The sequence below is a fragment of the Hyperolius riggenbachi genome, chromosome 2, assembly GCF_040937935.1.
Source record: "Hyperolius riggenbachi isolate aHypRig1 chromosome 2, aHypRig1.pri, whole genome shotgun sequence".
Classification (NCBI taxonomy): Eukaryota; Metazoa; Chordata; class Amphibia; order Anura; family Hyperoliidae; genus Hyperolius; species Hyperolius riggenbachi.
Window position 1 is genome coordinate 271,952,812 of NC_090647.1, and position 72,089 is coordinate 272,024,900.

General features: G+C 44.8%; 1 protein-coding gene across 1 annotated transcript; it reads right to left on the reverse strand.

Moving 5' to 3' along the window:
* Nucleotides 1–18,605: 18,605 nt before the first annotated feature.
* Nucleotides 18,606–56,706, reverse strand: YWHAG (tyrosine 3-monooxygenase/tryptophan 5-monooxygenase activation protein gamma). Its single transcript, XM_068268678.1, has 2 exons — nt 56,363–56,706; nt 18,606–21,816 (listed from the first exon to the last, which is right to left on the reverse strand). The coding sequence occupies exons 1-2, from the start codon at nt 56,447–56,449 to the stop codon at nt 21,160–21,162; spliced, it is 744 nt and encodes a 247-aa protein (XP_068124779.1). The 5' UTR covers nt 56,450–56,706; the 3' UTR covers nt 18,606–21,159.
* Nucleotides 56,707–72,089: the final 15,383 nt, after the last annotated feature.

Sequence of the window (72,089 nt, forward strand, 5' to 3'; positions counted from 1 at the left end):
AGCAGGGGCTCCCTCCATACCCTTACGCGTACGGCTGCGCAGTATGCAGCCGCACGCGTAAGGGTACGTCGGGGGCCCATGTGATGCAGACAATTGGCCGCGTGCTGCCGCCGACTGGCCGAAACTACGGGACCCGGAACTGGCTGATACAGGAAGCGGAGGACGGCGGCGTGGGAGCGATCCACGCGTATGGGGATGGAGGAAGCCCCAGGTATGTATAGAATCTTTTTTCTGGGGCCTCTGGTTCCCTTTAATCTAATCTAATACAGAGTGGAAGGCTGAAAGGGAAATGATGTAACTAACACAACAACAAATAACCATTCACTTCCCATGTGTGAGAAAACGCGGAAAAGCTGCCGCGTGCACCGACAGCAAGGCGGCTGATTCCGCATCCAACGCGGCGGTCTGCACGCGGAAGCGTGCATCTAGTGACATGGCAGAATGCGGAAAAGCTGCCGCATGTAATGACAGTAAGGCGGCTGGTTCCGCGTCCAGCGCGGCGGTTTGCACGCAGCAGCGTGCAGCTAGTGTGGCTGAGCCTGTTAGCTCACACAGGTTTAGGAATGCGCGCGCGCGCTGAAAGGCAGAACTTTTATGATGGCCAAGGAGGGATCAGCTGACCAGGCCGGTCAGCTGACCTCAGAGCTGGTAGTCATTGGTTGATCACTTCAGGGTGGCGCCAGAGAGCAATGCACTATATATGGTTACTGCTGGCCATTCTCAAGTTGTCTGCCGTTGCTATCACTACGTGGAAGCACTCAGACATTAGTCAGATCCTACAGTGTGTTTGAACCAGGAGGACCTGGGAATTCACACTGAGCCAGATTACTTGTGTTATTCTGTTATACTTCAGACTAGTTCCAGGGTGTAGAGACCACGGACCTCACACCCAAGACTAGGGAACTTGTGTTCTCATTCTGTTATACTTCAGACTAGTTCCAGGTTGTAGAGACCACGGACCTCACACCCAAGACTAGGCATTGTTTGATATTTGTTATGACCTGTTGCTTTCCTGACTATCCCTCTGCTTTCTGATTCGGTACCACGCACATCTGATATCACGTTGCCAAACCCTGCCTGTCTTGGATACCGAATCAGCCTTCTGTCTTTATACTTTATCTGTCTGTGTGTTGCCGACCTGGCTTGCCAGACCTCGAGAGCTATCTCTCTCCACTTAAGAGATAGTCTCCAAGATCAGTCAGTGACATCCACCTTCAGGTGTCACTCACTCTCTGGTCCTTCCTACCTTCAGCCTGACTCCACCCCTTGGAGAGTTTCAGGCTGCTGGAAGGTTTCTGTACTCTCCATAGCAGTGTCTTCTGTACTGCTTAGGGTCACCTGTTCATCAGGTGGGTTGCTCAAAGTCATACTGTTGCACCAAACACTCACCATATATATCTAGAGGTGTCCAGAGGTTAGTACTATATCTGTATTATTGGTGATTCTGCAGATCATCCATAATCAGGTATACATCTGCATTCTTGGTGATACTGCAGATCACCAATAATCAGATTCTCTCTGCGAGCTGACACCGATCGTTACGGAACGGCAGACCAAACCCAAATGGACGCACTCAACAGCCGTCTGGATGCACTCACCACTTCGGTGGAAAATTTCATCCGAGTGCTGGACGATCATCAGATCCAGATCAATGCCTTGTCTGGGTCTGCACAAACCTTACAGACGGCTGTGGATACAGTGCGATCTCCTCTTAGCACAGACATACGCATGTCTGTACCTGAAAGGTTTTCTGGCCATAAATCTGACTTTCAGAACTTCAGAAATCGAGTGTTATCGTACTTTGAGTTGAGACCTAATTCTTCAGGAACGGTAGCACAAAGAATTACGTTTATTAAGACTATTGTCAGGGGATTCCCAGACCTGGGCATATAATCTTCAGCCAGGGAATGAGGCTCTAGCCTCGGTTGAAGCATTTTTTAAAGCCATGGTTATAATTTATGATGATCCGGACATTGCCTCTACCGCTGAGCGGAAGCTCAAGACTTTGCGGCAGGGCAGGGATCCGGTGGAAGTTTACGCAGCTGAGTTTAGAAAATGGGCAGTTTCAGCTAGATGGGGCTCATTTGCGGTCGTAGACTGTTTTCAATCAGGACTGTCAGATGCGGTCTCAGAGCTAATGCTAAGTCATCCTGAGCCGAAATCTGTCGATGAGGCCATATCTTTTGCCATCAGGGTTGATCGTCGCTTACGTTACCAAAGGCAGACTCGGGGTAGGAACAATGTGAGATATGTGTCCTACGTGGCACCTCCATCTGCTTCGCCTCCACCAGAACCAATGCAGATTGGTCGATCGAGATTGTCTCGGGTGGAACGGAGGCGCAGAGAAACAGAGCAGCTCTGTCTATACTGTGCAGAGTGGGGTCATAGAGTGCAGAATTGTCCCAAGAAGTCGGGAAACGCTGCCGCCTAGGTGTAGTCAGAGGTAATACCCTAGGCGCGCAGTCGTTACCTCTAGATGATAAACGTTTGCTCCTCCCTTGTACTATATCTTGGAAGGATAAGACAGAAACCACTGAAGCCTTCATTGGCTCTGGCTCAGCAGCCAACTTTATGGATTATGAATTTGCTAAGAAATTGGGAATTCCAATTTCCCCATTGAAGCAACCGATTCTGGTCACTGCAGTGGATGACTCCTCCCTGCAGAGTAACCACCCTCTGTCTCAAACCCCTGAGTTAAGAGTTACGGTAGGGGTGTTACATAGAGAGCATTTGCAGTTTCTGGTGTTGTGAATGACAACCTCCACGATCATTCTTGGTATGCCATGGTTACAACTTCACTCGCCTCAGATCAATTGGGCTACAGGTCAGCTAACGAGCTGGTCTACCCATTGTTATCGTCTAGAGAGGGTAACATGAGGTGAAACCAAGATTCACATGGAGGGATTGCCAGATCAGTATTCAGAATTTGCGGACGTGTTTTGTCCTAAGTCAGCCGACAAACTTCCTCCCCACCGTCCTTTTGATTGCCCCATTGATCTCAGATCTGGTTGTATGCCCCCTAGAGGTCATCTCTATAATCTGTCGGGGCCCGAGAAATTAGCCATGCAAGAATACATCAGAGAAAATCTAGCTAAGGGTTTTATTCGTCCTTCTCGGTCTCCAGCAGGGGCCGGGTTCTTTTTTGTGAAAAAGAAGGATGGAGGCCTCCGTCCATGCATTGATTATCGGTCGGCCTAAATAAAATTACAGTAAAGAATCGTTATCCCATGCCTTTGATAGACGATTTGTTTACCCAAGTCACCAGTGCTTAAATTTTCTCGAAACTGGATTTAAGGGGTGCATACAATCTTGTGCGCATCAGGGACGGTGATGAATGGAAGACGGCCTTTAACACGCCCGATGGGCATTACGAGTACCTACTGATGCCCTTCTGGTTGTGTAACGCCCCGGCCGTCTTCCAAGAGTTGATCTATGAAGTGTTCAGAGAGGTATTGGGCAAATCCGTCTTGGTGTATTTAGACGACATTCTAATTTTCTCGTCCAACCTCTCAGAACACAGAAAGAATGTTAAGTTTGTGTTGCGAAAATTAAGACAAAATATGCTGTATGCTAAATTGGAGAAGTGCATTTTCGAAGTGACCTCTGTCGCCTTTCTGGGGTACATAATTTCGACCTCTGGCCTCTCTATGGACCCTGGGAAAGTTTCAGCTGTCTTGGAGTGGCCCCAACCTGTAGGGCTGAAAGCTCTCCAGAGATTCCTGGTGTTTGCCAACTACTATAGGAGGTTCATAAAGGGGTACTCTATGGTGATTTCACCTCTCACCAGTCTCACCAAAAAAGGGGCAGACACTCACCACTGGTCCCCTGAGGCCCATGCTGCTTTCTCCACCCTGAAGAAACTGTTCTGTTCTGCACCCATACTGAGACATGTTGACATCTCATTCCTCTTTATCGTGGAGGTAGATGCCTCAGAGGTAGGGGCTGTGCTGTCTCAGCGTTCCGGTTTGCAGGGAAAACTGCATCCTTGTGCCTATTTCTCCCGTAGATTTTCACCCGCAGAGAAAAAATAAGACATAGGTAATAGGAAACGTCTAGCCATCAAATTGGCCTTTGAGGAATGGCGACATTGGCTAGAAGGGGCAGAACATACCATTACGGTTTACACTGACCACAAGAATTTGGAGTACATTGAAGGCGCTAAGAGACTTAGCCCCCGACAGGCCCGGTGGTCATTTTTCTCAAGATTCAGATTTGTAATCACGTATACCCCTGGTAGTAAGAACATCAAGGCTGATGCCTTGTCCAGATGTTTTGAGCCCGAGACAGCACAGCCCGCAGACCCAGAAACCATTGTTCCTCAAAAGATGGTTCTAGCAGCCACTGAGACCTGGAAAGACTGGTCAGTCACAGTGGGTCCATTCCAACAAGATGTACCAGAGGGGAAGCTTGAGGGGGTCACGTTTGTACCATTGCCTTTTCGCTTACAAATATTGCAGCTGTTCCATTCCCACAAGAATGCTGGGCATCCTGGGGCCACCAGAACTCAAGATCTCATTACTAGATGTGCTTGGTGGCCGTCATTGGCAACTGACTGCAAGGAGTATGTGAGGGAATGTGCAGTGTGTACTAGGAGCAAACCCTCCCGTCAGGCACCTGTTGGAACATTGCAGCCTCTGCCAGTTCCAAGTGAACCATGGACCCATTTGTCCATGGATTTTGTGGGCGAGCTTCCCAGGTCTGAGGGCATGACGGTCATTTGGGTGGTAGTCGATCGATTCAGTAAGATGGCCCATTTTGTCCCCCAGAAAGGACTCCCCTCGGCCCAGGAATTGGCCGATCTCTTCATCCAGCATGTTTTCCGGCTGCATGGCATTCCGGAAAATATAGTGTCAGATCGGGGAGTCCAATTTGTTTCCAAGTTTTGGAGGGCATTCTGCCATCAGTTAGACATGGAGCTTTCTTTTTCATCAGGCTACCACCCACAGACCAATGGCCAGACCGAAAGAACGAACCAGTCTCTGGAACAATTTCTGAGATGTTATGTTGCAGATGCACAAACCGACTGGGTCAAATTTTTGCCGGTTGCAGAATTTGCACACAACAATCTGAAGAGTTCCTCCTCAGGATTTTCCCCATTTCAGGTGGTAACGGGAAGGTTACCCAAGTTCACCCCATTGCCAGTGGCTTCTACCCAGTTTACAGCACTGGAGAGCTGGCAGAAGTCTTTAAAACAGATTTGGGGAATGGTTGAAAGAAATCTGGGGAGGGTTTTTCAGAACCAGAAACAAATCAGGCCGAGAAGAGACGTTCCATTGAATGGGAATTTTTTCCAGGAGACTTGGTCTGGGTGTCCACTCGACATTTGGCTCTAGAGCAACTGTCACCCAAGATAGGTCCTAGATTTGTGGGTCCTTTTCCAGTAACCAGGAAAATCAACAATGTCACTTATGCCATTGATCTCCCTACCAGCATGCGAGGTGTGATACCATTTCATGTGTCCTTGCTCAAGCTGGCAGTGCACGTGGATTCCTCCCCCCCCCCCCCGTGTTGATTGATGACCAACCTGAGTATGAAACTGAGAAGATTCTGGACTCACGGCTTGTGCAGAACTCCGTGCAGTATTTGGTTCACTGGAAGGGGTATGGCATAGAGGAAAGAACTTGGGTGCCAGACTGTCGTATGCACGCAGAGGAGTTGAAAAAGGAATTCCATAACTTGCATCCTGGGAAGCCGGGTAGGAGATGTCCAGAGTCCACTCCTCGGGAGGGGGGGGCACTGTGAGAAAACGTGGAAAAGCCGCCGCGTGTACTGACAGCAAGGCGGCTGATTCCGCGTCCAACACGGCGGTCTGCACGCGGAAGCGTGCATCTAGTGACATGGCAGAACGCGGAAAAGCCGCCGCATGTAACGACAGTAAGGCGGCTGGTTCCGCGTCCAGCGCGGCGGTCTGCACGCAGCAGCGTGCAGCTAGTGTGGCTGAGCCTGTTAGTTCACACAGGTTTAGGAATGCGCGCGCTGAAAGGCAGAACTTTTATGATGGCCAAGGAGGGATCAGCTGACCAGGCCGGTCATCTGACCTCAGAGCTGGTAGCCATTGGTTGATCACTTCAGGGAGGTGCCAAAGAGCAATGCACTATATATGGTTACTGCTGGCCACTCAAGTTGTCTGCCGTTGCGATCACTACGTGGAAGCACTCAGACCTTAGTCAGATCCTACAGTGTGTTTGAACCAGGAGGACCTGGGAATTCACACTGAGCCAGATTACTTGTGTTATTATTCTGTTATACTTCAGACTAGTTCCAGGGTGTAGAGACCACGGACCTCACACCCAAGACTAGGGAACTTGTGTTATCATTCTGTTATACATCAGACTAGTTCCAGGATGTAGAGACCAGGGACCTCACACGCCGTCCTCCGCTTCCTGGATCCGCCAGTACCGGGTTCCGTCACTTCCGGCGGACGCGGCCAATTGTCCGCATGAGCAGTGGCTCCCTCCATAACCTTACGCGTACGGCTGCGCAGTATGCAGCCGCACGCATAAGGGTACGTCGGGAGCCCATGTGATGCAGACAATTGGCCGCGTGCTGCCGCCGACTGGCCGAAACTATGGGACCCGGAACTGGCTGATACAGGAAGCGGAGGACGGCGGCGTGGGAGCGATCCGTGCGTATGGGGATGGAGGAAGCCCCAGGTATGTATAGAATCTTTTTTCTGGGGCCTCTGGTTCCCTTTAATCTAATCTAATACAGAGTGGAAGGCTGAAAGGGAAATGATGTAACTAACACAACAACAAATAACCATTAACTTCCCATGTGTGAGAAAACGCAGAAAAGCTGCCGCGTGCACTGACAGCAAGGCGGCTGATTCCGCATCCAACGCGGCGGTCTGCACGCGGAAGCGTGCATCTAGTGACATGGCAGAATGCGAAAAAGCTGCCGCATGTAATGGCAGTAAGGCGGCTGGTTCCGCGTCTAGCGCGGCGGTTTGCACGCAGCAGCGTGCAGCTAGTGTGGCTGAGCCTGTTAGTTCACACAGGTTTAGGAATGTGCGCGCGCTGAAAGGCAGAACTTTTATGATGGCCAAGGAGGGATCAGCTGACCAGGCCGGTCAGCTGACCTCAGAGCTGGTAGTCATTGGTTGATCACTTCAGGGTGGCGCCAGAGAGCAATGCACTATATATGGTTACTGCTGGCCACTCTAGTTGTCTGCCGTTGCTATCACTACGTGGAAGCACTCAGACATTAGTCAGATCCTACAGTGTGTTTGAACCAGGAGGACCTGGGAATTCACACTGAGCCAGATTACTTGTGTTATTATTCTGTTATACTTCAGACTAGTTCCAGGGTGTAGAGACCACGGACCTCACACCCAAGACTAGGGAACTTGTGTTCTCATTCTGTTATACTTCAGACTAGTTCCAGGTTGTAGAGACCACGGACCTCACACCCAAGACTAGGCATTGTTTGATATTTGTTATGACCTGTTGCTTTCCTGACTATCCCTCTGCTTTCTGATTCGGTACCACGCACATCTGATATCACGTTGCCAAACCCTGCCTGTCTTGGATACCGAATCAGCCTTCTGTCTTTATACTTTATCTGTCTGTGTGTTGCCGACCTGGCTTGCCAGACCTCGAGAGCTATCTCTCTCCACTTAAGAGATAGTCTCCAAGATCAGTCAGTGACATCCACCTTCAGGTGTCACTCACTCTCTGGTCCTTCCTACCTTCAGCCTGACTCCACCCCTTGGAGAGTTTCAGGCTGCTGGAAGGTTTCTGTGCTCTCCATAGCAGTGTCTTCTGTACTGCTTAGGGTCACCTGTTCATCAGGTGGGTTGCTCAAAGTCATACTGTTGCACCAAACACTCACCATATATATCTAGAGGTGTCCAGAGGTTAGTACTATATCTGTATTATTGGTGATTCTGCAGATCATCCATAATCAGGTATACATCTGCATTCTTGGTGATACTGCAAATCACCAATAATCAGATTCTCTCTGCGAGCTGACACCGATCGTTACACCATGGCAAAAACCATGCTAGAACGCATGGATCACCTCCTCCGCATCATATGCGGAAAAGCGGCCGCAACAGATAACTAAACCCTTATGTCTAACCAATCCGGAGAAAGACAGCGTATGCGTCACTTCCTCCGCATCATATGCGGAAAAGTAGTCGCAACAAGCGACCTAACCCTTATGTCTAACTAATCCAGAAATTGACAGTATGTGCAGCACATCCTCCGCATCCAATGCGGAAGAAACTACGCAACCTCCGTAAACAAAGCGGAAAATTGACCAGTAACATGCGCACAACCTCATGCTGACAAAAATCCGCAACCCTCACACTCAATGCGGAAGGCTACCCATAGATACCAGAGGTGCATACATAATGACATCCGCATCCAACGCGGAAAAACAATAGAAAGAATACCTATATTGATGCGCACATAAGACTGCCAATAGTGTTTAGAAAATAGAAAAATTAGAGAAGCAGACAGCCCATCTCCAGTTACCTTTACCCAAAAAGTGATAAAGAAGCTTTCCACACCAAGTAGCTTGAGAGGCTAGAAAAAAAAAAAAAAAATCAATATTGTAATTACATTTAAAATAAATAACTAAATCAATCATGAAATATGTAGATAGAAAATGTATAAATAAAGAGGGGAATTATGGAAGATACTCAAGGTTCATGCTATGGGGAGCCAATGTGTTCAAAAATTTTATCCAAAAGGCCTCTCTCTTTAAGAGATATGCCTGACGATCACCACCACGTCTGGACCTTTCAACGACTTCCAAGACCAAAAATCTAAGTTGGCCTGCAGAGTGTTTAGCCTCCCAAAAATGTTGGGCCACTGGGGACACTAGGGCAGACTGAGCTCCACCGCGTTCAAAGGCAACCTTAATGGTTGATCGATATTTGCCAATACGTTCTTTAACAGGACGAGTGGGCTCGCCCACATAAAATTTACCACATGGGCATTTTAACCCATAAACCACAAAACTTGAATCACATGTTGCATAATGGCGTAACTTAATAGGTGTCCCCCTCATAGGGTGGGTAAATTCTTTGCCTTTGATGACAAGTTGACAATTAACACAATGGAGGCACAGAAAGGTGCCTACACGCAATGGAGTCAACCTGCCCTGTGATTTGACTACTAATGGTCCCACATCTGCCTTGACCACTATATCTCGAATGGATCTCGCTCTCTTATAAGCCATCATCGGTGGTTGACTAAACGCTGGAATTTCTTTACTCAAACATGACAAAACATTTCAATGTTTCTTTACTAGAGAGGCAATCTGATTGGACAATGTATTGAATGATGTCGCCAGGACCATTCTATCCCGATCTCTTTTAGAATGACTTACTCTAGGAGACAAAAGGGAACTATGGCTCATACCTTCTACCTCATTCCTCAAATGATACACCAAATTTGGGGGGGGGGGGGGATACCCTCTATCAATAAATTTCCTGGACATAGTTTCTAACCGGCAGTGTGACGTGTTGGAATCACTCACAATCCATTTTACTCGCATAAGCTGAGACTTAGGGAGTGATTCCCGAAGTCTCTTAGGATGGAAACTACGGAAATCCAACAATGTGTTGCGATCCGTAGGCTTGCTGTATAGATCACAGCTCAAAAGATGTCCTATCATAGAAAGGTTGACATCTAAGAATGGAATAGCTACATTACTTATATTTGCTGTAAATTTGAGGAAAGAGGAAGCCTGTTGTAACTCAAGAAAAAAAAAAAAAAAAAAACAATCAAAAGACTCACGAGACCCCATCCAGCTAATGAAGATATCATCGATATATCGTCGCCAAATCAAAATAAAATGGAGGAACGACTCATGCTTATAAATCCAGTTTTTTTTCAAGATCTTCAACGAACACATTAGCATAAACAGGAGCTACATTGCTCCTCATGGCAGAACCCCGTAACTTTAAATAATCATCCTGAAACAAGAAAAAATTCCTTTTGAGAACCATGTCCAACAAAGTCAAGACAAAAGTCATTTGTGCATTATTGACCTCAAGATCTTCTAACAATACATTCTTAATTGCTTGTAGACCTTCATGGTGGGGGATACATGTATAGAGCAACTCAATGTCTAGAGTAACGAGTAGACAATTATCATGAGGGAGTATAATATCTTTGATGGTATTAATAAAATCGGAAGTATCCCGTAAATAAGAAATCTGATTAACCTCTTGCCGACCGCGTCACGCCAGTAGGCGTGGCCGCGGCGGCAGCCCTAGGACCGCCTAACGCCAATTGGCGTAAAGTCCTGGGGCTCTGTTTTGCAGGAGATCGCGTGCAGGCTGCGCGCGCATCTCCTGCTTGGGGGGGCGGAGCTCCGCCCCGCCTTCAGTCTCCGAGCAGCTATTGCCGCTCGGGAGACTGTTAGACGGCGTGATCGCCGTCTATTTACTCTGTGCAGCGCTGCGATCAGCAGCAGCGCTGCACTGGGGACAGCCGTGTGGCACGGCTGTCCCCCTGGGGGACAAGAGAGCGATCGGCTCTCATAGGCAGAAGCCTATGACAGCCGATCGCCGTAATTGGCCGGCTGTGGGGAGGGAGGGTGCGGGGAGGGAAGGGATTTAAAGGAAGAGGGTTTTTTTTTTTAAAAAAACAGCAACACAAATATTTATTTTAAAAAAATAAACATGGGGGGAGCGATCAGACCCCACCAACAGAGAGCTCTGTTGGTGGGGAGAAAAGGTGGGGGGAAATCACTCGTGTGCTATGTTGTGCGGCCCTGCAGCTTGGCCTTAAAGCTGCAGTGGCCTTTTAAACTAAAAATTGCCTGGTCACTAGGGGGGTTTAGCCCTGCAGTCCTCAAGAGGTTAACCATGTATTTCCGTAACAATATCCAAGAAAATTGCCACTCTACTAAAGACAGAGTCTGTACCTGCCACAATGGGTCTCCCTGGTGGATGAAAGGGATCTTTATGTAATTTAGGCAAACAATATATGACCGGAGTCACTGGTTGGTCATTATACAAGTAATCAAATAACTTCTGATCAATTATTCCATTGGACAAGGCCTCTTCAAGTACAAGTCTCAGATCAGCCAAATAAATCATATTTGGGTCACAATCAAGTTTACAATACACATTAGTGTCACTTAGTTGTCTTCTAATTTTATTAACATAATCAACTTTATTCATGACCACAACAGCACCCCCTTTATCAGCACTCTTAATAACAATAGATTAATTATTTTTAAGATTAGTCAAAGCATGCTTTTCCTCCTTTGTAATATTGTGATGAATAAATGGCAACTTCCCTCGAAACTTCCAAGGACTCAAGATCACGTTTCACTAACTTAACAAAGGATTCGATATGGACATTATCAACAGGAGGTTTGTGGGAGGAGGGTAATTTTAAATCAATATCCGAGCACGTGTATAATGTACGATGTATCTCTGGTGGTAATAACAGACTGTTTAGATTTAGACCAATAAGCCTTCCATTTTAAGTTATTAAAGAAATGGGCAAATTGAGAGTCCAATCTAAAAAAGTCTGGTGTAGAAGTTGGACTAAATGGCAAACCCTTTGATAAAACAGATAACTCACAATTTGATAACATATAATCAGATATATTTACCACAGGTGAAATACCCTCTAACTGCGATCCCGCATGTAATTGTTGCTCTTGATTGGTTGAGGGACCTTGATTATGAATCTGGCTCCTTGAACAATTCTCTGTAGACCCTAAAAAGAGGAGCCAGAAGCAGAGGACCCAACTGAAAAAGTAGGAGAGGTGGGATACTCCCTCCTGTATCTGGGTGTGCGTTTGTGGTGTCTTGGTCTTGAATGATCCAGACCACCATAAAGTGATTTTCCTTTTTGCTGCCATTTGTAGGCAAAGCCAGTGGTGTAATCTTTTGAATCCCATACAAATTTTGCTTTTTTGATACTTTCTAGATCTTTCCGATATTGATCAAGTCTATTTCCTAATTCAGCGATATTTTTAGTATACTCTTTAGGTAGTGTTTCACTTAATTTCATTTGAATATCTAGAGCTTCAGTCTCCAAATCAGGCAACTTCTTGTAAATCCACTCAATATACAGTAAGATAATGTCCAAAGATTTATTGAGAATCCCTTCAAAACATGTCAAAATTTCAGTATAGTCATCAAACAAAAAAGGGCGGATCTTTGAACGACCCCCTCTTGGGATACGTGATACTCTATAATATTCAGCTAGAGTCTCCCCAGGCAGATCTAAATCGATAATGCGTTTCTCCAATTCCTCAAAATCACAAAAACTGGTGGTACCTTCAGACAAAAACTGACGGTGGCCCTTGACTTTACTTAATATACGTTGTACATCATCCTCCAAGTAAGAAAAAGTATGAATAACAGTATGGGATTTCTCCACAAGCGTATTTAATTCCTTTGAGGAATTATCCTGTAATTCAATTGTGCAGGTATAGGTTATTTTGTGTATTATTTTATCGTTTTCACTCCATCTTCTCCCTATTTTTTCACGTGCACGTTCATTTAGGTGATGTCTCACCTTTTCACCCCTTTTCACGTTATTAGGTGTTCCTTTATTCACTTTATATTTTATTGCATGTTTTTAAGGGTTTTTCTACTCTATACTTTCTTGGTGTTTTCTTTACTTAAAGGGGAATTACCCTTTAGATTGTATTAAAGTTTTTTTGATTGTATTACAATTTTTTAATTGCATTGTGTTTATACTTTGCAGATGTTCACTGTATATATAAAGGCCTGAAGAACGGTTACCAACCCGAAACAAAATAGATGTTGTTGCCTTTTGTCAGCTATATACACTCTTTCACGTGATTAAAGTTTTTGTATACAAATTTCTGCACTTTTTTGCAAATTAAAAAGAAAAAGTATTTTTTAAATTTTTTGGTTTCCTGTGTCTTTAGTATATCCCTGATTATTATTTAAAAACCTGTTCATAACAGCAGAAGAGAGGAGTGTCTCTGTGTTGCTACAAGCTGTTCTGTGAAGTGAGGGCATTACAATAGTATGAGGCATCCCAGCCATCCCTTAAATATACATGTTTTGTTATATTGCCTCTGCTTGCTCTGAATCTGTCTATTAGTCTTTAAAGGAATACTGTAGGGGAGTGGGGGGGGGGGGGGAAGAAATGACTTGAACTTACCTGGGGCTTCTAATGGTCCCCCACAGACATCCTGTACCCACGCAACCACTCAGCGTTGCTCCGGCCCCACCTCCAGTTCACTTCTGGAATTTCAGACTTTAAAGTCTGAAAACCAGTGCGCTTGCGTTGCCTTGTCCTCGCTCCCGCTGTCACCAGGAGCGTACTGCGCAGACAGACCATACTGGGCCTGCGCAGTATACTCCTAGTGACATCAGCAGGAATGAGGACACGGCAACGCAGGCGCAGTGGTTTTCAGACTGACCCCCTACAGTATTCCTTAAAAATTCTATTTAATTGCCACAGCTCAGATTAATCTCCAAGAAACATTACACATGCCATGCTTAGGTGATTAAACAGGAACGCAAGAGGTTAACAGCCAAACCACCTAAGGTAATCAGGGTAACCCTGTTTTGTTCCGATCTCACTCTACTGCTGCCTGGTGGATTTGAGGCCTGTTCCCATTGTGCTCCGCTCGCATGTCTGTCCGCATTGGACTTTTTTTTTTTCCCACCCCCGGCGCTTGGGTGGGGGTTTTGTTAAAAGCGCTTTTCCCGAGCGTTTTTTAAATTCACTGCCTGACTCAAGTCAGGAAGTGAACTCTGACTCGGAAAAGAATAAATACAATGTATTTATTCTTACAAATGCTCATGGCATTCGCTGCACAAAGCAATTTTGTGAGCATTTTGCGGTTTTTCTATACCTTCCATTAAGGTGGAATCGCCTCAAAAATGGCCCATGCACCGCTTATCTGAGTGGATCGGAAACAAACCGCTCAGATGTGAACTTTGTCAGATCTCAAAAACATCCCTAGTGTGAACGAGCCCTAAAAGCTTGTCCCGTCTGAGAAGGCTGCGGGTCCTATTAGATTCCATCATCCAGACTTGCAGAAGACAGGCTGTTTCTACTGGCTCCCTGCTCCTGTCGGTCACAGTTCTCACTGCTTCTGCTTGTAAGTCACGGCTCCCAGCACAGTCTCTGTATTCTTTTCACCACTTCAAAGCAGACGGTTGTGTTTCGTGGCTTTGCCGCATGTTGTAGGCTTTATGAATTGACATTTACTGATATGTGTTGAGGTATTTACCGCATAAGTCCGTAATTTACCTCACTGCTCATTAATTTCAGCTTTTCATGCAGCCTTTATGAATTGACATTTTCCTAAGTGCTCAGTAAAGTCAGCTGTTTTCTGCATTGCAGAATGCGGTGATGCCTTATGAATTGACCACATAGTAGATATTTCTACACTTCCTTACAGGTTTGCCTTTAGTGTTGGCACCACCAGAATCAAAGTATGATGGGCAACAGCAAGCATTCCTAATAATTAGGCAGAGTGACAAATCATTGATATCAGTGGGCCCTTACAAATAAATATAAGACACTAACCTTGCAGCTTACCTGAATCTTTCGGTCTTCAGGAGCTCCACCAGATAATCTTTGCATTGGGCAATAAAGTCCTAGATGATACACCTGCAGATCACTCCACATTAAATGGAATTGTCATTATAGACATGATTTGACGCAGTGCCATTTAAGGTGGCCATATATCAGGCATCTTGGCAGGTGATAGACCATTTAATTCTATTATAACAGACCCAGTTGAAAATCTGTGATGGCAGGAGCATGCCCGAACAACGTGACCAATTTGAGCCTGAAATTGGTCACATGTATTGATCGGACATGCTGCAAGATGTTGGGCCGGTCTCTGTGCCTGCTGCTGGCTCCATCTCCCACCTTTTCCTCCCATGCATGCGTCCCATATTATTATTATTTAGTATTTATATAGCGCCGACATATTACGCAGCGCTGTACAGTGTATATATATATTGTCTTGTCACTAACTGTCCCTCAAAGGAGCTCACAATCTAATCCCTACCATTGCCATATGTCTATAGTATGTAGTGTAAGTACTGTAGTCTAGGGCCAATTTTTTTAGGGGGAGCCAATAAACTTATCTGTATGTTTTTGGAATGTGGGAGGAAACCGGAGTGCTCGGAGGAAACCCACACAGACACAGAGAGAACAAACAAACTCTTTGCAGATAGTGCCCTGGCTGGGATTCGAACCAGGGACCCAGCGCTGCAAGGCGAGAGAGCTAACCACTACGCCACCGTGTTGCCGACAACCACACTGGGGAGTGTGAATGGGAGGTAGGGTGTAGACACGGAGCCAGTGGCAGACACCAACAGGTAAAGTATTCTTGCACAGGGCACATTTTACACTAGGTGGGACAGCATTGGGGTGGTGAGGTGCCACCACTAGGCCAATTCCAGTAAGATTTCACGCTGAAATCAATTGGGAATCAGTCTGCAGTGTATGAGCAGCTGACAGGCCTGCCTCTCGCTCAGAGAACGATCTGTCTCATGGTTGAATCTGCCCACCATTGCTAGATGTATGGCCTCATACAGTCTCATTGAAGGATCTAGGCATCACTGCATCTTTTTTTGGGGTCTAATTTTCTATACCTAAGTTTTAGTTTATAGATTTTTTAAATCAAAGGTTTATTTTACATAAAACGATGTCTCCCCTTTCTATACTAAATCGTTATCCTGCTGAGAGATGAACACTGAAGAGGATATCGCTGCCAGGGATCGCCGTCAAGATGTGAATGTGCTTGCAGGGAAGCAGTGAGGTGCCAGTGAGGGATCCCGCATGCCAGCACCGCAGCATATGAATAATAGTAATAACTGGACAGGCTTGACGCATGCTCACAGATTCCAGCTATTTTTTAACAATAGGAAAGTTAATCACAGCACCTTCAACTGTAATCTCATTAAGACTATTGAGCACATCAGGCAAGCACAGGAAACAAAGTAGATTGGACCCAGAGCGAGTTTGTTTGCTAGTTTTCCTGAATAAAGGTATTTGAAAGGACAGCTTTGGTAAGTTAGACTAAAGATAGCCATACACTGGTCGATTTGCCATCAGATTCGACCAACAGATAGATCCCTGTCAGATCGAATCTGATCAGAGAGGGATCGTATGGCTACCTTTACTGCAAACCGATTGTGAACAGATTTCAGCCTGAAACTGTTCACAATCTGTTGTGGTGGTGGTGCTGCCACCGCTCCCCCCCCACACACACACACATATTACCTGCTCCGCCGGCGCGACTGCCCCCGGTCACCGCTGCTCTTTCTCCGCTCTGGTCTCCAGGTCCGCCCTCAGCGCCCTCTACTGTTTAAACTTCCTGCCGGGCAGGAGGAACTGAAGCATGCCGGAGACGGAACAGCGGTGACCGGGGGCAGTCGCGCCGGCGGAACAGGTAATGTATGCGGGCTCTTTTGCGTCGGTCGTTGGACACTCGAACGCCGCTAGCGACGCACTCCCTACCCACTGGCGATCGACGGCAATTTTCCGCACGGAGCGATCGACGGGACCGGACGAAATGGATCGAAATTTGGCGTGTAGCGGGAACGATGTGACAGCAGATTCGATCCCCGTGATCGAATCTGCTGTCGATCTGGCGGGAATCAGCCTAGTGTATGGCCAGCTTAAGGGACAGGGAGGGTGCCATGTTTAAAAAAATAAATACAAACAAGTTGCCTGGTGTTTTGTTGATCTTTCATGCATCTCGCACACCAGGAGCAAAATTCAGTCTCAAAAATCCAACAACTAGAGTAAGAAAGCTTCAGAATCCCAAAAGCCACCTTTCCTGCTCCAGTACAACCAATTTTCACATTAAAATGGAAATCTATCCAATAAGGACACACTGCAATAAAATAGTATTTGGAAATGTTTAGAGTGAACCCAAAGTGAGGAACAGAGAAGTTGCCATTTTCTCCAACAATGCCAGTTAGCTAAATTCTGTGTCGATACTCTCTCTGCCTTTAAAGAGAACCAGAGGCGGGGTTCTAACAACGAAATCCCCATACAGAGGCTGGGTCTGCCTATAGAGCCCAGCCTCTGTTGCCAGTCAGATTCCCCCTAAGCCCCCCCCCGTGCTCACTGAAACCCCATTAATCATAGCCGGGCTAGGTTTACCTCTCTAATGTCGGTCTCCGCTCTCCCCCGCCTCCTGCATCGCTCCGGTCCCTGTCCCTTCCCTCCAATTAGCGGCGAGGGGAGGGACATGGGCGGGAACGCGGCGAGACTGGCATTAGAGAGGTAAACACAGCCCGCTGCGACACGCTGCGTGTCGACAGCGCGGCTGTAATTAATGGGGTCTTGCAGAGTGCAGGGGGGGGGGGGGCTTAGGGGGAATCTGACTAGCAATAGAGGCTGGGCTCTATAGGCAGACCCAGTCTCTGTATGGGGATTACGTTCTCAGAACCCCACCTCGGGTTCTCTTTATTCATATACATGGCCCAGAATAAGCATGCAGATCAGATGCTTTGACTCTGATCTAAATCCACTGGCTGCATGCTTGTTGCAGGTGTGACTTAAAACTAGAGCCTATAGCTTAGCATGACAGCCAAATAACTGGCACGGTGATGGCAGCCTCCGTATTCCTCTCACTTCAAGTTTTCTGTAAGCCCTTTTCACATTATTCAAAGCTAGATTAAAACATATTCAAATCACGTTGTGTTGCGGCAATACATGCCATACCATTTTTGTGAACATGAAATTTTACTTTCAAAATTGCATGTGCCTTGAAGCACATATGTACATGAAGTACAAGCACCAATCCCATGGTAACCTCCAGATGCATCTTCCTCTTGCAGCTGCTTTTCATAAGACAGAGGTGCATAAGACACCCTGTAACTGCTTATCATATTTTTCGGAAGAGGCACTTTTTCTACTCCAAAAATTAGGAGAAAAGTCCCTGTATCTTATATTTCAAATACAGGGAGTTCCCGACTTACAAACGCTCGCCGATACAAACTGCCATCCCACGTCAATGCCTTGTACCCCCGCCATGACTCCCCCACACTCCTGTGTAATATGAATTGGCAGAAGAGCAGCTCACCTTCCTACCGATTCCAGTGCTGGGTGGTCCTACACACCCTCACTGGTCCCCCCCCCCCCCCCCCCATGGAAAATGAAATAGCGGCTCACCTCTTCCAACAATACCAGTAATGTTCAGATGTCTCCTCTCCCATGCAGCTTTCCCTGGTGAAGGGTTCTGACGCGATCAACAGAAGCCTTGCAGAAGAGATGTCTGCTGATCATAACTGGAATCGCTAGGAAGGTGAGCCGCTATTTCATATTACACAAGGGAGTGTAGGAAACACGGGCTGACACAGGGACCAGAACACAGGAGGAAAGTGATACACAGGGGAACAGGAGGAGACATTTGGGTCAGAAGGAGGGGACACACAGGGGTAGCAAAAAAGGATACGGGGACAGATGGGGGCACAGGACACTGATTGGGGAGAACATCTACAAGACGTTCCTGCAACACTTGACGTACCAAGTTTAGCATTTTTTCCCCCTGGTTTTTGCCCATTAAACCTAGGTGCGTCTTATCAGGAGATGTAAATAATACTCTAACAATGTGAAGATTGTGTAACAAATGCTTCCCCCCCCCCCCCAAAAAAAAAAAACACCACACGTAGCTTTGAAGCAGCACCCACATCAGATCTGTAAGTTTATTTGCTCAATGTGCGACAGTTACATAATGAATCACATTCATGAATTCCATCACTGAGGAAAACTGCTAGAAATGGTCCGTGTGCCAAGAAACGGGGGGGAAAAAATATGTACTGAAACACGGAGTTTTGTTTACAAATAAAAATGTAAAACAAAAATGGTAATCCACTGATCAGACCTTAAATAATTCACTGCATTACAATGACAAAGAAGCACAAACATAGGCTTATTCAAAAACAGTAATTTTCCTACACATTAATGAGAATTTCACCATGACACCAGACAATTGAGGTTAGGCTAAACTGGTGTTTATGACCCCTCCCACTCCCCTATTTTTTTAAGTTTTTTTTTTTAAATCCATTTAATATTTTTTTTTATATATTTTTTCTCTTTTTGACCAAAATTATATATCTGCATGTCACAATAGCAACATCCATTACTGACCAATAAGTGATTATTACAGCTCTGTAGAACAAAGTCTACCCTTTAACCCTCACTTTCCAATGAAGAAATGTTTTTTGCTTCTTAAAAATAAAGGCAATGAAATTGAAGAGTAGTTGGCTTGCCATAGGAATACATAACATCTACTGTATAATTTAATTTCAAGCTACGTTATAGAAATACAACACTAGCATGCACAATATTTTATTGAGATTAATGCAGCGGTAGTCATTTCATTGGAAAAACTGTTATATAGGCAAGTGCAATAAAAATAAAAAAATGCTGCTTATAACCTACTCATCATTCCTAGCATTAGAGCCTTCTTAAGATTCTTGAGGTTTTATAGCAGCCACAAAAAGAAAAATAGTTCATGTAATTCCAGTAAATTACTTCCACATTGGACAAGTAAATAACACTGATCACTGGATAGACATTAGGGGTAGAAACAAATGGCAAATTTACAAATTAGCCAATTCATATAAAGGAGTTGCCTCAGTAGTTTGCAATAAATGTCAGATTTCATCATGCCAGTCTAGCATAGCTAGGACAATTCTTTACGAAGTTTGAATTAAAGTTGTATCAGCTGAAATCATCATGTCCTGTAATTACCTATGGCTTAAAAAAAATTATATGTTATATAAAAAAAAATCTTCCTATACAGCTTCCTTTTAAATATTTCTAAACTAGAACGTTTAGAACTTTGGTTGCAAGTATCAAACCAGTAAATTAGATCAAGCAGAGTATTCTAGCAGGAGTTCATTATTTAAAATGCATGCCTAAAGACACATATGTGTGATTAAGTATGATATAACTACCCTTCCACATAGATGATGCAATGAATTACTAATCATAGCAAAATGAAAATGTATTTCATGTATCACTGGGCATTGATTCAGAAAAAGATTAGTGAGAATAAAGTGTCATTATTTGATATAGAACCATTGAACATAATTGTCTTACCACCCTATGTAATACTCTATACTCCATTTAAGTCACTAGCCAAATATGCTCCTGGCATCATAATAGCCACGTCAGAGAAGCAGACAATACTGTGTTTCAAAAAGGTACACAGCAAGATGCTCCTAAGAGAACCTCGCAACAGTACACTACAGACTGTTTTGTATATTTAAAGTGGAGGAGGTTTGAGTAAATTTTAACTCTCTAAACCTAATGCAGGACCAAGTCACAGTTACTTGAAGTACATACTATTACAACTCAGAGTCAGTACAGATTTTTACTCGGACATAATTTAAGATTCTTCATGTACTGAGAGGGGGCAGCCATCTAAACAACCAAACTACAGTTGTGCAAGGACAGAATGAAAGTTAATCACCACTTTTTATGGCTCTTAAGAAGAATTAATGTTTTATGCTAGATAGAAAAAGATTTAAATTCCACCTGAATTTTTCATTAGCCCGCAAGTTACCAAACCTTTATATCTAATTTATGACAATTCTGTTAAACTGGAGAGGTTTATAATTTACTAAGAAAGGTGCAATCATTGAATGCAGACTAGAGCACTACCAAGTTGTTCTGTTCCTAGGTAACTGATAATTAAACTATCAGGAATACTATCAGTTTACTTGTGAAGGTATTGGTGTAAACCAATCTTACAGGAGTCGCGCACAAAGTACACAACACAAGTTAAATAAATATGAGTAAAGCATGAAAGGTAAGACGTGCATATAGCTAAAAATATAAATATAAAATAACTTACTGGAACCACAAAACTATTAAAAAAAAAAAAGGCATTCCATTCAAGTTATTCCTATTCTTAAATCTCTTCCTAAATATGTCTAGCGATAACTTAAAATTAAAACAGCTCCACTTTTATTAACTACAGAACAGTCCATGTGCCAGTGTTGGGCTGCCATTCCATACTAGCACAGCCAGTCTAACGTTCCACTCGTGGTGTTTTGGCAAAATGTCGAAGAGGCAATCAAAGACAGGTGGTAGGGTCTTCCCTGGGGAGGTTGTCCCTTCCTTGCCCTCCCCCACCCTCAACCCCCCACTTGTGGGAAAAAAAATTAAAGACTGCGGTAGTAGCATCAGCGTGCGGCTGCCAGTCCATTAAGAGGTCTTAATTGTTGCCTTCTCCACCTTCGTCGTCTTGCTGATCACTTGTCCAGAGTGTTAGGTTGTCACGAAGGAGTTGCATGATAAGCGTAGAGTCCTTATAGGAGTCCTCATTCAAGGTGTCCAGCTCTGCAATTGCATCATCAAAAGCCGTCTTGGCAAGATGACAAGCCTGTTCAGGTGCATTTTGGATTTCATAGTAGAACACTGAATAGTTAAGTGCCAAGCCCAGCCTAATAGGATGAGTAGGCTGCATATGTTCCTTGCTGATTTCATGCGCCTCACTGTAAGCTTTCTCAGATGATTCAACCACTGCTGCTCTCTTTTCCCCGGTGGCAACTTCTGCCAAATATCGGTAGTAATCACCTTTCATTTTCAGGTAAAACACTTTACTCTCATATTGTGTTTCACTACAATTTTTAATGAGGAAATTATCTAAAAGACTCAACACATCCTGGCATACAGCTTCTAATTCTTTTTCAATTTTTTCTCGGTAGGCACGCACCATTTCTATTTTCTTTTCATTCCCATCAGCAGATGTTTTCTGCTCAATGCTGCTTATCACTCTCCATGAAGATCGTCGGGCGCCCACAACATTCTTGTAAGCAACGGACAACAGGTTTCTTTCTTCATTTGACAGAGCTTCATTTAATTCTGTCACCTGCCAAAGATGAACACAAAAAAAATGATATAATGTAAGAGGGAAACCGGGGGTGGGGACCACCCCACAAACACACAACATAATCACACGACCCCTGGAAAGTAAACTGAATTTTTTTGGGGGAAAAAAAAAACTGGCTGTGAGAAGTTCCCTTTACTATTGGTCCCGGAGACAGCAGGAAATAATAGGAAATCTCACCAATTGTGCCCCAGAATGAATGCAGTTTGGTTTCCCACTAAGCTTAACCTCCTTAGTAGTAATCCCAAGTCAGACTCGGTAAGGGAATCCGCAGCTCAGAGCGTTAATCCTGTGCCTGTGAGTGAGTTATATGCAGGAGCCGCTGCAGATCTCTCTCTCTCTCTGTGGTATGTTTTTTTCTCTTGTTTTTAGGGTCTAAAAGCGTGTGGAAAAAATTGCACGGCTTTTAGACCCTAAATCTGGAAATAATCATAACGCCAGGAAGGTTAAGGCTACGTTCACAGTCGGGCATTACGTTGGACAAGATCATTGCATTACTAACGTTGTAATGGTACGTTCATATTGGCACATTAGCAGTGCAGTGGAATCCATCAGCCTAAGGCAGTACATGCAATGCAGTACCGCATGTGTTAACAAGTGCATTGAAGTATACTTTATATGTACTGCATGTGTCACACTGTAGAAAGTAAGGTCTGCTCAAGTATTACTTATCCCTCTCAAACCTTTATCCATGTCCTTATAGGGAGTAACGTTTATTATGTTCTAATGCAAAATCAAAGTGTATATCAATATTAAACTAAGGTTACATACTCACAGGATTTAGCAAGGTTGGAAACCTGGGTAGGAATTAAGCTGGGTACACACATAAGAACATTGCTGTCTACAGGAACCAATCCCTCAGGTGACAGTTCAGGGCCCAATGCAGTAAAGACATGTTGCTAGATTGAAGGCTAGCAATGTGCTCTGTAAGGGCTAGTTCACACTTGGCACTCGGCGCTACGCTAGCACGCGTTCGGCTCGCAGTTTTAACAAAAAGTCTTGCGATTCTTGTGCACTTTGCGCTTCCCGTTCAATAGAACGAGAATCACAGCACAATCGCACCCAAAATGTTGCATGCAGCGCATTTGCGATTAATCGAAATCGCAACCGTTGCAGTGTGAATGTATCCACAGGGGTACATTGTAGCAGCGCTTTGTTGATCTCCGGCGATCAGCAAAGCACAGAAGAATTGCCCCAATGTGAACCAGCCCTAAGGCTACTTTTCCACTGTAGTGTGAAATTTTAGCCCCCCCCCCAAAAAAAATCATACAAAATATGAAAAAAATTCTGATTTGTGAAAATTTGCATGCAAATTTGTACACGTTTTATGCTAATTGTCATACCTGAAAATTCATATTAGCCAAATTTAACAATCTGCCTAGTAACAGTTTAGTCATGACTACTGATAATTTCCTGTAACCATACATTTTATGCAAACTTTCACGCAAAAATTTGCGTTGCTACGTAATGCCATTGCAATATGTCCGAAAAAAATATGAAGCAGGACCCCAGAAGATTTTTTTCTCACGTATGGACATTCGCATTGCATGGAAACGGACACATTTAACTACCATCTGTTGCCAAATCTATGTAAATTTTCTAAGCGAAAAATCGTCAAAACGTACAAGTGGAAACCTAGCCTAACTGGGTGGGAAGGAAATGGGGGGGGGGGGGGGGGTGTGCAGAGGAACGAGCAGCACATTATAAAGCAGGAGGGCTAAGGGCTACTTGGCCACCTAGTACGAGTTTAATCTAGCATGTGGGGTTTTTTTATTTAAAAATCTTTACCAGGTTAATGTCAGTAAATAGTTAGGGTTGCTAAAGAACTAGAGAATGGAGTTTGTAGTTTGTGTGCACATACACATCACTTAACTTTAAATTCAGACACTACTGTAAATAGGTTGTTGAGGTGCTGCTATGGCTCCTGGTGATCATTTTCTTGTTACGCGTTCTGTAGGACACTGAACCTTAGATATGCGACAGAATGCCTCATCTGCACATTGAATCCAGACATTACAGGTGAGATCAAAATCTTAGTCTGTGTACCCGCACACCCCACCTCCCCTGGTACAACTGCAGAGCTGTTTGCAACAATGCTTGCAGGACAGAAACACTGGATCCTTGGCCACAAAGATGGAAAGAAAATCCAGGCTCATCTAAAGTGAAGATATTAAAAGTACACCTGAACTGAAACCGATAAAGACTGGCATTTATTTTAAACAATGTACATTGTGGTTGTCCTGCTAATCCTCAGCCTCCAAAGCTTTTAGCCATAGACCCTTAATCATGCAGATCAGGAGTTTCTGACTGGCTTAACTGCACGCCAAAATTTTAAAAAGAAAAAGATTTTATACATACTAAGGGATTCTTTCAGCCCGGTGAGCCTGCATCACTCCCACGCCGCCATCCTCCGCTTCCTGGATCCGCCGGTACCGGGTCCCGTCACTTCCGGCGGACGCGGCCAATTGTCCACATGAGCACGGGCTCCATCCATACCCCTACGCGTGCGGCTGCGCAGTATGCAGCCGCACGCGTAAGGGTATGCCGGGAGCCCCTGCGACGCGGACAATTGGCCGCGTGCTGCCACGGACTGGCCGAAACTACGGGACTCGGTACCGCCGGATACAGGAAGCGGAGGACGGCGGCGTGGGAGCGATCCGTGCGTATGGGGCTGGAGGAAGCCCCAGGTATGTATAATCTTTTTTCTGGGGCCTCTGGTTCCCTTTAAAGGATACACAAGTTGAAAAAAAGTACTGCAGCTTTACTTACCCAGGGCTTCCTCCAGCCCCTAAAAGTCTCTTCAACTTCACCACAGTTCTGATGTCACCCAGTCTTCTGGTGCCCCCTCCATGGAAGCCGATGGCCTGTACTCGTGCAAAAGCCGCTGACCCGCTATAGAGGGGGGACACCAGAAGACTGGGTGACAGAACTGTGGCAAGGGCCAAAGACTTCTAGGGACTTGAGGAAGCCCCAGGCAAGTAAAGCTGCAATACTTTATTTCAACTTCTGTATCCTTTAAGGTCTGTGATTTACACACTACTGCAGCTAAGATGCCAGGCAACTGGTATTGTTTAAAATGAAATAAGTATGGCAGTCTCCATATCCCTCAGTTCAGGTGTCCTTTAGTAAAGTAAAATTTAGTTGCTAAAGGGGGTTTGGCCCAAAAAATAAAAAATAAACCCTTTTCACACATGCGAATACTCACAGCAGTCTAAACATCCATCCAGAAACTACTACTGTCCCTAAAGCGAAGATAAAAACAGGGTGGACTACACCATGAGATTTTTTGGCAGACAGATGGTTCGATAGATAATTTCCGACAGGTCCGATCTTATTTTCAAACGTTTTTCTGAATGGAAATTGATCAGAAAAACGTTCGGACATTAAAGAGAACCCGAGGTGGGTTTGAAGAATATTATCTGCATACAGAGGCTGGATCTGCCTATACAGCCCAGCCTCTGTTGCTATCCCAAACCCCCCTAAGGTCCCCCTGCACTCTGCAATCCCTCATAAATCACAGCCACGCTGCTGACAAACAGCTTGTCAGAGCTGGCTGTGTTTATCTCTATAGTGTCAGTCTGCTGCTCTCCCCGCCTCCTGCAGAACTCCAGTCCCCGCCTGCATCCCTTCCCTCCCTGCTGATTGGAGGGAAGGGATGGGGCAGGGACCGGAGCTATGCAGGAGGCGGGGGAGCAGCTGAGACTGACACTACAGATGTAAACACAGCCTCACAGCACGGCTGTGATTTATGAGGGATTGCAGAGTGCAGGGGGACCTTAGTGGGGTTTGGGATAGCAACAGAGGCTGGGCTGTATAGGCAGATCCAGCCTCTGTATGCAGATAACATTCTTTAAACACACCTCGGGTTCTCTTTAAAGGGATACTGTAGGGGGTGGGTCGGGGGAAAATGAGCTGAACTTACCCGGGGCTTCTAATGGTCGCCCGCAGACATCCTGTGCCCGCGCAGCCGCTCACCGATGCTCCGGCCCCGCCTCCGGTTCACTTCTGGAATTTCTGACTTTAAAGTCAGAAAACCACTGCGCCTGCGTTGCTGTGTCCTCGCTCCCGCTGATGTCACCAGGAGTGTACTGCACAGACACAGACCATACTGGGCCTGCGCTGTGCGCTCTTGATGACATCAGCGGGATCGAGGACACGGCATCGCAGGCGCACTGGTTTTCTGACTTTAAAGTCAGAAATTCCAGAAGTGAACCGGAGGCGGGGCCGGAGCATCGGTGAGCGGCTGCGCGGGCACAGGATGTCTGCGGGCAACCATTAGAAGCCCCGGGTAAGTTCAGCTCATTTTCCCCCGACCCCCCCTACAGTATCCCTTTAAATCTGCTGAAAATTTTCATCTTGTATTCCCAGCATTAGTTTTCAAAAAAATGCATTATTTTGCATAGTAACATACAACACAGAGGCTCCCGACAGAGAAAGTGTGCATAGTATTAATTGGTTCAGTGGTTTGATTGCCCATACCCCCTTTAGTACCTCCATTTTACCTCACGTAAAAGGACACCTGGACTGAGAGGTATTGTGCCATATTTAGTACTTTTAAACAATGCCAGAGTTACCCGACAGTCCTGCTGATCTCTGTGGCTGCAGTAATGTCTGAATCACAAACTCAAAACTAGCATGTAGCTAATCTAGTCAGACTTCAGTCAGAACCGTCGATTTGCATACTTGTTCGGGGTCTATTGCTAAGAGTATTCAATACAAAGGCACAGCAGAACAGCCAATCTGCTTTGTTAAAAATTAAATGTGTCATATTAAATATGTCAGCCTCCATATCCCCATCAGTTCAAATGTACTTTAAAGGAAACATCAGGGGTAAAAAAAAAAACCCAAACACAGATCTAGCCGTGTTCTCCCCAGGCTCTATTAGCCAGGTGCTCCGCCCAGCTTATTTTGTGAGCACCCGGCTGTCATTAGCTCGCCTCATCCTCCTCCTATGCTGTAAGCAGATTTGCAGCGGTCCTGAATTCCCCCCCTCGCCAATCAGTGCCAGCCAGTGCTGAGGGGTGGATCGGGAATTCCAATGACGTCACGACGTCGGTGACGTTATCCCGCTTGTCGCCATGGTGATGGGTGAAGCCCCCCCAGGAAATCCCGATTTCCTGATCACAGATCGCCGGAGGCCCTGGGCTCGCTACATGATTTAAAAAAAAAACAAAAAAGAAGGTTAAGTGCCCTTACAATAAGAAGAGGCAGGGTTCTGTATATTGTAGCATCCTGGTGGTTAGGTCGAATCACTATGAACAAAAAAGTGCCTGCACACTATTCTGGCAAATTGACTTGTGTTGTAGTTTTAGGCAGTGCTTTAGAAAATAAAGGAAACCTTGAGGGCTTATTCACAGTGGAACATTGCAGAGCTGCCTTAACTGTTATAACGCAGCTTACCACACTGCATTGATAAGCCTATGGGACATTCACAGTACAAAGTTAGCGTCACTATGTAATGTTTAGTGTTATGGCAACGCACTGCTGCAGTGTTACCTCAACGCACACGTTACCGGTACAGGAAAGCATACATTTCCTGTATGCTTTACCATACCTACTGTATGCGACGTTAAAGTGAAGAAAAAAAAAAAAAAGTTTCTCACCTGAGGCTTCTACCAGCCCCCGGCAGCAGTCCTGTGCCCTCACAGCCACTTACTAATCCTCTGGTCTCCCGCTGCCAGCTAGTTTTGTTTTTGCCGACAGGCCCACCAGGACTAGCCACGCTATTGCGGGCCACAACGCTTACAAAAATACGCGTTGCGGCTTATCTATGCGTATTTTTGTACGCGTTGCGGCCTGCAATAGCGCTAATTAGTCGGGAATGCAGGAAAAAGCTACGCGTGGCCAGACCTAACGCGCCTGTCAGCAAAGACGAAACTAGCTGGCAGCGGGGGACTAGAGGTTTTTTTTTTGGGCTTAAGTGCCTCTAACACCGTTAATGTGCGTTCCCACCTTTTTTTGCGTTGTGACTTTAACGTCGCATTACAACGCAACGCCATACCGTGAATGTAGCCCGAGAATCGGTCAAGAGGGGTAGTACTCCAGAAAAAAAAAAAAACTAATCTTACAGGCATGTGCTCATATACATTTTAAATTGAGTTTTTCACCATACGGTAGTACTCTTCAAATCTTCAGATGACTATAATTTTGTCTTCAAGGAGGAAATCTAAACTTAGTCAAGGTGGCCAACTACCACTTTTGTCAAAGATCTAATGTTTGTACAGAAGACCCCTTAGAGTTAACACTCAGGTTCAAAGAGCCAGTAGTGTGATGTGTGCCTCTGGTATTGGTCAAAAATATGACCAAATGCTTATGTACCGAAATATATTGAAAATACTGCTTTAATATGAAGACAGACTGGTTTGCTTCTCTTTGAGCAATATACTACCTCACATATTAAACTGCTGTGTCTGAGCGCTCAATTAATATTCCCTTCTTATTGAGAGTCTTATGCTGGGCATAGACGGCTCGTTTTTCGCTTATCAATCGAGCCGCTGATGGCTCGATTGATAAATCCGACATGTCCGATGACCCGCCGGATAGATTTCCCGCGGGCGGACAATAGTGGGGACGAGTGGGGATCGATCCAGGAGCCTGCGGGGATGAGCCAGCGGCTCGATCCGGCGCAACTATCTCACCGTGTATTCCCAGCATTAAACTGTAGCCAAGGATTGAACTTCATCCCAATCAGAAGCAGATACCCATTTTCCTATACATCTTTACCTTCTCGAATAGATAATCAGGAGGTTCCCTATGGCTGATATTGTGGTGAAACCTTTCCCACAGTGTGATGTAAGGACCTAGGTTCTGACAGTTTCCCTTCTGTGAGCCTTATTGAATTGTGGGAAATAACTGCCGCTTCCAACTGACAAGCAACTATCTACCTTGTGCATATGTATATAAACACCCCCCCCCCCCCCCCCCCCTTTAGCCTATCACATTGGTGTGGTTATTGATGGCAGTTGGTGCTGTCTTTTTTCCCTCATGTCTGCCAGTAGCAAAGAGGATTCCATGCAGGCTGACTATGGATCAAACAATATGAACAAATTCCATGGCAAATATCAAACTTGACCTCTCTTCTAAACTCTAAAACATTATTTACAGCATATTATATGCAACCAGCATTTTTTTTTTTTTACTAGACCAGCATTGGAAGGGTTACACACAGAGCTTTAACTGGTTCCCCGCCGCCGTACAGTATATCTACGCTCCTTTGGACTTCACTTCCCCGCCCGGAGCGTAGATATACGCACCCCCCGCCGCTACCGCCGATGTCCGCTCTCCCGCTCGCACTCCCGCGATCGTGCACGCCGCTGCCCGCTCGCCCGGAGATCAATGAACGGGAAAATACATTCCCGTTCGTTGATCTCTGCCCCCGCAATGATCTGCTGCTTTCGCTAAGCAGCTCGATCATTGTAAAAAAAAAAAAAAAAATACCAGCCTCTTTGTACTTCCTCCAAGCTTCCGGAAGGAAGCTTGGAGGTCGCATTAAACTGTTGCCATCTTGTGGCCAAATAGTAAACTACACCCTAAACTATTTTTCACACACACATACATTACTTATACAAAAAAAATTAACTCATTACCTCCCACACTCCCCATTTTTTTTTTTTTTGTAATTAAAAAAAAAATAAAAAATGTACAATTAAAAAAAATACATAAATAGTTACCTTAGGGACTGAACTTTTTAAATATTTATATCAGGAGGGTACAACACTGTTACTTTATAAACTATGGGCTTGTAATTAGGGATGGACGCAAAACTGAAAAAAATGCACCTTTATTTCCAAATAAAATATTGGCGCCAAACATTGTGATAGGGACATAATTTAAATGGTTTTATAACCGGGACAAAAGGGCAAATACATTTCATGGGTTTTAATTACAGTAGCATGCATTATTTAAAAACTATAATGGCCGAAAACTGAAAAATAATGTTTTTTTTCCCATATGTTTTCCTATTTTCCCATTAAAACAGATTTAGAATAAAATTATTCTTGGCATAATGTCCCACCTAAAGAAAGCCTAATTGGTGGCGAAAAAAACAAGATATAGTTAATTTCATTGCGATAAGTAATGATAAAGTTATAGGCGAATGAATGTAAGGAGCGCTGAAAGGAGAAAATTGCTCGGATGCTGAAGGGGTAAAACCCCTCAGTTGGGAAGTGGTTAAAGTTCCGTGGAGAGAAATGCTGCCGCATCCGAAGTTTAGATGGATACATTTAAAGTAAATACAATGTAACAAGTGTGGGATGTGACACTGACTGTGCAGGAGCTCCCGGACAGAGAGTGAGTCACATTCCTTACTTGTTACATTGTGTTTACTTCAGTGGAGAGAAATGCTGCTGCAGCTGAAGTTTAGATAGAAACATTTAAGTAAACAATGTAACGTGAGGAATGTGACTCACTCTCCTCTGTGTCCAGGAGCTCCTGCACAGTCAGAGAGTCACATCCCACACTTGTTACATTGTGTTTACTTAAATGTATATATCTAAACTTCAGCTGCAGCAGCATTTCTCTTCACTGAACTTTAAAGCTCTGTGTGTAACCCTTCCAATGCTGGTTTAGTTAAAAAAATGCTGGTTGCATATATGCTGTAAATAATGTTTTAGAGAAAAGTTGAAGTCTGGAGGAAGACTGGAGAGAGGGAAATGCCATAATGCCTCAAGTCGAGTGTCAAGTACCCAGAGTCAGTGATGGTCTGGGGTGCCAGGTCAGCTGCTGGTGTTGGTCCACTGTGTTTTATCAAGGGCAGGGTCAATGCAGCTAGCTATCAGGAGATTTTGGAGCACTTCATGCTTCCATCTGCTGAAAAGCTTTATGGAGATGAAGATTTCATTTTTCAGCACGACCTGGCACCTGCTCACAGTGCCTAAACCACTGGTAAATGGTTTACTGACCATGGTATTACTGTGCTCAATTGGCCTGCCAACTCTCCTGACCTGAACCCCATAGACAATCTGTGGAATATTGTGAAGAGAAAGTTGAGAGACGCAAGACCCAATACTCTGGATGAGCTTAAGGCCGCTATCGAAGCATCCTGGGCCTCCATAACACCTGAGCAGTGCCACAGGCTGATTTCCTCCATGCCACGCCGCATTGAAGCAGTCATTTCTGCAAAAAGATTCCCGACCAAGTGTTGAGTGCATAACTGAACATAATTATTTGAAGGTTAACTTTTTTTTTTTAAAAAAACACTTCTTTTATTGGTCGGATGAAATATGCCAATTTTTTGAGATAGGAATTTTGGGTTTTTATGAGCTGTATGCCAACATCATCAATATTAAAACAATAAAAGACTTGAACTACTTCAGTTGTGTGTAATGAATCTAAAATATATGAAAGTCTAATGTTTATCAGTACATTACAGAAAATAATGAACTATCACAATATCCTAATTTTTTGAGAAGGACCTGTATATTACAGGGCTGTGGAGTCTGAGTTGGAGTCGAGGAGTCGGAGCAATTTTGGGTACCTGGAGTCAGTCAGTGGTTTCATAAACTGAGGTGTCAGATTTTTGTACCGACTCCACGGCCCTGATATATTATATGTACTGTATTATGTGACATCCATTTCCACTTTATCCAGGGCCAGATTACTGAAATGGGCCCAGTAAAAGGTCACAGGCCCCATAAAGATCTATTGCCCCTATCCATGTGGTCCTTAAATAGGAACTGTAGTGAAAATGAATAAAATTGCTTATACAAAATGTATAGATTTAGACAGTGTTTGCCTATTGTAAAAGGTTTCCTCTCCTTGATTCACATTCTGAAATGTATCACTGGTGGCAACATCTAGTTCTGCCGGGTGATCTGTACAGAATGTCGGACAGGCCTAGGAAGTAAGATGATAAAGGCCTCTGCTAAGCTTTAAAATGTAAAAAGCAGTAAAATGAAGTTTTTTTTATAATGCGTCACATTGTTAGCATGCATGTTTAATGTGTTATTGAGATGTCCTGGGTGCTAAAAATGGTACTTAGTTCACTTTAAGTTAGACTGGTTGGTGGCAGGAGGACACCTGGGTGAACCTTTGCCGGCCAATATTGTACTTCCCACAGTCGATGCAGCAACACACCTATTTGACATTGCACACAAGCAACATTCCCTATAGCTCTTTTGTATGAAGTAAAATAAAACTAGCAGTCAGATCAATGTTGCATCAAATATCTGCTGACATCCGACAGTAGAGATGTCAGCGAAGCCCTCACCCTGTACTACTTCCGCGGAGTAGCACGGCTGCGCTGATCAAAGACGCGAACCGCTGGCCTAGCGCAGCTGTACTACTATGGGTCATAGCGACTCAGAAGTAGTAGCGGCCCAAAGAGGTTCGCTGGCAAAAACGCTTCGCCAACATCTCTATCTGACAGTATAAAGAGTCGCTGTATGGTACAAGAAGACAGTCTTATTTCTCTAATCTACAGTTCATATGGGGGTGCTTTAAGAAATTTGTCTAGTTTCACTTTAGGGCTGATTTTCCAAGACTGAATTCTAAACAGACAGCAGCTACGTAAAATCTTCATTTAGCTGCAAAGCAAAAGGTAATACTTGTTTGTACCTTACAGCCCAGTCTTAAAGGACAACTGAAGGGATAAGAATATGGAGGCTGCCATATTTATATCATTTAAAAAAAAATATCAGCTACCTGGCATCCTTGCTGATCTGTTTGGCTGCAGTAGTGCCTGAATAACACCAGAAACAAGCATGCAGCTAATCTTATCAGATCTGACAATGTCAGAAACACCTGATCTGCTGTATGCTTGGTCAGAGTCTATGGCTAAAAGTATTGGAGGAACAGGATCAGCAGGACAGCCAGGCAACTGGTATTGCTTAAAAGGAGGAGATAAATATGGCAGCCTCCATATCCCTCTTATGCTGGGCAGACTGTTCGCTTATGCGCCGGTATCGAGCCGGCGCGTCACCGCTTGACCACGTGGATCGATCCCCGCTCGTCCCCACGGGCACTTCCTTATCAGTGTTTCGTTTCTACCATTGTCCGCCCGCAGGGATCGAGCGCGATATCGACCTGCTGCGATGATCGGACAGGTTGAATATTATCAATCGAGCCATCAGCGGCTCGATTTATAATATAAAAACGAACCGTCTATGCCCAGCATTACTTCAGTTGTCCTTTAAAGGGGGTTCTGTGGTATTGTAAAAATCAAACAAGCTGACACTTACCTGGGGCTTCTATCGTCCCCCTGCAGCTGTCATGTCCCACGCTGTCCTCCGATCACCCGTTCTCCTGCAGCTGTCATGTCCCACGCTGTCCTCCTCCGATCACCCGTTCCCCGCCGCCGGTCCCGGTCTAATATTAGTCTAAACAGACGAATAATGCTCACTCCTTGTGTCATCAGGAGCTTACTGCGCAGTACGAAGTTTTCTTGTACTGCGCCTACAGTAAGCCCACGTGATTACACCAGGACCAGCGGCGGGAGAACGCCCCATCTGAAGAGGACAACGTGGGACATTACAGCTGCAGGGGGCTGATAGAAGCCTCAGGTGTCAGCTCGTTTGATTTTTACAATACCACAGAACCCCTTTAAAGAGAACCCGAGGTGTTTTAAAAGAATGCTATCTGCATACAGAGGCTGGATCTGCCTATACAGCCCAGCCTCTGTTGCTATCCCAGACCCCACAAAGGTCCCCCTGCACTCTGCAATCCCTTATAAATCACAGCCATGCTGTGAGGCTCTGTTTACATCTGTAGTGTCAGTCTCAGCTGCTCCCCCGCCTCCTGCATAGCTCCGGTCCCTGCCCCGTCCCTTCCCTCCAATCAGCAGGGAGGGAAGGGATGCAGGCGGGGACTGGAGTTCTGCAGGAGGCGGGGAGAGCAGCAGACTGACACTATAGAGATAAACACAGTAAGCTCTGACAAGCTGTTTGTCAGCAGCGTGGCTGTGATTTATGAGGGATTGCAGAGTGCAGGGGGACCTTAGGAGAGTTTGGGATAGCAACAGAGGCTGGGCTGTATAGGCAGATCCAGCCTCTGTATGCAGATAATATTCTTCAAACCCACCTCGGGTTCTCTTTAAGGCCCTTAGCCACCCTTGCAATTTTTCCAATTTTCCTGAAAGGCGATTTTTTGAGTTACCAGAAGACTTTTCCGCTATCTTGCGACGTGGGTTCAGGAGCGTGTCATTTAGCGCCGCACGGCAACAATGTCCGCCATGGTGGATTGGATCATTAAAGTGAACCTCCGGACTAAAAAAATCTACTCAGCAGAACTGAAAAGGCTTGGTGTTTCTTTAACAGTTTCACAGCATCAGAACTTTGTTTTTCTTACCAAAGCATCATTTTTAGTTGCATTTTTATCTAAGCTCCACCCATCAAAGAAAAAAAGCCCAGGCTTTTTTTCCCTGATGCTGTGCAGAGCATGATAGAATTTCCTATGTTATTCACGTTGCCTAGCAACTGGGAGAGGTGCTCAGCACACAGGACAGTTGGAACTGTGTCATGCTCCGTCACCTCATTTCAACCAAAAAGATGGCTGCCATCATGAAATCAAACATTTGCCTGTTCTTTTAAAAAAAACAGGGTGGGTAAGAGATTATATTACCTATCTATTTAATTAACAAAACTAATGTAACTTAATGACAGTATGTTTGTTTAGGCTGGAGTTCCGGTTTAAGATGCGTCGACTCCATTGCAAAGTACCATGATCGCTTGAAGTCCTGTTCGATTGTCATGTGCTGTTGCACATACTCGCCAACAGGAAGGTGGATCGGAAAGGGCTCGTAGTGGGACGTCTCTGTGATCCATCTCCCTTTGTGGCGAGGTACCGTAAAGCTAAGTACACACTTAAACAGAAGTCTTTGGAAAATGAAAGATCAGGCCAATTTTACCACCTTCCATGGAATATGAGAGCCATACCTACACAGTCTATTAAGCAGAGTACCCCCATCAGAAAAATCTTTGCAAGATGCTGTGTACATGCAAAAGATCAGTTCCTGCAAAATGCATTCATAGTCTAGGATATCTGCAGATCTCACGCACCTCGTTTAATGGACATTCATCTGCAGATCCATCCTGGTGGATCTGATCAGAAGAATGCCCGTTAACCACTTTACCTCCCTTGCTACGCTTATCTACTCCCCACAAAAGTTTACTTGAAGCTCAGGGGAGTAGATAGGCGTACTTGTGGTAAACAGTGTGCTGTATGCCCAATAAGCTATCTGATTATGTATATAGGGTATCATTTTAACCGTGACAAGTGAGAGAATCGATTTTGTGTTGTTTGACAACTGAGGGCTAAGTCATGTGATTTTTTTTACCGGAAAACTGAATGAAAAGCAATAAAACTGTTATTTTCATGTACTCTATACCCCTAAATAAATACTGGTAAAAAAAAACAAAAGTGACAGCATTGAAAAGAGAATACACAGTTACCCTAGGGACTTAGCTTTTAAAATATGTATGCCATGAGAGTGTATTACTGTTAAGCAGGCCATACACTGGCTCGATTCACGGCCGTTTCGACAGCAGATCCGATCCTGGGATCGAATCTGCTGCCAATCGCTTGCGCTAAACGCACCCGCCGATCCGATTCCCTCCCGAAATCGGATCGGTCCGTCGATCGCACTGTGCGGGAAATTACCCTCGATCGCCCGGCGGTAGGAGCGCGTCGCTTGCGGCGTACGATTCGGGCCCGATCCGAGCATGTATACATTACCTGAAGCTGGCTCCGGGGTCCTCTTCTCCTCGCTGCACCGCATTTCCGCATGTCCCAGTGTACGCTTATACTTCCTGTGTCACTCCGGTGACCAGGAAGTTGAAATAGAGGGCGCTCTATTTGAACTTCCTGGTCACGGAGTAACACAGGAAGCGCCGGGATGGAGCAAGAACAGCGGTGCGGTGCAGTGCAGTGCGGAGAAGACGCCCGGGAGCCAGCCTCAGGTAATGTATACGGGGGGGCAGGCGGCAGGAGCAGCTGAACAGATTGTGATCGGTTTCAGGCTGAAATCGATTCCCAATCTGTTTGCAGTAAAGGCAGCCATACGATCCCTATCTGATCAGATTCGATCAGATAGGGATCTGTCAGCTGGTCGATCTAATGGCACATCGACCAGTGTATGGCCACCTTTAATCATGAAGATAAGGAATTTTAATTACTGATAGAGTACAATGAGAAAACAAAAAACACAAACCAGAAACTAATATATTATCGCCATACATTGTACTAGGAACATTATTTAAATGTTGAGATAACCAGGACAAATTAGCAAATACAATGTGTGGGTTTTACCTATGGTAACATTGTTTATTTGAAAACTATAGTGCATGGAAATGGAGAAAGTGTATTTCTTTTTTTCCCTTTAAAATGCACAGATAATAGCATAATTACTAAAAGCAAATATCACCCTCACAAAGCATAATTTGTGGCAAAAAAACAAGATATAGATCATTTACATCTGATGAGTAGCAATAAAGTTATTGGTGAATGAATGGGAGGAACACTGAAATGTGAAAATTGCTCTGGTTTTTAAGCAAAAAACCCTGTGGTGCTGAAGTGGTTAAACAAGGTGTGTATGAGATCTGCAGATAGACTATTTTGCAGATACTGATCTTTTGCATGTGTACAGCATCTTTGTGCACAGAAACTTGCAAAGATTTTTATCTGATGGGGAGTTCAGCGAAATAGAATAGAGACTGAAGGTATGCTTTCAACAGGGCTGTGGAGTCGGAGTCGTGGAGTCGGAGCAATTTTGGGTGCCTGGAGTCGGAAAAAAATGCACCGACTCAGACTCCTAATGAATTTAAACAGTAATTAAAATAGAAAATATGATAAATGTTCTATTTCTCAGATAATAATCATAAATAATTTATACATGCAGTAATAGCTGTGCTTAGTCCACAAAAATGAAATAAACCAATCAAAATTAGTTACTTGTGCTGCTTCAATAAAGCAGTCCCCATATTTTTAAAGTCAGATATTCACATCTGATTGTGACTGTATATATGATGTGTACACAGGAATCTCATATATGTTACGGCCAGAACCCGAAGTGTGGCCACTTCGCGTTCTGGCCAGCCACTTCGGGTTCTGGCCGGCCAGTGTGCGAAGTGGCCGCAGCGGAGCGGCCAATGTCAGAAATGTAATTACTACACTAAGCTACCATGTATTTTACGGCCGTCTCGCTGCGGCCAAATGTATAACAACTTGCTTAATTTCATTAAATATAGCCGGCGGCAATGTAATAGATGAAGCCGCCGGCTTTCGCACTGCCTCCTCTCCTCCTCTCCCGCCTCCTATACGATACGGAGCAGCCGCGTTCGTCGCGGCAGGGGAATCCTGCCGTTCCTGCAGAGCGGGTGCTCTGCTTCCCCTGCCGCGACGAACGACTCTCGGGGACACGCGTGTCCCCGCCGGCTGCTCCGTATCGTATAGGAGGGAGGAGAGGAGGCAGTGCGAAAGCCGGCGGCTTCATCTATTACATTGCCGCCGGCTATATTTAATGAAATTAAGCAAGTTGTTATACATTTGGTCGCAGCGAGACGGCCGTAAAATACATTGTAGCTTAGTGTAGTAATTACATTTCTGACATTGGCCGCTCCGCTGCGGCCACTTCGCACACTGGCCGGCCAAAACCCGAAGTGGCCACACTACGGGTTCTGGCCGTAACATATATACGAAATAACATCTATGCTGTAAGTATAAAGCCTGATGTGTAGCCGTGTCACTAATAGAGATGGCCAAGGAAATAATTCTGCGTCGATTCTGATTTATGCAAATGTACGCACTCTTTGCTCATGAAATCAAATTTGATATGTTGTTAAAAATTTGGTTTGGTGACTACGAATTAAAATAGTACCTGAGCAGGATGAAAAGAAAAGTTTTATACATACCTGGGGCTTCTTCCAGCCCCCTTCAGGCTAATCAGTCCCTCGCTGTCCACCTCCACCACCTGGATCTTCTGCTATGAGTCCTGGTAATTCAGCCAGTCAGCGCAGTCCGGACGCATGCCGCTCCCACAGCCAGGAACATTCTGCACCTGCGCAACAGTGCTGCGTAGGTGTAGTTCGCTCTCGGCGGCGGAGTGTGTGCATGCGCACTACGGCGGAGTGTGTGCATGCGCACTACGCCAGACTGGCTCAAGTACCTGGACTCATAGCAGATGAGCAGGGTGGCGGAGGAGGACAGCGAGGGACTGATTAGCCTAAAGGGGGCTGGAGGAAGCCCCAGGTATGTATAAAACTTTCATTTCATCTGTCTCATGTTTACTTTGTTACACAGTAGTACTATACTCTACATATGCACTACCCACAAAGCTGCAGGGAATCCACTGAGAATGTTGTGCACATTGAACACAGAGGTGCTGTCTATCACCCATAAACCTGGTTCAGATTGTGCATGAAGAATGTGTAATAGAGGAAGAATCTCCTTATTCCCCTGCAGAGTACCTGCACATCACTCTTACATGTACCCACAGTTACATTGCCTAGGGCCTGATAGATGTTCTTTGTTCCGGCCTGTACCTTTTACAAGTACTCTTACCAAGGACTAGTTTTAGTCTATGACTAAAGGGAATAAATAAGGCAGTCTCCATGGCCTTCTCACTTCAGTTGTCTTTTAAAATTCCTAAGCGTTGGCAGTTAAGAGACTAATTTCATGCTACATACTTTCAATCAACAAGTTTGTAATATGCAAATTAAAGGAGTCGGAGTCGAGGAGTCGGAGGAATCCTAAACTGAGGAGTCGGTGGATTTTTGTACCGACTCCACAGCCCTGGCTCTCAATACTACATGGAAGGTGTAAAATTGGTCTGTGATCTTTCATTTTCCATTTCGGTTTGCTCGATCGCCCTGAACAGAAAATCTAGGTCGATCGGCTGCTGCAGCAGATCGATGGCCCATAGGCTTGCATTGGATCAAATGGTGCAACACTATTTAGATCGATTTTCAAGAGATTTTATTCTGAAATCTATTGGAAATATGTTCCTTGTGTGTGGCACATATCAGATAGATTCCTGTCAGATTCGACCTGACAGGCATCTGACAGGAATCTAATGGTCGAATCTGCTGCTAATCTATAAGTGTATGGGTACCTTTATGCTGGGTATACACAGAGATTTTCTGGCAGATTTACTGTCAGATCGATTTACAACATGTCCGATTTGCTTTCCGATCATTTTCCGTTCACTCTAATAGGAAATCGATCGGAAAGCAAATCGAACATGTTGGAAATAACCGATCTGACAATAAATCGGCCAGAAAATCTCAGTGTGTACCCAGCTTTATCCACAGCATAAATCACACCACTGTTCCATGCCTCATTTGCTTAGATAAAAACACTTTTTTTGCAATGCCAGATATAGGCATCAGACAAGTTATCAGTAGGACTAAGACACTTCATACCCAAGTTTATAATGTCACATCAGTTCAGGTTACACTTTGGAAAAGTTGAAAAAGTTGCACTAACATTTTTGTGACAAAAACAGAGATTTTTGCTTCATTAGAGTTGGCTAGCATGAATTTACATGGTGCAGGGTATTCTGGAAAACGGCCCACACATTTTAAACTGAATCACACTTTTGCAAGAAAAAAATTAATCTGTGTAACAAGATTCTGGTAATACTAAAGGATGCTACTGGGTCCACACTTTACTGTAGGCATGGTGTTCTGTGGATGTTGTCTGTCAGGTATACGGTTTGGCATTTATGGCAACTAGCTTGACAGTGGTAACATCCAATTATGGCAACATTTCCATACTACCATAAAGCCCAATCTACACGATACGATTCTTTGTACGATTTGATTAAGATTCTATTTACGATCCAATTAAATCAGACATATCCGATCAGGATTCAATTCGATTTGCCATTGTTTTGCAATGACAAATCGAATCCTGATCGGACATGATGGATGTAAATCGGATGGTAAATAGAATCGTAATCGAATCGTACAAAGAACTGTATCATGTAGATTGGGCTTAAGACTCTTCAAAGCACATTTAAAGCGGACCTGAACTCAGAAGTACCTCTTTGCTCTAAAGATAAGCAACAGCATAACCTTTAACGAACAACATTTGTTACAGTTGATACAAATCCTGCAATAAGTCTGAAGTAGGTCTACTTACTGCTTTCATAGAAGCAGAAATAGGGTTAGCATCATGTGTCCAAATGAGCTGTTCTGCTGAGGCAGCCAGCTGACACAGCTGAGAGATATTACAGCCGTGATTAGTCACAGATGAGGGGGCATTGGACAGGCTAAACCTGGGGTGCCCATTAGGTAGATCACAATCTACCAGTAGATTGCGAAGAACTTCATGCTAGATTCACAAAAAAAAGGAAATAATTTTAAGCATAGCATGTGCCGGCGACAGCCTGACCCCAAATTACCTGCCCTCTGAGTTGCTATGAGTCAGTAAGGTGGGCCTTTATTTGGCTCACCCTGCGTCCAACTGACCTGATGGCATATGTACGCACCTTTCTTTATCTATCTCACAGCAGAGGATGATGGCCTGATACGTGTACAGAATCATGGGGTAGTACTAGATTGCATCAAGAACTTATTTTCTGCCCAATTATCCTGTAAAAACAGGTAAAATAAGGCTTTAAAGTGAACTCAAGGTGGATTTGGGGTGGGGGGGCAAATGGGACACAAGCATGTTCCAATCTAACTGCCATGTGTCTAGTCTATATCTCCTCTACGCAGCTCTCTGCACCCCCCCCCTCCCCGTGACCCCCTGAATCCACTGATGAAGGGGTGAAGATTTTTTTTTTTAAATCATGTAGCTAGCCTAGCGCTAGCTACATGATAGCCGCTGTGCAGCGACATCCCCCCACCCCTTCCGCAAACAGGAAATCCCGTTCAGAACGGTATTTCCTGTTTGGCTTCCCCAGTCGCCATGGCGACGATCGGGACGCCGCCATCGACGTCGGAGGGAGTCCCGATCCACCCCTTGGCGCTGCCTGGCACTGATTGGCCAGGCTGCGCACGGTGTCTCGGAGGGGCCCTGTTACGCGGCGGGTAGCGCGCATCGGCGGTGATCGCGTACAACACGCAGCTAGCAAAGTTCTAGCTGCGTTAAAGAAAAAAATTAGGAAAATCGTCCCACCAGGGCAATCCAGTGCGGTGGTCATGGACGAGCTCCGCTAAGCTTTTAATGACAGTTGCTCTGTCTAACTGCCAAAATAGCATGAAAGTGGGTAGGGGATGCTAGCTGGCATCTTTATATACTCGAATACAATTCGACCTCGTGTATAAGCCGCCCCCAACATTTCACCCTTATAAATGGCCTCAATTCACTAAGCAGTTTAGACTAGTGTACAGATGGTTTTGTGTAATGTTTTAGACCTGGTCTAACATTCAGTAATTACACAATTCACAAAGGCAAACAAGGAGTAACCACGCCCACTTTTTCTGACAGAGATTAGACCAGCTGATTTCTTAGCAGTAATTCTGTGAGGTATTTTAGATGTGAGGATGGAACCTTTTGAATTATGCAGGAGTTCAATAGTATGCAGAGGAGAGCTCATCAAAGGAGAAGCATGTCAGTCATAGCTACTTGTTTGTGAATTGCATCTTTTCATCATTTCCCTTGCTTTACCCACCTAATTACCAAATGGTTTAGACCAGGTCTAAAACATTTGGTAATAGTGAATTCCCCTTTGATGCAGCTGACCAAACCATCAGTAGACTAAAAACCATCAGTAGCCTAGTCTAAACTGCTTAGTGAATTGAGGCCAATGTGGATTTTTTTACTACTTAAAAAAAGTGTACCAGAGCCGTAAAATTAAAAAGATTTTATACATACCTGGGGCTTCTTCCAGCCCCATCCGCTCCCACACCACAGTCATCCGCTGCCAGCAGCTTCGGGAACAGAGTCCCTTGCACTTCCACCAATCGGAGCCAGTTTGGCGTAAGAGAAGTGCACCCTCTACGTATCGCTCCAGCAGCTGCTGGAGAGAGACACAAAGAGTGCACTTCTCCTGCGTAACTAGCCACAACTGACATCAGTGATGGGTCCCGGTTCACGAAGCTGCGGGCATCGGACGACGGCGGCGGCATGGAAGCGGATGGGGCTGGAGGAAGCCCCATGTATAAAATCTGAAAAAAAATCTATTTTCATTTTACAGCTCCGAGTCCCTTTAAGTATAAGTCTATCCTGCAAAATTAATGGCTGCACTTGTGGACCAGGAGGGGTTAATGTCCACACATCAAAGCATTGCAGCCATTAACCACTTATTGACATGCTGACTTATAAAAATGTCCTGCAAGAGCCTCTTAATGGCTCCAGGACGTTTTTATAAGTCAGACAGTGCTGCTGCGCGTGCGCACGTACGCACGTGCGGGCTCCTGCGGGTGCATGTTGAAAAAAAACCAGGGCTGTGGAGTCGGTCTAAAAATCCACCGACTCCTCAGTTTAGGATTCCACCGACTCCTAATGTGCATATTACAATTTTGTTGATTAAAAGTATGTAACATGAAATGCATCTCTTAACTGCCAACGCTTAGGAATTTTACAAGACAACTGAAGTGAGAAGGATAAGTAGACTACTATATTGATTCCCTTTAGACTAAAACTAGTCCTTGGTAAGAGTGCTTGTAAAAAAGGTACAAACCGGAACAAAGAACATCTATCAGGCCCTAGGCAATGCAAGTGTGGGTACATGTAAGGGCTCGTTCCCACTGTTGCGACGCGATTTCGGCCGCATTCCGACGCTTGTAAAAACACATGCGGATGAGTTTCCGCATGCGTTTTTACCCGCGATTTCGCATGCGATTTCGCATGGCAGGGTGCCATGCGAAATTAACCACGACACTGCCAGGGCTAAATAAAATTGAAAAAGGTGCGAAATCGCACGCGAAATCGCGGGTAAAAACGCATGTAACAAACGCATGCGTTTTTACTATTAAATACATTAGCGGCGATTCGCACGGATTCCCGACGCAGGCAAAATCGTTGGCTCTTTTGTGCGTTTTTTTCACGCTGAAAAAAACGCACCTCAACAACGCTACAGTGGAAACAGGCCCATCCACTTGCATTACATGTGCGGATCTGCATGCGTTGGACGCATGCAGATTCGCGATAGTGGGAACGAGCCCTAAGAGTGATGTGCAGGTACTCTGCAGGGGAATGAGGAGATTGTAAACAGACAACACCTCTGTTCAATGTGCACAGCATTCTCAGTGGATTCCCTGCAGCTCTGTGGGGAGTGCATATGTAGAGTATAGTACTACTGTGTAACAAAGTAAACCTGAGACAGATGAAATGAAAGTTTTATACATACCTGGGGCTTCCTCCAGCCGCCTTCAGGATAATCATTCCTCTCGTCGTTCTCCTCCACCACCTGGATCTTCTGCTATGAGTCCAGGTACTTGAGCCAGTCAGGCGTAGTGCGCATGCACACACTCCGCCGCCAAGAGCATACCACACCTGCGCAGCACTATTGCACAGGTGCAGAATGCTCCTGGCTGTGGAAGCGGCACGTAGCCGGACAGCGCTGACTGGCTGAATTACCAGGACTCATAGCAGAAGATCCGGGTGGTGGAGGACAGCGAGGGACTGATTAGCCTGAAGGGACCTGGAGGAAGCCCCAGGTATGTATAAAACTTTACTTTTCATCCGTCTCAGTTACCCTTTAATTTGTAGTCACCAAACCAAATTTTAACAACATATCAAATTATTTGATTTCCTCAGCAAAGGGAGTGCATACATCTGCATAAATCAGCATCAATGCAGAACAATTTCCATCTTGTTGACCATCTCTATTAGTGACACAGCTACACATCAGGCTTTATTCTTACAGCATAGATGTATATATATATATATATATATATATATATATATATATATATATATATATATATATATATATATATATATATATATATATATATATATATATATATATATATATATATATATATATATATATATATATATATATATATATATATATATATATATATATATAACGGCCAGAACCCGAAGTCTGGCCACTTTGGGTTCTGGCCGGTCAGAATGCGAAGGGGCCGGCTGATCCGGCCAGTGTGCAAAACGGCGCGTTTTTGCGGACTTTGGCCGGCCAGAACACATTCTGGCTAGATGTGGCCGTCCAAGTCCCGAAGTGCCGTTCCCCACCGCAAATTACCTCCTCTTCATTTGTCCCTCCTGCTGCTGCCGCTTATTTTTTTCTCCCCCTAGTCTGCCCCCTCTCCCAAGCGAGGACCCAGGGCTTCCTATCATGCTGCCGGCTGCAGCTGCTTTCTGCTTTTCCTGTATGGACCCGGGGCTGGCTTGTATGCTGCCGGCTGCAGCCAATTCCCCCGCTGCCTTCCGTCTTCTATCCATCTTCTCCCCACAGCCTTCTTTCTCCGCTTTCTGTCTCCTATGCATCCTCTCCCAGCCACCTTCCTTCTCAGCCTTCTGCATTCTATCTTCTCCTCTTCCCGAGCAGTGCACCGGAGCAGCCACCTAATTTAAAGTGGACCTTAACTCTTGCACAGGACTGAAGGAAACCCTTACAAAATGCACCCTCTATGTATCCAGAGAGTTTAGCCTGCCTGCTCCCCCTCATCTGTGACTAATAACCATTGTAATTTGATCCCTCCTGTGTCACCTTACTACCGCGGCAGAGCAGCTAGTTTGAAAGCACAGGATATTAAATATGGCTGCTTCATTAAAGTAGATCTAAACTCTTGCACTGGACAAAAGGAAACCTTGGCAAAATGCACACTATGTATTTAATGAGTTTAGCCTGTCTAATTCACCCTCATCTGTGACTAATCACCATTGTAATTTGATCTCTCATGTGTCACCTGACTGCCACAGCAGAGCAGCACAGGATGTTAAAGGATACCACAACTGAAATGTGACATAATGAGATAGACATGTGTATGTACAGTGCCTAGCACACAGATAACTATGCTGTGTTCCTTTTTTTCTTTCTCTGCCTGAAAGAGTTAAATATCAGGTATGTAAGTGGCTGACTCAGTCCTGACTCAGACAGGAAGTGACTACAGTGTGACCCTCACTGATAAGAAATTCCAACTATAAAACACTTTCCTAGCAGAAAATGGCTTCTGAGAGCAAGAAAGAGGTAAAAAAGGGGAATTTCTTATCAGTGAGGGTCACACTGTAGTCACTTCCTGTCTGAGTCAGGACTGAGTCAGCCACTTACATACCTGATATTTAACTCTTTCAGGCAGAGAAAGAAAAAAAGGAACACAGCATAGTTATCTGTGTGCTAGGCACTGTACATACCCATGTCTATCTCATTATGTCACATTTCAGTTGTGGTATCCTTTAACAATATGTCTGCTCCCATGAAAGCAGGATGTAGACACTGCAGATTTATTGCAGGATTTGTATCAGCTGAGAACTAAGAAATGCTTTTCTTTAAAAAGATTATTATGCTGTATCTGTAGCAAAGAGGAAGTTCCAAGTGCCATTCATGGTGCTGGACTGGACCCAGGATGTTCTGGGATTTGTGTGATTTGCAGTTTGGCCGACTGACTTTGGCCATTTCTAGAACTGGCCGGCCAATGTCAGAAATTCCCAGCATTTTGGACTTTGGCTGACGTCAAATCGGCCAGTTCTAGAAACGGCCGGCCAATTCTAGAATTGACCAATTTCTGGTTTTGGCCATAACCTATATAAGAGATTCCTGTGTACACATATATACAGTCACAATCAGATATGTATATCTGACCTTAAAAATACGGGGACTGCTTTATTGAAGCAGCACAAGTAACTGATTTTGATTGGTTTATTTCATTTTTGTGGACTAAGCACAGCTATTACTGCATGTATACACATTATTTTTAATGACTATTATCTGAGAAATAGAACATTTTATCATATTTTCTATTTTAATTACAGTTACAAATTCATTAGGAGTCGGTGCATTTTTTTCTCCGACTCCGATTCCAGGCACCCAAAATTGCCCGACTCCACAGCCCTGAAAAAAATCCAACCAAAAAAAAAAAAAAACACATTTCTAAATGATATTTTGTCACTATACTTTGTACTAGGGACATAATTAAAATGTTATGATAACCAGGACAAATAGGCAGATAAAATGTGTGGGTTTTATGCACAGTAGCAGTGTTCATATTAAAACTATAAGGGATGAAATTGGAGAAAGTATTTTTTCCTTGCATTTCCTTTAAAATGCATAGAAAAGGAAGTCATTACTGAAAACAAATATCAACCCCAAAAAGCCGAATTGATGGTGAAAAAAATAAGATATAGATCATTTCATTGTGATTCTATTGGCAAATGAAAGGGATGAGCACTGAAAGGTAAAAATCACCTTGGGGTGAAGTGGTTAACCTCTCCTGCCCCCCAAAGTGCAGCCAATAGCCCTGCAGCGGAAGCAGTTACCATACACCAAGAAGCGCAGCTTCCTCTTCTCACTCACGCTTTAGAGAGACACGTCTCCACTTTGGTTAGGGGTGGGAGATAGGGAGGGGGTTCAAAGTAGCTGATGCTTCGGTACTGCAGGGGACAGTAGAGAGGTGACCCCTAAACACACACACACAGGCTATAAGTTGAAAAATGTAGCACTGACTAGTAAAAGTCACCCCTGCATTTATGCTACAAGTCAGTCCTAAATTTCTTGACTTATGCACAAGTACAATACAATATACAATCAGGAGCTGATCACGTGGTCTCCATGTCGCTGATTGGCTGGCGGGACCACATGATGCGGAGTGTTCCACTCTGCATCACGTGGTCCCGCCAGCCAATCAGCGGCCCTCCAGGAAGACAACACTGCAAGTGCAGTGAATATTAAGTAGCCATGTGCCTGGCTACATTAGCAGACTCTCCCCGCCTCCTCTCCGGCAGCAAATATTAAAAAAAACAACCACACATTACTGAGCATGTGCACAGTGTCTAACGCGGCTAAAGCCGCATATAACGTACTGCATGCTGCACTTTCCCAGAACGTGCAGCGTTAAAATGTAACGCAACGCGGGCACTGAACAGCCTATTAATTTATCATTACTGTGCGTTACAGGCTGCTCTAACGTGGGACTTTAACGTCTCACTGTGAAAGCAGCCTAAAGGTCATTATGCTGATGCGTATCTTTTAGAGCAGAGAGGAAGTTCTGAATTCAGGTCCACTTAATAAATTCTGTACAGGCCTTCCAAACCAAACCTGCAAAACCCACATTTAGTACAGAATGCCACTGCAAGGCTGTTAAAGGGAACCTAAACTGACACTGATATGGAGGTTTCCTTTTAAACAATACCAGTTGCTTGGCAGCCCTGCTGATCTCTTTGCTGCAGTAGTATCTGGATCTCACACATGAAGCAAGCATGCAGCTAATCCAGTCTGACTTCAGTCACAGCACCTGATCTGCAAGCTTGTTCAGGGGCTGTGGCTAAAAGTATTAGAGACGCAGGATCAGCGGGGCAGCCAGGCAACTGGTATTTTAAAAGGAAAGATCCAGATCATGAGTTTAGGTTCCCTTTAACCTCCTTAGCGGTAACCACGAGTTCAGCTCAGGATGGAAAAACATGCCTGGATCGGTATCCCCGAGCTGAACTCGTGGTAGCCGGGAGGCCTGTGCAGAGCAATGTGCGTTTTAACTCGCCTTCCAGCATTATGTGCAGACTCAGCCTCTGTGTGCCAATAGGATTATTAGAACCCACCTTAGGTTCTCTAAAGTGGATCCGAGATAAACTTTTACTCATTGCATAATTGTGTTCCTTTCATATAGTTTATAGGGTATCCCTCAAGCAAAGTACTTTTTTGTTTTGTTTTAATACTTTAATTCCTTATAAACTAATCAAGCCTCACCCACAGCTTCAGAGAGCCTTGGTATTTTCAGAGTCCTGTACCAAGGGCTTATGGGAGTTCAGTCTGGGCAGGAGGAGGTTACTAGCCATAGATTTCAGAGGCGGAGGGGAGGCTGAGATGCTATCAGCTTACCTGTGCAGTGTTCTCCCCAGGCTCTTTTAGCCAGGTGCTCCACCCAGCTAGTTTTGGTGACCACCCGGCTGTCACCGGCTCACCTCCTCCTCTGCTGCAAGCAGACTTGTGCAGAGAAGGGCCAGCCCTGCATTCTCTCATCTTACCCCACCCGGCTACATTTTAATGCCACCCAGCTACTTTTTCATGCCACCCAGCTACTTTTTCATGCCACCCAGCTGGAAAAAATTTCTGGGGAGACTACTGCTGTGTACTGTGCCAAACAGAACATGGTTGCCCTCGTATTACAGGAATCAATCATAAACTGTTGAAGCTGTTTGCAGATAGATTTGCTGTGTAAACTAAACTTTAGATAAGATATATAGACAAGTTAGTTAGATTTTTTTGGTTCCGCCATATACCGATAGAGTTGCAGCAGATTCAATCAGATAGATTTCTGTCAGATGACCGTCAGGTCGAATCTGGCAGGAATCTGATGTGTGCCACACACTAGGAACAGATTTCCATTAGATTTCAGAATGAAATCCGTTGAAAAATCAATCTAAATGCATTATTGCCCCTTTAGATCCAATGCAACTCTATGGGCCATCGATCAGCTGCCAGCAGCAGATCGAGCTAGATTTTCAATCCTGTCAGATCAAGTCGATCGAAAATGGATTGAAATCGGCCACAAATTGATCGATTGGCTGATCGATCATCGAACGATGGCTGAAAGTGAGCAGTGTATGGGCCCCTTTAGAGGATTTGTTGCAAATGCATCACACCTCCCACAATCTTAGATCAAAAGGATCTATTAACTTGGTCACCTCCCTGAGTCCACCTCAAAACCTTTGGACAGTCTTCTGTCATGCTGCCCCTACACTTTGGAATTCTCTGCCACACCCAATCATTACATCTCCATCCCTAGAAGCATTAAAGAGAATCTGTACTCTAATATTCTTACACTAAAAGCATACCATTCTATTCCTTATTTTCTCCTGTGCCCCTCTGTGCTGTTTCTGCCACTCTCTGCTGCAATCCTGGCTTGTAATTAACAGTTTTAGGCAGTGTTTACAAACAAACTAACCAGCTTGCTCACATAAACAGTGTGTGAGTCATACAGAGTGTGCAGGGGGCCTGCAGAGGGTGTGTATCGCTTCTATCCAATCACAAGCAGCCCTGCACATTCCACACATTCAAGCCTTAGCCCGACAGAGGAAAGCAGATAAGATTTATTACAGAGACAGTGCAATTAGGAAAGGCTGCAGTAAGCCAGAGCACATTAGAACATGCATAGGAACTTATAGGATAGAAGAACTAAGGCTGAAAAAATTGTTAGTCTCTCTAACATCCAAACTGAAAAGCAACCCGTTTAGTCTGGCATCGATTAATACATTTCCTCTGAAACAGTCCAGCCTGTAACAGTGTATCGATCTGAGACATACTTATGCACTTTGAGATCTATGTGAGAAAAGCACTTTACAAATGTTATTGTATAATAAAAATGCATGTAAAACAGTCCTCTGTATCCCCATTAAAATACATCATGTGCGTATTATATGCGAAATATGCAGCAAGTTGTGCAAGATATTTGTGTTTTAATGCGCCCCATAGATTTTCATTATGGGCAAAAACGCATACCTTTTGTGCAACACTGGCTATTCTGCCTAGTGTGACCTTGTCTGAATTTTAACAGTTAGAGGGTTCAACTTTATCCCTGTGACTTTCTATACACATTTTTCCAGACACGATTAGGTTTTGTATGTTTTTCCTCTGGAGATAATGAAAGTCAATGGGAAATTGCGTGCAATGTACGAATTCAGAGCAATATTTGGGTACCAGAGTCTGAGGTTTCAAAAACTGAGAAGTCGGAGGAACTCAAAATATGAAAATTTACAGACTGCCTACCCACTGCATTGCGATCCCTCCCCCTTAAGACAACCCCCATGTCTTGTCTTTGCTTTGGCAATACTTGTATATATTTTGGTCATGCCAAGAAGGCAAATTTGAATTGAATTGATTTTTATACCAACTCCACAGCCCTGGTAAGTATTAAGCCTAATATAGACAGAGCGATCCGGGTGCTCGATTAGCCGCCGGATCGCCTCTTCCGCGCATGCGTCGGATTCGATTCCCGCTCGTCCCTGCATATCTTCCGCTCGATTCCCCGCTCGCGGGGAATCGAGTGGTGGAGAGATGGGACCTGTCGGATCTTATCAATCAGCATCAGCGGCTCGATTGATAAGTTACATCGGCACGTGTGTACCTAGCTTAAGGCTAAGGAGTCGGAGGTTTCAAACTGAGGCATTGGATTTTCATACAGACGTCACAGCCCTGGTTTAAAAGGAAATAAATATGGCAGCCTTCGTATCAGTCTCACTTCATGTGTCCTTTAAAGTACACCGCCATTATAGTGGTGTCATTTATAGAACCTTCTACAGTGTCCCCTCATATACACCGCACCCTATGCTGTACTCTTACATTGACCTGTGTTGTGTTATTTTCTGTTGGTCTTGTGATGCCCATATACAATTTAGAAGTTAAAGCATGCTGAGAATGTAGTATCCGACCTCTCTCAGTGATCCTGTGTCTGCATTTCTGATAGATTTATCTGCCAGGTGCACAGGCTTGAAGGCATAATCAGGCTGGAGCATAGTAGCTGCAGCAGGCTGGTTACAGTACTGGACCCAAGAAATCTATGACTGTTGCTGGACCAGGGAAGTGGTTAGAGGCTGCTTACCTAAGCATCTTTTCCAACTGCCGATGTTTGCATTTAGAGGAGCGAAAATAGGACATCAAACCAATGAGAATAGCACTTGTCAGCCATGTGTGCTATGTACCTGATGGCAGGGATTTGGAGTCAGTAGAAAAATATTCCGACTCAGTTTATGAAACGACTCCAACTCCAGGTACCCAAAATAGCTCCTTAAAGAGACACTGAAGCAAAAAAAAAATATATGATATAATGAATTGGTTGTGTACTATGAATAATTACTAGAAGATTAGCAGCAAAGAAAATATTCTCATATTTTTATTTTCAGGTATATAGTGTGTTTTCTAACATTGCATCATTCTCTAATATGTGCAAATTACACAACACTCTGCATTCAAAATGATTCTTTCAGAGCAGTCTGTGAACTAATGACTTCTCCTCTGGCAGATAAAAAGAAAACTGTTCACTTACAGTTGAGATAATAAAAGTCAGAAGACAGCCCTCTCCACGACTTTGAAAGTCGTAGAGATTAATGGCTTGTTTGCATAGAGATAACAACTGGAGTTTCTTAACTCTTCCAGTACTAGAAACAATTACACTGATGTATCTGATCTTAATGTTTTATTTCTTAGCTGTGCTACACATACAAATCATAATATCATAATTTTTTTTTCGCTTCAGTGTCTCTTTAAGGTGGCCATACATGGTACAATTTCATTTTTTTCGATTAGATAATTTAGTTCAATTATTCCGTTAGATCTAATAAAGATTTTTCCAGCATGTCCGATCTGATTTTTCTAAGAAAAAAAAAAAAAAAAAACGACAAAAATCGTTCAGATTTCTTGATCGAAAAATAAAAATATTTTTAACTTTCATTCGATCATTTAGATCGAACGGGATAATCGATACCATAAGTCTAATACTTACCAGGGCCCTTGATTTGGTACACAAAAATCATCCAACTCCGAAGTTTATGAAACCACCGACTCCAGGTACCCAAAATTGCTCCGACTCCACAGCCCTGGCCTGAAGGTGGCCATCCACTAATAGATTTTTTATTTTTTTGAAGATAGCCGGACATTTCTCTCATTTGACTGAATCAGCTAGACATCAAAATAAACTGACAATTTTTGGTGAAATCTGTTTGGTTGACTGCACCAGATGAAATACTTTGCTCAGTCTGCGATGCGGGAGCACATCGCTCACAGCATTCGATTTAGGGTGAATGACAGCAGTGGAGCTACTCTGTCGGTGCTTCCTCCGGGTTCTTCTCTCCACTATCTGTGCTTCTCCTAGGCTCTTCCCTCCCAGGAGCTGTGCTTCGTGACAAATACTAGAGGCCTCTAGTGGTCACACAAGGTATGGGACACAGCGCCCCTAGAGTAATAGAACACAGCTTCCTGGTAGTAAGGAGACAGGAAGAAGCCTGGGCGGTGGAAAGAAGATCCGCTGCCCTAAACTCTGCACGGCCCAGGGTGGGGTGGGTCTACAGACGGGTAGACCTGAAAGGCAGTGCATACCAATTGCTCAGTAATTTCAGAATGAAATTTATTTAAATTTTTGTACAGTGTGAAGAGGGATTCAATCAGAGATCCCTCTCTGATCAGATAATGATCTGAGATGGGTCTAGGCCCATACAGACGTCGGATTTTTCCGACCGACGGGTCGTTTGAACGTCCCGTCGTTCAGTCGTCCGCACGCCAAATCGGGCGCGTGTACAGACTGTCGTTCGAGTGATAAGACTGAGTTTGAGCGATCCACCCGGCCCGATTTGGCGTGCGGACGACTGAACAACGGGACATTCAAACGACCAGTCGTTCGGAAAACTCCAACGTCTGTATGGGCCTTCCCTCTCTGACCAGATAGTGCTCCGAGATGGGTCCCTCTCTGACCAGATAGTGCTCCGAGATGGGTCCCTCTCTGACCAGATAGTGCTCCGAGATGGGTCCCTCTCTGACCAGATAGTGCTCCGAGATGGGTCCCTCTCTGACCAGATAGTGCTCCGAGATGGGTCCCTCTCTGACCAGATAGTGCTCCGAGATGGGTCCCTCTCTGACCAGATAGTGCTCCGAGATGGGTCCCTCTCTGACCAGATAGTGCTCCGAGATGGGTCCCTCTCTGACCAGATAGTGCTCCGAGATGGGTCCCTCTCTGACCAGATAGTGCTCCGAGATGGGTCCCTCTCTGACCAGATAGTGCTCCGAGATGGGTCCCTCTCTGACCAGATAGTGCTCCGAGATGGGTCCCTCTCTGACCAGATAGTGCTCCGAGATGGGTCCCTCTCTGACCAGATAGTGCTCCGAGATGGGTCCCTCTCTGACCAGATAGTGCTCTGAGATGGGTCCCTCTCTGACCAGATAGTGCTCTGAGATTGGTCCCTCTCTGACCAGATAGTGCTCTGAGATTGGTCCCTCTCTGACCAGATAATGCTCTGAGATGGGTCCCTCTCTGACCAGATAATGCTCTGAGATGGGTCTTTGCAGTAAAATTTGCATACGAAAACATGAGAATTTCCAATACATTGGCCTCAATTCACTAATCTTAACTCCTGTCTTTAATAACTCTTCTGAGCTGTTTTACAGTTATCACAATTATATCACCATGGTGATAACTGTAAAACAGCTCAGAAGAGTTATTAAAGGGGCACTATGGTTAAATTCTTCATTTTAAGTCCCTTTAACATGAAGATTTGTATGTGTAGCAATGTTAATGATAAGTATTATGGCTGATGAAAAATATTTCGTACACTGATAGTACATATATATAGCTAAGGAGTCACGTCGGGAAGATTTACCTATCTGACGCCGATTCAGCATAAACCATTGTGTGATAGGAGGCACTGTAACCGCTCTCCATGTTGCCGTTATATCTCTCTCCCCTCTGGTCCGCTCAGATGGGTTTATCCCAACTTGTAACTGCCAAATTCCGACTCGAGCTCTTTGCAGGCTGCAGCCGCCGTGCGCGTACAGCGAAGGACAGCGCTGTACGGCTCTATAGGTCCACGCTGCTCACTAAGGACCCCTGATTTGAAGCTGGCACAGCTACGGTGTATACAGTGTATACAGGCTGGGAACGCGAAGAATCACTCGCGTTCCCATGCCTGTCGGCCGGTGACAGCCAAACCGGAAGTGTTCGCCGGCGGGTCCTGGAGCGTCAGAGCGGGGCACCGATCGGCTGCAGGTGGCTGAGGGAAGCCCCAGGTGAGTAAATCTCGTTTTTTTCCTTTGACTTTAAGTTCACTTTAAGGTGCTTATATAATTACTTGATTTCCCGCCGACAGCAGATTCGATCACTAATCAAATCTGCTGTAAAATAGATTATGCAAACACGGACCGTTTGACCAATTTCCATCCGAAATCAATTGATTCCGTCAATCTGTCCAGGCCTAAAACTTGGCTCTATCGCCGGCAGGTTGCGCATAATTAGATGTGAAAACTGTTAACGCAGCAATAGTCTCACCAGCGAAAGTTTTAACAGTAAAGGGTGCTCTATTGCTTGAACTTTCCCTTCTCACAGGATGGGACAGGAAGCGAATATAAAGAAGGCCAGCCGGAGAAAGGGACAGCACGGACCCAGGGACTCGCACCGGTGGAACAGGTAATGTATTGCTGCTTGCCGGGAGAGTAGGGGTGGCAAGGCAGCAGCTCCATAGACTGAATCGATTTCATGCTGAAAATCGATTAAAAATCTAAGTGCAGTGTATGGGTAGCCATTATGCTGGGCATACACGGTACCGTTTTGTTTGTACCGCTAAATCGAGCCGCTGGCTCGATTCCGGCACGTCCCCTGATCGATTCCCACTCGTCCCTGCGGGGACTTATCTTTTCATTTTATTCTATTCTGCCCGCGGTATTGAGCGCGGAATCGATACGGCGGGGTATCGTACACGTTGGAAAATATCAATCGAGCCATCGGCGGCTCGATTGAGCAGTACAAAAACGTACCGTGTATGCCCAGCATAAGATCCCACTCTGATCAGATTTGATCAGAGAGGGATTAATCTCTTGGTCAATCTGGTGGCAATCGACCAGTGTATGGCTGCCTTAAGAGGACATAGATATACCATTCCTTAAAAAAAAGTAATTGAGAATATTTTTCACATAAGCACGAGATGCAAATGAGCAATACCCTCCCGATACCTTGAGAAGTGTTCCAAACACTACAGGTAGAAGCAGTAGCCAGGATGAATATTACTGTCAGACATTTAAAATATGGCATTTGATGCCTGGGCTAGTGCAACAGCACACCCTACTACTCAGGATTATACAGACCTGAATTTTTTTTTTTATCATCATTTCCAGTGATATTGGCAATAGCACAACATAAAACATTTCTCCTTCCAGAATTTAAAGCAACTCTGGAGTCCCAATTGCTGGGACTTCAGGTCATGTTTGGGAAACACTGGAATATATAGCTGAAAAGGTTAAGATTAGAGGAGTCACTTCCATCAAATTGTAATGTATATACCATTACATCAAAGCTAACAAGTGGAAAAGTATTTTATCACTGCACTATGTTGGATGACTGCCATGCATGCCGTCTGGTACTAACCACCTGGGCGCAATGCAGATTGTCTCCAAATGACATCACTAGTTGCTATGGAAATAGGTGAGGTAACATTTCCAGCTGAACTGTGTGAGGGCAGAAAAGGACATCGTTTTGCATACATGCCATCTATGAGGAAAAAAAAAAAAAACTTTCAACATACACAACCCATTTGCCAGAAGTTTATCGCCCATTTTAGAAAGGCTTGTAGGAATCAGTGTCATAAAAATTAAGTAATAGAAACCCATTAAAAGCATAATGACAAATCTAGAGAGGAAACGTACTACATACTAAGGGTATACACATATAAATATTTTAACCATTTTCAAAAGACCAAACTAATCATTCCAACAAATTCAGTGCTAATGTGTCACCCAGCATGTCACTACACAGCTGTACATAATTCTGTTCAGAACCCAACCACCATTTGACTTGGCTACATGATATGCGCTAAGAGTATGAAAAAACAAATGCACCTGCAACTAAAATCAAGTTTTCCCAATTAATTTAAACAAATTGCCTCTTTTCTGATTCCCCTCCCTCCTCCAGACAGTCCAGCCTCTTCTCTGCAATATGACAAATGCAGAATCTTCTGGAAAGGGCTGGTACTGCCTCCCACCATTGCTTTGTCTCAAAAGGATGAGGATGGCCATGTTTTCCCCTTTAATAGACAGCAAGTAACATGGGTAATACTAGAGAGTGGAAAAAATGAATTTTTCAGCTAGCAAGCTGGCTCTTTAAAATCAAGAGGAAGAAAGGGTGTGAGGAGTACCAGCAGCTGGGCAGGGAAAGGAATTTTACCAGGTACATTTCATACTAAGAACCCTACTAGTCTAGATGGCTGGTGCAATCAACGCTAATCATTTGGACATTCAGCAGCAAAACGGCTTATTACTACTGTAGTGGTATTAGAATGGCAAGCACGTTCATGTATGGCAGAACCTTTCACCAGAAAGAATCTAGTGCCCCAGCAAACCATGGGAGCGGAGGATGGGCGTGCATGTAAAAAAATCGGAGGAGCGTGGTATCTGCAGTGTACATCTGTGACCCTACACATTACACAAACCAGTCTCCCTCCCCCAGTCACGCCTCAGCCCCCACCCTAAACTGGAGAGGCCACATGTACCCCGGGGGGGAATGGCACCCAGATCCCCTTAGTAACCGCAGCAAGCTGCTTACAGATCTCGGATAGTAACAGCAGGACACGGACTCCCCACAGCACTCTAACTCGAACCATTCATAGCAGCTTCATTCAGGAGCAATCATTCATAGGCATGGCAATGATAGCGGCTATACGACGCTATGGGCGAAAAAAAAGTCACCATAGTGCCGCTAATCACATAGGAAGACAGCCATAAAGTAATTCACCAGACGCAGCGCCCACCCATCACTCTCCATGCCGCACTTACTGCTTTCATAGCAGCGGCCATGTCATCGTATCTCTCGGCTTGTTCAGCCAGTCGGGCTTTCTGCACCAGCTGCTCGCGGTCCACCATCTTGTATAGCTTTGGCGAGTGACTCGGCGGCAGGCAAGGAGGACTCGGTGCGGCTGGCACTGTGCACAGGAGAGAGCGGCACCTGGGCGGGGAGAGCTACGCCCTGATTTGTGCTGTGAGGGAGCTGCCTGGCTGCTCCACTGCTGCTGGCTCTCGTGTCTGCGTGCTGCTGGTACTGCGGAGCCTGGATAACGGTCTAACTCCTCACTCGCCGGTGACTCCCTGCTGTCTGCTAGTGTTGTCCGGATCATGAACGATTCGGATCTTTGATCCGAATCTATTTTATGAGTCGATCATCCGAATCATCAAAATGAACGATTCGAATCGCAAAAGGGGCGGGGCCAGGAGCGACACGCCCCCTCTCAGCGGGCAGCGGGGTCCTGGAAGCAGGGATCGCTCTGTTGGATGGGAGGCAGCCTTGCAGGGAGACAGGTAGATGGGAGAGAGTGGACATGGGTGCCACTGCCAGATATGTGTAGAGCACACATACTGGCTGCAATGTGCTGCCCATTATAGGCTGGCTGTTCCGTAGTGCTGCACAGTGAACACATTGGAAGCTTTTGGCTCAGCACAGCTCAGTAACTTTGCAGACAGTGTGATTGAAAGGCAATATAATCCTCCTGCACTCGGCACTAAACAGCTGCACTTATCTTCTGGGAATGCTTTCTTTCACTGTGCGACCTTTTCTTTCAAAGTGTACAGATGAACATATAGGTGAAATATATGACATAAAGTATATGATTGCAGCATGTGGGTATTACGTGCAAACATTTCTGCTCTCTGCTCGTCCCTCCTCCCTTCTCTGTCCACTCCCTGCCCTCTGTCCATTCTTCTCCCCTTCTGTGTGTCCACCCCCCTCCCCTTCTCCTGTCCACAGACCTGTCCTGCTGTTCATTTCACCCCCGAATGCTTCCGGTAGTAAAATGATCCGAGATTCGGATCAAAGATCCGGATCTCTTCAATGATCCGATTCGAATCATCCGGATCATTGAAAAGATCCGAACTTCCCATCGTGCCTCATGGGACCGCCCACCACTCCCCAAACTCCTCCTATCGTGTGTGGAACCGCCCGGTGGCGTCATTCTACCTCCACTCTTCCCCGCCCTGCTCCCCCATAGCTGATGTCAGCAGCCGTAAATGGGCAGTCGGCGGCTCCTGGGCTTGTGAGAGGCGCATCAAGACTGTTAGGCGGTGCCTTTGGGCATGCATCCCATCACTAATGTTGGTTGAGCCGCATTGCAGTGTGGGGGTGGTAGTCTTTATGCACCTGCGGCGCCTACGTCTGCTGAGGGAAACGCCTTGCTGGAAAAACTGCAACTCCCTGCTCACAGAGGAAATCTGCCTTTTGTTTTTTTTTTCGCTGTGCGCATACAGTGAGTGCCTCATAATATGAGGCTCAAGCAGTGTTTGTGTGAGGGACGATCACGATATGGAGTTTCATACCTGATGATAACTACACGTGCAACCATGCCAGGTCTCCTCTGTGGCATTTGTGCTAGGCAATTGTGGCCTTGTTCACATTGCGTTCCATTCGCATGTGTGTCCGCGTTGGTTTTTTTTTGAGGCGTCTTTTTTTTCCGATTCTAGGCGCTTGGGTGGGCGATTAGTTTTCGTGCTTAGTGGTTTTCCGAGCGGCTTTGTAATTCATTACCTGACGCAGGTCAGGAAGTGAACTCTTTGACCCTGAAAATAATAAATACAATGTATTTATTCTTAAAAACCGAGAACGCAATCGCCTTGTTGCGGGTTTTTGTATGCGTTGGCCGATTTTCCTATACCTTCCATTGACGTGGAATCGTCCGAAAATGGAACATGCACTGCTTTCCTAGCTGCACCGCAAACGACCTGCGCTGATATGAACCATCTCATAGACATTAATTGGCCACATGGTTCGGGGGGCGTTTTGAAAAAACGCAGGCGGACGAAAAACACCTACAGTGTGAACAAGCCCTTAAAATTGTGAAACTGTTCTAACTTCGGTAATTTGGGCTCATTCACACCAGAAATCACAAAACTCATCCACAGTCGCCCCACTGAATGAGAATCGCATTGCGATTGCTCTGAGGGCTCTTGCACACTATATAGAATTCAAATTTGACGCAATTTTACATGCGATTCTGATTTGGAATTTTTAATCGGTACTGCATGCTGTGTTTTTCTGCGTTTTTCTTGTTTTGATAGCATACAGGTAAAATCGGAATCGCAAATTGCATTTGCATGGGGCCTGCAGGTGCTGCATGCAGCTCATTAGCAATTATTTTTGTAAATGGCAAGCGGTGCTGTGTGAATGAGCCCATAGGGCTATAGTATTCACAGCGCTTTGCCAATCGGCAGTGATGATCAGCAAAGGGACAAAATGCTGCGGAAAAGCATACCAGTGTGAAGGGGCCTGGCTGTTTCATACTATTTTGCTTTTCTATATTTTGTTACAGAATCACAATTGCTCAGCAAAAGCTATATGCATTGCTTTCGTGATTCTAATGGGAAAAAAATTCTGTCTGGTGTGAAATAGCCCATAGGATATATTTGTCCAAGCACTTTTCAAAACCCTCATACTACAAGAGCTTTTCTAAGTGCTTTGTAATTTTAAAAGCCCTTGTTAATGTTATACTATGTGTGTATTCACACTGGAGCGATGTGATTTTGTAAAAATCCCCCATAGCATTTCATTAGCAAGAGCTTTTCAAAATCACTAGCACTTAAAAAGTTCTTGCAGTGTGAACAAGCCCTCTGAAAGTCTCTAGTGATTAAAAAGAAAGGGCTCTTGGTGTGGCATAGCCCTAGAATTTGCATTTGTGATTTCCATTCAATATAACGAGAATCACATCGAAATTGCCCCAAAAGGCTGCATGCAGCACATTTGCAATTTATACAAATTGCAAGCACTGCAGTGAAAAACATCCTATAGGGATACATTTGTAACAGATCTTTGCTAATCGCTGGTGATCAGAAAAGTGACTGAGTGTGAACCAGCCCTTAGGGCCTGTTCACACTTAAAATCGCAGGAGTGATTTTCCCGCGATTAGCGCGGAGAAATCACTGGACACTGTGGCGGTTTTGGAGCGATTGCGATTAGCGTGCTATGCACGCTAATCACGATCGCAAATCGCGGAATGCTCGTCGACGGCAAACCGCTGCATGCAGCGCGGTTGCGGTTATCGCTAACCGCAACCGCAGCAGTGAGAACACTGCCACTCGCTACATTGTGTAGCGGTTCTTGCAGAACCGCTAGCGGTTTGCCGTGGGCGGGAATCGCGCGATTCCCGCTTAGGTGTGAACGAGCCCTAACTGCTTTCCAGCCGGCTCTAAACTGCATTATTCTCATTTCATAAGATAGGAAGATGGCATTTTTTTCCCCTGTTACTTAAATGGTGCAACTGCGCAACTTTTGATAAAGGGTGGGAAAATGCAAACCATTACATTATTCCTCTGTGTATCAGAAAGGATTGGTAGCCTAGGTTCTCCACATGCGGGATTCTAAAAAAAAAAAGAAAGTCATATTAGGAGTAGGAGTATAGATAATTTATCTCATCAGTTTATTTTAAACTCTGGGTCACTTTTATGTGAGCAGCTGAAAGTGGGTAATTTACTGTTGTCAGCAGCTCATGTGCATCTGCTAGGCACTTGCTAGTGCTCTGCACGGCCAGTGGCAGGACATGTGTTGCATCTGAGCTGCACTCATACATGACACTTTGTAGTTCTTTGTTCCCCTTTAACCTGTGAGGTTTGCAAAGGCCACAATTAGATACTTAAAGGACAGATGCAAGCAAATTTTAAAAAAACAAATACCGGTATACTTATCTGGGCTTCCTCCAGCCCCTGGCAGCTGTCCTGTGCCCTTGCCCCAGCTCCACATCCAGCCAGAGGCCCAGGGTCCCCTCCGTTGCAGATGCCGACAGGCATCTACTGTGCCTGTGCTAGAGCTGCTTGCGTTCACGCTAATGTGATTTGGAGTGTTAGCACGTCAGCACGACTACGAACGGCTCTCGGCAATTGCAGTAGATGCCAACCTGGTGAGGTCGGCATTTGCAAGGGAGGGCACTAAGGCCCAACGGCTGGATGTGGAGCTGCAGCGAGGGCACAGGATGGCTGCCAGGGGCTGGAGGAAGCCCTGGGTAAGTAGATTTTTTTTTTTTAGTATCTAATTGTGACCTATGCAAACCTCACAGGTTAAAGTGTACCAGAGCTCCCGAAAGAAAAGGTTTTAGTAAGGATCACTTTTATAACATTAAATTACTTTTGTACCGCAGCTATATCTTCTACAAAAAATTTAAGCAAAGTGTTTTTTGTCTGGGGCACAGGCTATTACATTGTTACATTCATTCAGTCTCATGCCTTTTAGAATGCTGTTAGAATTTGTAGGCCAGTTATATGTTAATTTGTGGCTGGTTTGTTGACATTCCAAGGACCTGTTATGTGTATCTTTTCCCTCTTTTGCCTTTCTTTTTTTTTATTTTAGACTACAAATTGAACTACAAACGATTCTTCGTATGAATGATCGGAAATGACGGTTTGTGACCACTAATGGAAAAAATCTCCTACCCATTCCGATCAGATTAATTAAATCGATCCGATTTTTGTATCTATCCCGTCAGTTTGATCGGATTGGTTAGGAGATTTTTGAAAGCCTGCACTTTGGAGGCAGCTTCCCTTGGTTTTAGGGTATAACAGCAAGGTATGGATTTATATAATTTTACATTTGGTTAGGTTTGGGAGATTAGCTGTATGGGGAACCAAATTAAAACACACCTTCAGGATACCAAAAGTAAACCAGGATATTGCTGTATCCTTAACATCTATAAACAAACATAAAGGTAGCATATCTACTTGGTACAAGGAACTACTTTCCAATAAGAAAACAATCATCCCTAAATACAGTTTAGCATGGGAACATTATTTAAATGCTGGTATAAAAGCAGAACGACTAGTATCTGCAGGTCTTACTCTCAACAAATTAACAAGATGCAACTCCCATTGGGAACAATTACAAAAATGGGGTTTTAGCTGGTATTTGACTCGGAGATGATTAGCTACTGTCTCAAAAGAGGCCTCACCTTTAGGTTGGAAATGTTCCCAGGCGTTACAGACATATACTCATATGTTTTGGCATTGCGCAATTGTATAGGAGTTATGGAAAAATGTTAAACAGATAATATATTTCTAATTTTCTAAGGAATTCACCTTCACCCCACATCTTGCGATACTACTCATCGGTATAGAGGAATTAGATAAATGTTGGGCCCCATATATTACCCATCTCATTTTAGCTACCCATCATATGATCTCGACAGAATGGAAATCAGCAGGTAAATTTGACATTCCACAATTGCTTGAAATAGTCAAGGGTAATCTACTTATGGAAGCTAAAATTCAACAAAGAACTTTATGGTGTGGTATAAAGTTTGTCCTGAACTTTGGTGCTAGAATTGTTATAGGTTCACCATGACCTGAGTCTTCCTTGCAGACTAAATAGTTCTAAGGCTTTTTATTAGCACGTTTGGGGTACTTATTTATGTTTAGTTTTTATTTTTAGGTGAAGTTATGCTCATATGTTATTGTGTGTTAATATTGGCTAATTCATCCAAAGCTGAAACAAGACAGGTAAGTACTTCTTTGCAGTCCTAGGACATTTCAGAAGTAATAGATGGGCTTTGATATCCTGTAATACTTATCTTGCCAAGCTAGTAGTTGGTTTTCCTCCTGACAGTCTGCTGTGACAACTGGTGTGGAGCAATATTCCCTATCTACCAGCTGGTAAGGCAATGTAATAGCATGGGTGGACATATGGATGTTTACAATCATCGGATATATATATATAGCACCTAGTTACTTGAATGTAAAGTATGTTGTTGTATAATATGTTAAAACCTCAATAAAACGTATTGAAAAAAAAGGACACACCTTCAGCGTAAACTAAACATTCAATGGGTACTCTTCTAATAGAAAGTTATAATTACCTGCGCTATCTTTTCCTCCAGAATCCCTCCCGGTGCTCTGTGTCAGCTGACTGAATATTGCAGTAATGCTCAGAAAGAGTTATACTGTACAACATAGAGAGTGTGGAGACAGTGGAATCAATGGGTGGTCACAGATGCAGAGGTTGTTCTAAGTGTTGTAATCCACTTATCTCAGGAATTTGCCATGCCAAATTCAAACATCACTACCAACCAGTATGTTTTTAGGTTTTGGGGGACAAACCTTGCATTATAGACCTGCCACAAGTGCAAGTGCAGACTGTTCAGGTATTCCTGATTGTTTCAGGTTATAGTATAATGTCCAGGATCACAGAGTCTGAGAATTCAAGCTCCACCACCTGTCCTGATCAATACTACTTTTTATTATTGGTGGTTACCGTACAAGGAGAAAGGACTTGGCAATGCCTTCCCCCCTGATGGTATGGGGGTGACTTATGGGGTGATCTGGTCATCCTCTTAGCTACCCCTACTCAGAGGACTCTACTTATTTATCACAATGGGTTAAATTGAGTCTCCTTTTTTACTTGCCACAAGTCTTTAATTATTAAGTTGCAAAAAGTTTTCTTTCTGTTTTCCTAACTTGCTGAAAGAATCTTGTCATCTTGCTTGCAGCCCATCCTCTCCATGTTGATGGCAGTTTTCTTTGTTGATTGCAGAGACACTGGCCCCAGTGTTTTGTCTCTGAGTTCTTCTGCTCAGATACTATACTGGTGCCGGCCCCACCTCTTTTTATAGATCCAGCCACATTATGTAGCAGGATGATGTGGCTGGCTTACCATTTATGCATTCATTGTTATTCTTGATTAGTGCTTTCTCTTTTAGAGCTTTTTTTGTGTAAAATTGCTTAGACATGACATAGCCTCCCGATTTTAACAAATATTGTCCCGTTAGCAAGGGATTGGAAAGTACACTTAACAAACTGTTTATAAATATATTATGGTTCTGTACAATCGCCTACAAAATTGTAGCAACCAGATAAGCAACCCTGCCCTAGCTAATGTGTATAGGTGTATTCAGAGAGCCTATTGTGTAAAAAAAATAAATAAAAAAAATACATTTCATTTGCACTTTATGAGCGCCAAGTATTTTAATTATTATTATTTTTTTTATATATATGAACGATTTTACAGGCTTTGTTTTTTTTTTTTTTTTTTTTTGCTTTATTTGCATTGCCCCGGTTCATATTTTATTGTTAGCCACTCTAAGATGTGTTGCTCTGGCCCCTTTTATTTTTACTTTGTGATCACTGTGATTGGCTTACAGTGATCACAGGATCAGGATTCATCAAATTAACTCCTGACTGGCGCAAAAAAATCACCTGTCATTAGAAGGGAGGAGGCGCCCCACGGAAGAAAAATAATTAAAAACGAGTTAAAATATAAGAAAATGGCTTGCCTATTCTGATAAAGACTGATACAAGACAATGCATTTCATGGGGCTGAACCTGCTTCTTCTGGTCCATAAGTATCAAGAGGTGTGCGTGTAACAGATGGGAGGGCTTATAACAACTGGCAGGTACTCATATTAATGTCCCCAAGAGTGATGCTGGGAGGATTACTACAGTTTTTGCATATGTTTCTTATTTATTTTGGTAGTTGTAGGATAGGTTTTCCATCCGGTGGCGTAGCTAATGAGCTATGGGCCCTGGTGCAAGTTTTACATGGGCCTCCCCCCCCCCAAGCACGCTATACATAACAATTGATATGGCACACAAAAACCTGCCAAGGACAACCACAGTGTCAGAGGTGCAAGAAGGGGATGGGGAACAGTGTGTCCACTATTCAAAGTATCTATAGAAGTGATTATTACCAGCACAGGACCAATAGAGAGATAATACTGTGATAGAGGATGGACCCTTCTGGACCCCTCTGGCCCAAGGGCCCCGATGTGGTCGCTACCTCTGCACCCATTATTGCTATGCCACTGTTTCCATCCCAGGGCACCAAAATCTCCAGAGACTGCCTTTCATAAATACTTATATTATTCTCATAGTGTAGAGAATACAAACCAACAGCACAGCTGAGCAGCAACATATGATTTGATCAGCTTGCATTAACATCAAATGTGCAAGATAAGATAGAGAAACGATAAAGCAAAAATATTCCCATTCTAACCTTGCCTTTATTTTTATTAACTTTATTGTGTGCCTAGTAATTTGTGCACATTCAAACTTAATTGTGTGTTAGTACTATTACCATAAAGGTTAGTGTTGTGGACCTTTGTATATACTCGTGCGTTATTTCAGTTACTAGTGTACAAATAAAAACAAGGAACACCAAGAGCCCCAATAGTGTAATATGTACTGGTAAATGGTTACTAGATAGAGTAAATATTAATACTCACAAACCAGGGTGACCATTAGGCAACCACTGTAAAGGCAGGTGGGGAGATTTTCCTGACCCCACTCAAGTCGCTTTCTGTAGATGAGAAAAAAGGGGGTTCAACCCTCCACCCAGGGTGGACTCAATATTATGCAGGAGAACAGAGGCGCCAAAAGGATAAAAGGAAGCTAAATGAGCTTAAAAACAAAATTCTTGGTAAATAGAGGAGGTAGTGGTGGACTTACCTTCTCCAAGTAGACACACAACGACTGTAGTAAAGACAGTCAATATATTTTATTTATGAATTCCAAATATGCAACGCGTTTCGCAGGTTTGATCCCGCTTCATCAGGCAATAACAACGGAGCAATAGCATATGTGGTCAGTAGAAGAGCCAGGCACCTCTGTCTCACAGAGGTTACATACATAAAGACATTAATACATAAAAATAAGATAAATAATGCAGTGTTTGCAGAACTTGAATAATTCAAAGAAAACAAATCCTCTGTTAACTGTTAAACAACATGTTAAACAAATTGCAATAATGTTTTGATCTAAGAACTTAAAGGGACACTGTAGGGGGGTCGGGGGAAAATTAGTTGAACTTACCCGGGGCTTATAAATGGTCCCCCGCAGACATCCTGTGCCCGCGCAGCCACTCACCGATGCTCCAGCCCCGCCTCCGGTTCACTTTTGGAATTTCAGACTTTAAAGTCTGAAAACCACTGCGCCTGCGTTGCCGTGTCCTCGATCCCCCTGATGTCACCAGGAGCATACTGCGCAGGCCCAGTATGGTCTGTGTCTGCGCAGTACGCTCCTGGTGACATCAGCTGGATTGAGGACATGGCAACGCAGGCGCAGTGGTTTTCAGACTTTAAAGTCTGAAATTCCAGAAGTGAACCGGAGGCGGGGCTGGAGCATCGGTGAGTGGCTGCGCGGGCACAGGATGTCTGTGGGGGACCATTAGAAGCCCCAGGTAAGTTCAACTCATTTTTGCTTTCTCGTCCAGATAGGCACTGCTGCTTTGCCTGCGTGGTGCGCGCGATCGGGCGTGCGCCCACCCACGCACCCGCCGCTAGCCCCCCGATCAGTGAATGGGAATATAATTCCCATTCACCGATCTAACTTCCCCGCAGAAATACCGACGCTTTCTATCCAGAGAGCGCGGTATTTCTGCCCCTAGGAAACTTCTCCTCTGATTTTTACTGGATGCGAGATCGTTTGCATCCAGGACTTTTTTCACAAATAGTAAACTGCACCCACATACATTTTTAATTAAAGAATTATAATATTTTACATTTAAAATAGGCAGTTTCCCTCCCACACCAAAAATTACCCACATACATTTTTTATAAAAAAATAAATAAAAAAAAAATATAATAAAAAAAACAAAAACAACATAAATAGTTACCCAAGGGTCTGAACTTTTTAAAGAGTAACTGTCAGGCTACAAAAGCTAATTTAAACCTCTATTCTCCTGTGTTAAACAGTTTAGAAGGAAGCCAAAAAGGCATTACTGAAGATAAAAATCTCTCTTACATTTGATGTGTGCTTATCAGCAAAGCTGTTATTCCCAAGCTCTTAAGAAGACGCAAGCCGCATTCCATACTGCAAAGCATTCTGGGGCTCTCCCCTCGGCTGCTAATGAGAAGTTACAGGGTCAAGTAACAATAGCATGTAACTCAGTCCAGCGCACAGCACTGATAAATCTCCCGGCAGAGTACACTGCAGGAGTCCGCTATTGTTCCTAGCCACATGGCTAATTAATATTCACTGCACACTACTGTTATTCAGTAGGAGCTTTTCTGTGATCAGGAAGCAGGGAGGACATGACGACACATTTGGCTTCATAGGAGACAGACAAACATGGAACCTGCCATGAGCTGTCAGGAGCATCATTCTCTGCATATACTATATAAAAATTCTGTGAAATCCAAATGTGGACAGTGAAATGCATATGTAATGTAAGTACAGCCTATATTTAGCTGCTGATATATGTGTTTATTTTCTCTGAGACCTTATACCTAACAGCTCCTCTTTAAATATGCACGTCAAGAGAGTACCGTATTTTCCGCCGTATAAGACGCACTTTTTCTCCCCAAAAAATGGGGAGAAAAAGTCCCTGCGTCTTATACGGCAAAGGCAGGGAATCCCCAACTTGCGAACGCCCGCCGCTATAAACCGCCGCCCCGCCGCCATTGGGGATTCCCTGCCTGTGTGGGCAATCACTGTGCCTGGCTCCCCCGCGTGCCTTAGCGTTTCCCCTCTATTTACCTCCTGCCCCCCTCCATGTGCGCATCTCCCCGTTCCCCCCCGTGTCTCCGATGTAAATATTTCCCCCCTCCGGGTCTGCAGCTGCAGCGGCTTACCTAATACATGCCGCCGCGAAGTCTGCAGACAGCCGGCTACTCCATATGTTTCCTCTACTGCGCGGCCTGTACTGATTGCGTCATCAGTAGCCGCGCAGTAGAGGAAACATATGGAGTAGCCGGCTGTCTGCAGACTTCGCGGCGGCATGTATTAGGTAAGCCGCTGCAGCTGCAGACCCGGAGGGGGGAAATATTTACATCGGAGACACGGGGGGGGAACGGGGAGATGCGCACATGGAGGGGGGCAGGAGGTAAATAGAGGGGAAACGCTAAGGCACGCGGGGGAGCCAGGCACAGTGATTGCCCACACAGGGGGGAAGGATTTACAGCGGGCATATCTGAGACGCGGGGGGTGGGTTGAGATGCGCACATGGAGGGAGGAAAATAGAGGGGAAAAGCTGAGGCATGCGGGGAGGCAGTCAAAGAATGACACGTGGGGGAGCCAGGACACAGGAGGACACATGGAGCCAGCCAGGACACATGGAGACAGGACACAGGAGGACACATGGAGCCAGGACACAGGAGGACACATGGAGCCAGCCAGGACACAGGAGGACACATGGAGCCAGCCAGGACACAGGAGGACACATGGAGCCAGCCAGGACACAGGAGGACACATGGAGCCAGGACACAGGAGGACACATGTGGAAGACAGGACACATGGGGAGAAGGGGCACACAGGACACATGGGGGAGAGGACACAGGAGGACACATGTGGGAGATGGCACACAGAAGGACAGATGGGGCACACAGGTGGAGAGATAAGGTACACGGGAGGACACAACATGTACAAAGACGCTCCTGGAATATAGACGCACCAGATTTAATATATATATTTTTTCCCAGGTTTTTGCCCTCTAAACTTGGGTGCGTCTTATATTCCGGAGCGTCTTATACGGCGCGAAATACGGTATGTTATTATATTATTTAAAATTATAAGCTTATAAATAGTGATGGACGCAAATTGAAAAAATGCACCTTTATTTCTAAATGAAATATCGGCACCATAAATTGTGATAGGGACATCGTTTAAACGGTGTAATAACCGGGACAGATGGGCAAATAAAATACATGAGTTTTAATTACGGTAGCATATATTAATTTCAAACTATAATGGCCAAAAACTGAGAAATAATGAATTTTTTTCATTTCTTTCTTAATCTTCCTGTTAAAATGGATTTAGAAAAAAATAAATCTTAGCAAAATGTACTACCCAAAGAAAGCCTAATTAGTGGCGGAAAAAACAAGATATAGATCAATTCATTGTGATAAGTAGCAATAAAGTTATAGGCGAATGAATGGGAGGTGAACGTTGCTCGGATGCATGAGATTTTCGGCACTGCGGCGTTGAACCGGTTAAAGAAATAATTTTTTCATGTAATAACCCTGAGACCTCATTCACAGTGGGACATTGTGGAGCTACGTTATAAACTCTGATTTCAACAAAGAAAAAATATGTGCATCAACCAAGTAGAACCTGATAAATATGGCTTTGCAAATTTGGCCTAATTGGCTAACCACGAGACATCGCTCATGCAAATGTGCATTTGCTTTCAATGCCAAAATATGCAGGGTCTGAAACTGATACCGCAAAACGGTTGCCTTGAGGGGATTAGTTCATGCTACATTACCACTATCCTGGAGCGCCACAAGGAGGCTCCCCAATGCCCCCATACAACCGGGGGGCCGCGGGGGCCCCAAGCTCTCTCACTGCCTGGAACCCACACTGCAGCACCCCGGAGAGGGAGGCTGGGAGGTGCAGCTGACCCCCCCCAGCATGGCCAGTGCCGGGAAGGTGCCGCACCCACCTCCCAAAATTAAAATAAGGCACTTACCTTAACGTCCATTGCGTTCTGCTGCATGTGCATGACCTGGGCACTACACATAAGAAAGGAGTGAAGCACGGGCCCCCCAAGCTTGTGGGGCTCAGGGGTGGCTCACACGCAACACTCCAGAGGGGGGGGGGGGGGGAGGACAGGCGCAAACAGCCTGCTCCAGGGCTCTCACCTCCTAGAACAAGCCATTCACCACCCACCTCCAAAGAATAGAAATGCAATACTGATTTCAACAAAGAAAAAATGTGTGCATCAACCAAGTAGAACCTGATAAATATGGCTTTGAAAATTTAGCCTAATTGGCTAATCACAAGACACCACTCATGCAAATGTGCATTTGCTTTCACATGTCAAAATATGCAGGGTCTGAAACTAATACCGCAAAGCGGTTGCCCCGTGGGGATTAGTTCATGCTACATTAGCACTATCCAGGGGCGCCACGGGGAGGCTCCCCATACAACCGGGGGGCTAGCTTTCTCACTGACAGGAACCCACACTGCGGCACCCCGGAGGGGGAGGCTGGGAGGTGCAGGCGACCCCCCCCCCACCACAGCATGGCCAGCTCTGGGAAGGGCCGCCCGCACCCACCTCCCAAAATTAAAATCAGGCACTTAGCTTAACTTCCATTGCGTTCTGCTGCATGTGCATGACCTGAGTGTGACACATAAGAAAGGAGTGAAGCATGATGGGCCCCCCAAGCTTGTAGGGCTCAGGGGTGGCTCACACGCAACACTCCGGGGGGGGGGGGGAGGAGGACGGGCGCAAACAGCCTGCTCCAGGGCTCTCACCTCCTAGAACAAGCCATTCACCACCCGGATAGATAGGATAGAAATACGATAGAAATACGTTATGAACTCCTATAGCACAGCTTACCACACTGTAATGCTAATCTTATGGGACGTTCACAGTGCAACGTTAGTGTTGCATTGTAACGTGTAGTGTTATGGTAACACACTGCTTGCAGTGTGTTACCTCTAAACGCACATGCTACCAGGTACAGGGAAGCATGCTTTTCATTGCCTGTATGCTTTACTGTACCTACTGTATGTGACGGTAACGCAGCATTAATGCAGCATTATCACTTTTTCTATGCGTTGCGTTGTGACTTTAACATTGCATTACAGCGCAATGTCACACTGTGAATGAGGCCTTATTTGTAATCACAGCTTTGCTGCATTTTGGCAAAAAGGTGTTGGACAAAGCTTAATATAGGGCTTTTCAGAGAAGATGACCTTACTCCAATCCTCTACAGTCAAATTCCTGTGGTCTTTAGCCAACCTCAGCGTGACTCTTCTTTGCATCTCACTGATGAAGAGTATTTTTTTTTTTTACTTTTTATGACTTTAGCCTTGAATATAGTAGCCTATTTCAAACTGTTCTTGGCATGCACTTCACCCCAGTCTCCTACTGCAACCTTCCTTTTTCACCTGTTTTGTCATTGTCAGAAGTTATTTTTACATTGCCTATTACTTTAGATGTACCTGATAGGCTGATGCATGCACAAGCCCACCCCCTCCACTTTTAGCCTAAAAGCAGGTTAAATGTAGTGACCTGCTGATAGGCCAGCATAGGATTATTATCCTTATAGGCAGGTTTACATCAGCCTCATAGGATGATCATGCACATATTGTTGCTTGGTCATTTATCTAATGCAAGCAGATTAAATTATATGTTGCTGTGCTCTTGTGTTGGTTTGCTTTCTCTAAATTATCAGAATAATATATTTAATTATGAGATTATAGTAGTACAGGCTAGTAGTATATATAGTAGTACAGGCTATACTCTTTTTCTTCAATCTCACATGCCTGAGGAAAAAAAGTAGCCCATAAACAGACAGGTCAACAACATTATACTGTATATTCTTTTCAAGTGCCAGTACGGTATTTGTATGTGGATTGCTATTGTCTCGGAATGTTTTTATGTAAAAACCTACACCTATATCAGATAGTCCTATGGCTCACCCTGTATCCTAGATAGACTACAACCACTGATTAACAACTGTTAAATTTATTTGTACCTTGTGGAAATACTTTCACCTTTGGCACCAGCGATCATTGACTGCATTTTGGGCTTGATTCACTTAACCGTGATAACTCATATCACGGACGTGCTAGCGTTTCTGTGCGCTTTTTCGCACACAATCGAGCATTTTTGTGCGCAATTGCGAATATCTGCGCACAAAAATTCACGATTGCGTGTGAAAATTTGCGATTGTGCATGGAAACGCTAGTGCACCCGTGATATGAGTTATCACGGTTTACTGAATCAAGCCCTTTGTCTCTTATCAGTTTGGGAGTCCTTACAGCATTCAGCAGATTTTACACAGACCTTGGACGCTCAGAGCAGTTAAGACTTTATTGTATCAAGCAGTGAAACGCATTGCAATCTTGGTTACAGAAGCAAGAATATCATGGCATATCTTGAAAGTAGCATCAAAGTAACGGAAACACAGGAAGCAACATGTACATCAGCATAAAAGATAAAGGTGCAGCTAAGCTAAGACTAAAGGTAGCCATACACTGGTCGATTTGCCATCAGATTCGACCAACAGATAGATCCCTCTCTGATCGAATCTGATCAGAGAGGGATCGTATGGCTACCTTTACTGCAAACAGATTGTGAACCGATTTCAGCCTGAAACCGGTCACAATCTGTTGTGGTGGTGGTGCTGCTGCTGCCGCCGCTCCCCCCCCCCCCCCGCATACATTACCTGCTCCACCGGCGCGACTGCCCCCGGTCACCGCTGCTCAGTCTCCGCTCTGGTGTCCAGGTCCGGCATGCTTTACTTCTTCCTGCCCGGCAGGAAGTTTAAACAGTAGAGCGCCCTCTACTGTTTAAACTTCCTGCCGGGCTAGAAGAAGTGAAGCATGCCGGACCTGGAGACCAGACCAGCGCGGAGACGGAGCAGCGGTGACCGGGGACAGTCGTGCCGGCGGAGCAGGTAATGTATGCGGGCTCTATTGCGTCGGTCGTCGGGTACTCGAACGCCGCTAGCGACGCGCTCCCTACCCGCGGGCAATCGACAGTAATTTTCCGCACGGAGCGATCGACGGGATCGGACGAAATGGATCGTAATTCGGCGCGTTGCGGGAACGATGTGACAGCAGATTCGATCCCAGTGATCCAATCTGCTGTCGATCT

Excerpts from the sequence above, each read along its gene's own strand:
- YWHAG (XM_068268678.1), bottom strand. The coding sequence starts at position 56,449 with ATGGTGGACCGCGAGCAGCTGGTGCAGAAAGCCCGACTGGCTGAACAA. Across the intron at positions 21,817-56,362 it reads TGGCCGCTGCTATGAAAGCA|GTGACAGAATTAAATGAAGC; the intron begins GTAAGTGCGGCA and ends CATCTTTGGCAG.